At 37.4% G+C, this 60,948-nt stretch overlaps 1 protein-coding gene across 4 annotated transcripts; it reads left to right on the top strand.

Moving 5' to 3' along the window:
- Positions 1–13,900: 13,900 nt before the first annotated feature.
- Positions 13,901–59,235, top strand: SYK (spleen associated tyrosine kinase). 4 transcript variants are annotated; one of them, XM_085566507.1, is made up of 16 exons: positions 13,902–14,282; positions 25,496–25,608; positions 26,890–27,028; positions 31,495–31,948; positions 33,365–33,525; positions 41,784–41,922; positions 43,337–43,418; positions 44,450–44,496; positions 48,663–48,731; positions 52,685–52,775; positions 53,444–53,621; positions 54,803–55,012; positions 55,414–55,603; positions 56,929–57,069; positions 57,265–57,377; positions 58,920–59,235. In XM_085566507.1, exons 3-16 carry the CDS (start codon positions 27,006–27,008, stop codon positions 58,990–58,992), a joined length of 1,971 nt encoding a protein of 656 aa, XP_085422633.1. In that variant the 5' UTR covers positions 13,902–14,282; positions 25,496–25,608; positions 26,890–27,005; the 3' UTR covers positions 58,993–59,235. The 4 variants fall into 4 exon arrangements, with proteins under 4 accessions (XP_085422635.1, XP_085422633.1, XP_077646380.2 ...); XM_077790254.2 differs by having other exon boundaries at positions 26,944–27,028; XM_085566509.1 differs by lacking the exon at positions 48,663–48,731 and having other exon boundaries at positions 13,901–14,282; positions 26,944–27,028.
- Positions 59,236–60,948: the final 1,713 nt, after the last annotated feature.

Raw genomic sequence — 60,948 nt, forward strand, 5'->3', positions numbered from 1 at the left:
AAAGTACTTTAATCTGATTATAAACGTATGATGAAAAAAGAAATAATCCTTAGAATTGAGAATTTTTAGTCCTCATTTCAAGCATTTTCTGCATAGCAGCCATCAACATATCTCCCTGAAGGAATGTTGATAAAAGGCTAATGGATACAGCAGAATATGCTTTATGCTCACAGAGGAGATAATTTGTGGAGTACAATATGAAGCAGTGGACTAATACAAGAGTTAAATAGCAACAATTTTACATTTGTAAAAGCTGCCTTCTAGGTGGCAGTTGGATATTGTATTGATCTCTACAGAGTGTGAAATGCTAGTTACAATACTGCATCAGAAGCAGTAGGTCCCAAGATAAGGGAAATTACCTTGGTAGGTGCTGTGGCATATAACCATAGTGGGATGAACTGAACAAAAATAAATTTGCCAAAGTGAGTATTATAAAAGGAATTGTAAACCAGGAGGTGAAACTGCAACTGAGGTTACACTTGGGAAATGAGAATTGAGGATATTTTGATTATTTTCTATGGATAATATATGCAAGTATTTCTTATTAATTCACTAAGATATTACACTCCATAATACTGCCCTGGACCTTACACTTCACCTGGCACTTTGCTGATTATTTCAAATTACTTTGGCTATCATGTTGTCTATGACAATATTCTGAATAAGAATCTTTCCCTGTAAATGAGAAACAGCAATACTCAGTGTGGTAGTTTAATCCCACCTAGCGACTGAAGCCCATGCTCATCTGCTCAGTCACTCCCCATAAAAGATATGGGGGAAGAGAATCAAAAGGGTAAAAGTGAGAAACCCAGTGAGTTATGATAAAACCAGTTTAATAATGAACATAAAATAATAATAGAAATAATACAAATACTAAAGTTAATATGAATTATACTTTAGTGAAAAGGGAAATAACTAAGAAAGAGTGATAAAAGCCAAACAAGACAAGTGATGCAACTGAAAATAATTATTCAGCACCAACCAACCAAAGGCTGGCCAGCCCCTGAGCAGCAGCCCTCATATCAATCTCCTCCCTAGTCAGCATGGCAATACATGGTGTGGAATATCCATTTATTCAATTGAAGCCAGCTGTCCTGCCTGAGCAGTCTTCCTATTCATGTCAGAAAATAAACATTAAGAGAAAAAAAGTAGAGAGAGAATAAGAGCTTGTCAAGTTAATTCTTGCAGAGCCTTCTGAATCTCTGTTTTTGTTGACACACCTCCTAGCTAAGACATCCAAGAAAGCAGATGCAGTGTCAAAATAAACTCTTTACATCTCTTTAGCAAAAAAGGCCAAAAACTTGTGCATGTGCAATCAGGAAACAGGTAAGGATTGTGAACACTTGCCTATGGCTGGAACTAGGAGTGCTATAAGCTGCCTGCTGGAAATAAAAAAGAAATTTATTATGGATCTCTATTAAATTCACTGCAGAAGTAAAACTTAATACTAGAAAATGAAACCTGGAGGGAAGAATGAGACATCTTCCATGTCAAGCTTGTGTTCCAGAGGAGGATTGGATGAGGTATATGCCAGAGAATTGTTCTGTAAACTTTAAGAGACAATGATTCCACAACCTGCCCATATTATTTATTGCACTTACTCACTGACCTCCTTATTAGAATGTTTTTCCTTATTTCTATCCTGCAGATTTTTGGCTGTAGCTTAAGCATATTATTTCTCATCCTAGCTATTTTTTCAGACAGACTGAATAGATTGTTCCTTTTCCTTTTTCATACTCCTTCTGTTACACAAAGGTAATTGTCTTTAGTTCAGTCTTTTGTTCATGCTAATAGCCCCACAGGTCACAGCTCCTGGATCTCTCACAAATTCTGTTGGCTGGACTGCCTCTAAACTACTTTGCTCTAGACAGAGTGTCTTTACATATTTCTGGAAATAAATATGCTCACAAATGAAAATTGCACTCCAGCCACAGTGGTAGTAATGCTGTTTAGAGTAGAAGTATTCCAGATGCCTTGATGATTATTCTCCTAAATTCCAGTAAAATGTGTTTAGTAGTATCATGATATTTTTAACTCACACTGAGGCTGTTATAAAATGTAACATCTTGATTATTTTCAGAGCAACACTTATCTTTATCTGACTCTTCCTCATTTGTGGCATTGATATTCATTCTTACGCATAGTTTCTGGTATTTCTTTATGTCAAATATTGAATTAGTTTTCCTAAACTGTTTTCTCCAATCCGTTATATGTTTTGAAATCTAATACTGTTTTCCATCCTTTCCAGCCTTCCAGTTTCACTTCAGCCACAATTTTTTCCTAAACACAATTCATATTCAGGCATAACTGGATAAATACTCTGTGCAGAAAAATGGCAATGCCAAGAGCTCTATTGCCATGTAAGCAAAAGCCTGAAGCTCTGTATAACTATGTTCTCAACCACACCTCTCTATGAGATGAGGACTGTAGAAGCTGTCACTGCTGTTAGGGAAGCTGGTGCCACCCTATGGTTTTTTGTGTTCTTTTTTGTCCAAACTACTTTTTTAGTTCAGCTGACATATTTTAAAGATAAAACAGCAGCAGACAGAGATTTATTGTGATGTATTGTGCTGCTGTGTCATACAGCTCTCTGCCTCACACACATTTTTAAGGTGATCCTTTTGTCACACCAGAGTTTAGCTGAAGAACACATGCACTTTGAGAAGGCAGATTGATGCCATTGTCCCTTTCAGTGACTGAGTAACACTTATGGTGAGGTCAAGATGATGTTAGGGGAGTCCTCCTCACCACACCAGCTGACTTTTCTTCATTGATATTTTATTTTTCTAAATTACTTTTAGTTATTTAGTTATTACTTAGTTATTTGTGTAACTAAATATTATATGCAGCCATTACATATTGACTGAAGTATGCATTCCAAAAGTAGTTTTAGACCCCAAGGTTTATTTCATCCACTTGCCATTTTACATCCAAGTACCTATTAAGTGATGAAGCACTGCCATGCATTAGGAAAACAAATCAAAAGGAGAGAAACTGTGGACAGACACAGCAGTAGCTACTAGTAACTGACTGTATGGGATAAAGATACTTAGCCTATTCACAGAAAAGGCATCTTTTCAGCTTATATTCAGCATATTCAGTATTTCAGCATGTTATATCTGAATATTCAGCATATTCAAAAAACGTGCCCCTGGTAAAACTCAGCTCAATTGTTGTTAGTGTCCAGTACGTGCGGATCCCTCTATCCATCATTCTCTATTTTCTTCAAAACTAACAAATGGGGTATCACTTAAATACCTTTTGTGAAGGTAATGAATTCTGCAGACACTGTACATTTTTCAAGTAGACTTCTATATAAACCACCAGTCATCAGCCATCCATTTCATGTTACTCTTATTTACCTGATGTATATATTGCCTCTCTTCAGCTTGAACTCCTGGGAAGATACAGTTCAGCCGATCTCATGGTTCACAAATTTTCTTGTAGGCCCTTAAATTTACAAGGAGAGGTTTCAAGAACATTTATGAAACACAGAAGAACATATTAAAAAAAAAGTCATATTAAAGACTGACTTAGTTTGTCCTCCTTCTCACATTCAAGTCCTGAAATAATCTCTGAATATATTATACCCACTGCAAAAAAAGAATATAAACAAAACATAGAAAAAAGCAAATGCTGTAGATGGAGTTGTAGCACTGTATAGCACTGAGGTTCATGACCTTTCCAGAAAGCCCTGATGTCAGTTGTTCATAACTTCATCAGACCATGGCCTTTAACAATAATTTTTTGCATGCTTCATTGTCTGCATAAAATTGGATCTTTCATAATTTCATTTAAACTTTATCAGAAGCAGCTTTTTTTCCCCCTCAGAATGCTAGAATAAAGGATATTTTTTGTTATTCAGCTCTTAGTGATGAATTGTAGTATTTTGTACAGTGAAATAAAGACCCAGTAAATATTATGGGATATTTTGTGAGAAATTTAATGGTTTTTTTCATATTAGTCTGGCTAAGTTATGCATTACAGTTACAAAGCTATGATGTCAAAAGATAAGATTCAAGACTAAAGTCATATGTAAACCACTATAAATCCACTATGTGTGTGCTGTATTGTACACAATCTCTAGTTGTATAAACACAATTTTTTGCAAGACTTCTGCTTCATTCACTTCATGAGGTCATTGGCAGTTATTTCATAAGCCAGTATTTTGGATTTTTTTTAATTAATGCTCATCTACCATCAAAATGTGCAGTGCAGTAGGCTATAATCCAGGTTGACACGACATCAGCTGTGCTCCTAACCCCTGTGCAGGCAGCCACTGACAGCCCCCAGCACAGGCAGCGAGGAGAGGCAGATGGAGGAAGGGCTTTCCTCTCTGAAAGAGCAGTAAACTAACACCCAGAAAGACACTCTAAGCTGTAGTGCGGAGTAACCACAGTTACTCAATGCAGAATTACTGTCCTTTAAAAAGTCTGTGTGTATTTAATGTATGGCACCTCTTTCCCACACAAAATCCCCATTCATCAAATAATGTCCAGCTAAAACAACCAAATTAATTTCTTCAGCAAAATTCATGTCTATTCAACCTGATTGACCACCAGAGCAAGTCCACCCTATCTATGCTATGAGTCAGGGGTCCTGTAAAAGACAGCTTACGGGCCATGCAATTTCAGAAGACAAATGCAGTCAAGCAGAATGACTTAAAACACTGCATAGGATCTTCAGTTCTACATTTCTTAGCTTCAAATATTTAATTTTGTGACCCCAGTGGTCTTTTATTGTATTATTTCTACATGCATGTCAAGGCATACTGTTCCTCAGGCAAAATATCTTGCCTTTTTTCTTTTTATTGTATGAATGTTTCTATCTACATACATTAATGTTATTATTTGTCATGTTTGTTTTTACATCCACGGGGCTGGAGATTTGCCTTATAATTCTCTGACTTGTCATGTACTTCCATGATGTTATACCAATAATAATAAATGGAAGAAAGAAATCAGAAACTTACTTTGTGGAGTACCACTATGAAGTATTGCTGAATTTCTGAATAAGATGTTGTTGGTAAGAAGGGCTTGAAAGCAAAAGAATGGTGAGGAGGATGGTAAATTATCTCAAGTAACCTTGCAGCTGGGAATGCCAAAACCTCGAAAATAATAATGTGGGAAATGCCATATTTTATGCCTAGTTCATACTTTGTCTGTTTTGAGAAGTAGAATTTCTGTGTAGAAGTAACAGTGGTGTTTGGTGAGACTTGAAGGACCCCTCATTAACATGCTTGAGCTGCCTGTCTTGGGAAAGAGAAGATCAAAGCTCCATAAAGAAACCATTAAAAAGGAGAAGGTAGAGGTCACAGCAGGGTGGTAAACTACAGGTGCATGAGTCCTTTATAAATGGGCACAAACAAGGTCATTAGGGTGGGCTGAGCCCAGCAGTGCCTCTGTTCCTGCTTGAGTGTCTCTCAACACCTCCCGGGGTTGCTCCAGGATCCTCCCACTAGTGAGGAAATAATCTCACTCTTTGCATTTCTGCCATGGTTTTGTGCTGCCTGCCTGTGTTGACTCACACAGCTATTCATTGACTTGGTACAATTAAAAATAAATGCTCTGACATAATATTTTTTCTGTAATCTATTGTATTCAAAACAAAATTATATTGCCTTTGTTGGTCTAATGCAGCATATGGTGCTACTGAGGAGATAGAAATTCAAAGGTAGTAATACTTGCAGCCTGTATTTATGTATGGCCAAGTTGTTCAAAATTTGCTGCCCTTTCACTGACATTTACTTTACTGAAAAAAAAATTGTTCATCTTACAAGAGCACAAAAATGACAAAAGGAGAACATACATTGTGGAGAGATTGGAAGAGGGAAAGAGAGAGAGAGAGAGAGAGAGAGAGAAGCACGCTGGGAATTCCAAACCTACACAGGTGGATGTAGGGCATCACAGGTAGTAAATGTTTTCTCCCTATGATCATGGGTCTACCACTGCCATACACAAAACTGAGATCCTAGTAAGTTCAAAACCATGCTTATCACAGATTTCTAAGCATTGAAACACAAATAAGACAAGATATATTGACAGAAATGTCAAAAATAAAAATTGTATATAATATAAATGTTGTAAACTAAAGCAATAACAGCTTTAAAACACAGGGTCAGCCTCAAAGTTGACTAAAATCTCATTAAAAAATGCTTATTCCATGTAATCAAAATCACCTCACTAGCTCACTGTTTCTCTTAACACATTTAGCACATGGAGAAACAAGAAGGTGCCTTCAGGTTGCCCTGAATTCCCTGAAATGCCCAACTAATGGAAATGAAACTTATTTGTCTCCTGAGATGCAAAAGTCAACTAGGACCACCTGTCTCAGTTTCCACTGATCCATTTTTCAAGCTATAAAGAGTGTATGAATAAGTTGAGAAGCAATTACACTTTGGCTGTGACTACTGCAGCCCACAAATAGAAGCAAATAAGTAATAAAGATAAAGTGGTATTCTATAAAAATAAGTGGTGCGTGGAGGAAAATAACCAGAATATTTTTTCTAGATGGATTTTGGAAGACCTAAAAGTGACTGTACCTGAAAAAGTGTACAGTCCCCACCAAGAATACAAGACATCTCACAAATGCAATGGAAATGCCTCTGCAAGCTAGAGTCCAAAGAAAGTTGTTACAGCGTAAATATTTCTCTAAACTATAGTCTTGCAATCACAATCTCTTTCATCCATCAGCATCTTTTTATATCTTTTTTTCTTGTATCACTAGTGAAATTGATAAAAAGTGCAACCACTGTGGAGCTGCCTTTAAATTATTTGAAATACTGCAAGATGGAAGAATAACTGAATACAATCTAGGGCAATGGTATCTATTTACAGTGTCTTTCTAAAATCTTGGTGAAATTCAATTATTTCTGTTTCCATAGTGCATGTCTTCCATCCTTGCAAACGCATCATGTAGGGGTCAGATACATAGTTTGGTTTGGCAAAGAAATTAATCAGGCTAGGTAGGGACTAGGAAACAAGCATCAGCTCTCCAGGTATTCCAGTGAGACTCCAACACTCCAGACCAGATCTGAGTGTTATTTGGGTGTCTGGAGCCACCTGGAGTCTTTTGAACATATCTCCCTCCAAACTTTTCCCATAGTTTACCTGTTGTCAAACACAAAGTCTGATTTCCCCCATTATAACATGGCAATATGTACAGAATTCACACATGGACCTTCACGATTTACATTTGAAATATTTTGTATACAGAAAATAGATTTTTTTTTTGCTCAATAAAAATGCCCTGAAGAAAAACACCCCATCTTGCTTCACAGATGCAGAGAGGCAAAGGAAATCTATTGTTTCAAAAACTCCAAATTTCAAACTGTTTTATTTGAATTATTTATGTCTGCTGCATCACACATTTAGATATACATTTAAAAAAAAGAAGAAAATAAACTAAAAAAAATAGCTTTTGATGCTTCATGTATAGCATGCTTTATTTCTTTAGCCTTCACTTGCTGTTAGAGGTGTTGTGATTGCAAGTCTTTGGAAAGATATTATTCATATGTGATTAATGTTGAAAGGCATAGTTTAGTACTTCTATTTCCACCCCAATGAGGGATACCTGCAATACAGTAAACACCCCAAGTGCTGATTTTTTAACTATTGTTTTTTTCTCTTTGTCACAAGCACATGTCTACATTGGAAAAATAATCTAGAAAAATGTTCCTTTTTCATATAAGGTTTGTTCATTCCATTTCTCTGTGCAGCTACTTAAGAATTTTGTTTAACTATGAAAATATCTGGAAACAACATATAATGTAGGCATAAAGGAAATTTTGACAGCATCAATTAAGAAGTCTGCCAGACATAGAGAAATCACCGTTGTATAACTTCAATGTAAATAAGATTAAAATCAAGGTAACTTCTGCTTTCTGTTTCAAAACTATGAGGTCTCAAATGGTCTCAGTTCACAAGGAGCTACAAATGCTTTTGTGTGTGCACTCAGGTGAACTTTGACAGAAATTTGGTTGAGATTATTTTTCCCATGTTCTTATTTGGGGAAGATAAAAGAGATCTTTCAGCTTCCCATATTCAAAGCAGCATTCAAAGCTTTTGGAAGAGTTCAGATTTTTTTTTTACACACTCTAGTGCAGTTTTTATTCAGACACAGACTGTGGAAAAGTTACATCATTGCTAAATCAAGTCTCAGAAAATAAAATATCCTGGAAGACTGAAAAGTGCCATTTGTGCAAATTCAAGACATTCCTTAGACTACATTGTCTCATCAAGAAGACCCCAGATAACTTGCAGCAGCAAAAAAGTTAAAACTAAATTATTCATGACACTCTGATATTAACTGAATATTTATTTCTGTAAAGGCAGGAATTTAGGTCATGTTAGCAGATAGTCAATATTTTGGAATATAATTTTATCATATTTTGTAGCCTGATTCATTTGACAGTGAATCCTGGATTGGAGGTGCCCACACTGTTCAGCTGGAAGATATTTATGACTGGGTTGCAAGGTCAGCTCAGCTCTGGCAGGACTCATTAGCTCAGGTGCAGTGATGTGGAAATGCTTCATAGCTCTTCCAGAGTTGGCACAATCCAGAAATAGTACATCTGCCTTTTGTGCATCAATCAGATACTGAGACAATTATAAACTGGCTTCACAAAATGACATATTGTGTGTCTCCACAACGAGGAGCATTTCTTGCTATTTGGTATGCTCTTTCTTCTTCTTCAGAAAGCAGTGTAGGTCCATCTCAGATTACTAGTTCTGAGCATTATGGGTGACAGATAATTCATTTTCTAGAAGTGTTTAATAGACGAAAGCATAAATGCACAGATGCAGCTTGTGCCAGCACTGCATTTAAGCAAATTCAAGACCCTTGACCACGGTGCACAGAGTGACTGGCTCTGTAGGAAACAGCTGACAAGTCTTACACAGAGAACAAAACTACAGCTGCATCCAAGCTTCCAAGCTGATTCTTGCAGTGTGTCTTTCCTTCATGTCTCCTCACTGTTCCTTGAGATTAGCACTGAATGGGCTTCTATTTGTAAGTATGCATATATATATATATATATATATATATATATATATATATATATATACACATAAAACTAGTGAAGTAATTTGTATTATTTAAAGGTCATACTTAGTCCAACCATGTTTCAGGTGAAACTAAAAAATCAGGAGTTTTGTGTGTCTCTTGTAGGCTTACAATGGGAATATTTTTTACTATTTTAATTTCTGTATCTCTTAAGGACCTGAAAATTTCACTTATTTGTCTCTATTTACTAATGTCCTAGATTCAGTATAAATGCAGCTGTTTTTATTATCCATATGAATGGATAATAGCCTTAGAATTAAATTGGAGATGCTGAAATGCCAATGCATATGGGCTCCAAACACTGTTATTTTTGCTAACTGTGACAGTCCAAGATGGTTGTCAGCGGCTATGGACATACTCAGCATTTTGCAGATTGAAGTGCCTTGGAAATGGTGCTGAAACAGACTCTTCCCATAGTTGCTTAGTCTCTGACAGTTAAAAGATGATTAAGTATCCTCCCTCATTTTTTTTCACCTTCATGGTGGTTTTCATTCAAAGCAGAGATTGCTAATGCTAATAAATTCTTCTTAAGAATTTTGCTAAAATCCTCTTAAAAATCAGTTTATCATCTCCTTGTTGCCCATAGTTATTTTCTGTGCTAAAATTAGGTATTAATTTTACAGAAAGATTTACTTTTAAAAAAGCCCTGTTTTTTTGTCCATTCATAACTTGCTATTGTATATGCTTTTCCTTCTTTCAGCCAATGTTTTCATGCAATGCACCATTTTTAATATTCATTTAAATTCATTTAGACACATATTTTAATATTCATTTAAATTCATTTAGACACATAATTTCTATTTAAAAAAAAAAAAAAACTAGAACCAGTAACTAATCATGGGCAAGCAGCAGAGGAAGTCATAAAGACCAGACTGCCCAAATCTTTGTTTCAATGTAAATACATATTTTGTAAAGCCATCTGGGCTCAAAACTCATCTTTTCTCAACTAATCTACAATCTTAGCTGGCATTGCCCCACATAAAATTTTAAATTTAGACATCATACCTCCTCATATCACGGTCTCTAATGTGTAAAAATTACATCCTACAACTACACTTATTCACTGGTAAGCAAAACTATCAACACTTTAAAGTGTGACACAGTTCTTTTTTTGAGGTAAAAATAGAGGGGAAAGGTGATAAATGTTGCTATTGCATGCAAAAAAATATATTATTAAAATATTTATATTTATCTAGATATAAAACAATACAGATAAAATTACAATTACTATACACTGATAAAGAAAATATCTTCACAGCCCTCAATTTTCTTTTCACTCTTCATTTCATATAGCAAAGACATTCATATAGCTACTGACATTTTTGGTCAAAGCAGTAAATTAGTGTGTAACCAAAACTGTCATAATTTATAGATTCTTAAAATGAGCAGGAAATTAAATTAATTTGTTGGACATCTCCCCCAGTTTATTTCTGTTTATGTGTTCTGAGTTTCTCCTAGGGATTGCCACTAATGTTTTCCACTTAAGTTGATCTATAAGTGAAAATTGTATGGAACACATATACCTGGTATTTAAAATCTATGAAATTTTTCAGACCTGGTCCTTACATAAAATAGGGATATTTACAACTCCTTGGATAACAGAAGGAGGCCAAAATATTTGAGATTATGGTTCTTACTTTTCGAAGCTCCTGATCCAGTTCAGTTTTTTTGACTCTAATACAGGACATCTGTACTAAAAGGTGGCTCTGCCTGTAGCAGAGGGTTGAAATGATCTTTAAGGTCATTTCCAATCCAAACCATTCCATGACATTTGGTTTTGTGTCCCAACATTGCTTTCAGGCTATTGACTCTTAATTTTCTCTAAATGTTTTTTACTGCTATTGTGCTAACATGGAATCACTGATTCCATCAAAATTAAAATGAAGTAGATAATAAATAACTCCCAAATAGCATATATTTTTTGCTCAAACCATGACTGAATTCAATGATCTGTGAAGAAATTTTATATGCCTTAAGCAAAATGCATTACTTCTGCATTCTTTTTGTAGAGATGTACAGTCCCAACTTACTCACAGTAATTTCTTCTATCATAGAGACTCTTTATTTTTAGCTGTAGGTATGGTCACCTGTTGAGAATTTAAACCTCAAATAAAATTGTCTGTCAGTGACATTGTATCTCTTGTTGCTACACATTTTAGGGAATTTTACATTTAATCAGACAAAAAAGTATCAGTTTAACTTAGGTGTTCCCTACTACAGAAATGCAGATGGCACTTCAGAAAATGCCCACCTTCAACCTAAAGGGTAAGCCACAGTACTAACCCTTACCTTGAGCAGAATTCTAGCAGGGCAAACAGCATCTGCAAAAGTTGTCTACACTTTAGGACAGAAACCAACATAAAAACTCCATCCTGGAGAATGAAATAAAAAATAATGCCTCAGTATGGCAGCTTCACTGAAGAAAGTCTTATTCCAACATGTATACAAACCCGTATTTTCCCCAAACCATCCAGTCCCTGTAACAATGAAGACAGAAGGAAACAGATGTAGTGGGAAAGCAACAGAATAGGCACTTAATTCAAATTTGCAAATTTTGGAGAGATTAAATTGTATAATTTTTTCTTCTAAATTTTACTGATCCTAGGAGCAGTATAGTAAAGAAATGAGGTTTGAGAATATTCTGATAAATCATTTAAGCAAACAATCATGACCACTGAAAGCAGAGGTCTTTCAAAATATATTGCCATAGTGAAAGCATTAAAACTCTCTCAGACACTCCCAAAAGGTTTGGAGTTAAATGTTGCAGTTATTATACTGCACAACTATTTGGACATCATATAAAAATTATTAATGTCTCCTGTATATATTCATGTTGGGTAGGAAAATCCACAAATTTACTGAATCTTTCAAAAAAAATCCAGATTTATACTTATTAAATATTTCCAGAAAAAAAGCAGGAATTATTTTACTTTATTGGTTGTTGGCCTTAAATAGAACTGGCGACACATTACAGGAAAGCTGCAGAATGATAATATATATGTTAGGATATACTAATATAAAACATTACATGTAACACATTAAATAAGATACCCCACTGTTGTGAGCACCTTACCAAAAATCAGTATCACAGAAGTCAGCTATTTGTATTAAATCTCATATTAAATGAGAGAAAAAAGAAACTGTGAACAGCCTAAAAAGTTCTTTGCTTCACTTACTGGATTTCCCCTCCACTGGTGCCATAAGCTGACCTGGGCCATCAGCCAAGCACCCACACAGCCAAATGCTCAGTTCCCCCTGCCCAGCAGGACTGACTACAGAGAAGGGAGATCAAGAAAGGCCATGTGTCAAGATAAATACAATTTAATAGGTGAAGGGGAAAACAACAAGATCACAACCACAACAAATGATGCAGAGCTGGTCACCCACCACCTCTCACAAGTGCAGAAACAACCAGCAAATACCAGATTGGTGGCCAGCTTGAAAGAAGCCCACATCCTTCCACCCTCTCTCATCTATACCCAGTTTTGAGTGCTAATCATGATAAGATCTTTGTTCACTTGCAGGCAACTATCCCAGCTCCGTCCCTTCCCAACTTCTTGTGCACCTCTAGCTTACACGCTGGGGACAGGGGTAAAGTGAAAAGTGGAGAAAGCCTTGACATTGTGCAAGTAGTGTACAGGGACAGACAAATTATTAGTGTGGTATCAATACTCTTTTAGCCAAAATCAAAGATACCGCACCATATTGGCTGCTGTAATGAAAGTTAATTCCTTCCCAGCAAGGTTCAGTACAATTGCAGTAGTGGTGATGTTTTTTCACCAATTTAAAGTACGACTTCCCCTTAAAAAACAGTTCATAATCCAATAATGACTTTCCAAAAGCTTTTCCTGCAGATCTGCTCACACTTGGATGTTGATAGGAAAAGAATACCATGAAAACAGGTTTAAGAATTTTCTAAGTTATTCTCTTTTTTTAACATGCAGACACTGCCAATAAAAAATGCACTGCCATTACAGCAATTGCCAAAAGTCCCACTGAAATAAACCAAAACCAGAGACCTTTTTAAATGGCATGAAATATGAGAGATTTGTACTTTGGCAGCTCTGTTGAATATCAGGTGGGTATACAGTCTATTTTGCAATAAGAGAGACAGTGTTTTGGCTGAAAATAATGCCTGTACCCCACAATAGTGCTAACACCAATTTATTATGGGGAAGAAGGAAGTGGATTTTTCCTGTTGCAAGGACCGCCCATCACGGGACACCACATGGTGTCATGCAGCACAGTCACTGCTGAAGGAGACCTGCCCAGTCTGGCCTAACCCAAGGTGCCTCATGCCACCCAGTCCTGTGTGACCTGCACCAGGAGTGGTTTGTCCCCAGGCAGTCGTGGTTGAAGGATAATGGCGCTTTTTGGCTGTGGTCTCAGCTTCCACAAGAATTAATTCCATCACACAGGGTGTGGAGGAGGCCTTGAAGAGGGATTTTCCTTCAGGCTAAGTGTCTGGGATGCTGGAGTCTCTTTCTCACCTGGAGCTGCTAAAAATGTTTGATGAAACTATGGGAGGAATTTTTGTGTGAAATACAGCAGGAAGGGTGATACTGTGCTATGGTTGGCCCTTTAGCTGCTCCAAAAGGAGACCCTCAGGGAGTCCTTTTCTCAGTACACACAAAGCACCAAAAAACTTCAATAAATTCACCAACTGGCATCTGGCATGTGCACCAATATGCACACATTCGTTTATTCCCTTTCGACAAGCCGCACTTGACGCTTTTCCACCCTCTGTCCCCAGCGTGGTGCTGAGCATCGACACATCCATCTTCCAAAGCCAGATGCCCGTGGGGCGACACTGGCGCTACCAGGAGCCCAAGGCAGGGGTCCGAAGGAGAGCAGCACAGCGGGGTCCCGGGGACAGCCCGGTCAGGAGGCACCAAGGGACGCACATCACGGGTCCCGAGCAGCGGTGCCGGGGGTCCGGAGGAGACGGACGCCAGCGGCTCCGGGGGCTGCAGCGCTGCATCCGAAAGAGTCCGGGGGCACGGCGGCTGGAGAGGAGGCAGAGCTCGCCCACACCGCGCTGAGGAAGTGGCCGCGGCTGCGAGCGAAAACGAGGAAGCGGCGAATCCGGCGGCGCTGAGGGAGGGTCCGGCGCCGCTCCGGCCGCAGCCCGGCACGGCTCGGCACAGCAGAGCCGCCCGCCCGAGGGCTGCCCCCGGAAGGAGGCGGCGGCGGGAGCCGAGTGACCCCGAGCAGCAGCGGTGAGCAGCGCGGGGACCGGAGCGGGGCCGGCCCGGAGCCGCCGCTCCTTCCCCGCCGCGGCCGGGGGATGCGGAGGGGGATGCGGACGGGGATACGGACGGGGATACGGACGGGGATGCGGACGGGGATGCGGACGGGGATGCGGACGGGGATGCGGACGGGGATGCGGACGGGCCGGGGCCGGGGACGCTGCTGTCCCCGCCGCGGGGTTTGGGGTGCCGGGGACGCCGGCAGAAAGGAGAGCCGGAGCGCTCAGCAGCGGTGGGAGGGATGCTGAGGCACCGGGACACGGGAGGGTCGCAAGGAGCGGCGGCAGAGAGGAGCGGCCGTGGCGGGGTGGGAGCGGGCGGCTGGAAACGCGCCACCAGCCTGAAAGCTGTCTGAATTGCCGTGCTTCGGAAAATAAATACCGCTAGCCCAGCGTCCCAAGAATTTAAATCTAAAACTCAAGCGCGAAAGAAAATTGATTTTGCTTTGTTGCGAGACGTTACTGTGGTGGCAGGTCTCAAACAGACCCAAATATACACAGAACTAGGGCTGCTGTCTGAATGGTGCATAGCCCGTAAAAGATTTATGCCTGGAAAAAAAAAAAAATCTTTAAAAAAGCGGGTTCTTTTACCAAACTTCCCTATTTTGTTTCCAAGAAAACAGCTGTGGTTATTGTATCACTAGTGGTCGATTCTTCAAGTCTGGGTGCCAGAGAAATTTCTCTTAGTTTTGTGTTCTGCTGGCATTATTCATATCTTTGGTAGCACTGTACCGCATGCATTGTATGTTGTAGCTGTCTAGATTAGTTTGAAATGATGTTATGTGATGTTTTCTTGGACAAAGTAAAACAAGATTTTTGTTAGATGAAACAATCCCTTAGAAGAGTGGCAAGTGGAGTATGAGTCTGGCCAAGTTACATGATATATTTATTGTAAAACAATTATTTAACGTAAATTTAAAATGAAATTATTCTTCTTTAGGGCATTAACAGTTTATAGGATTTTTTTATTGTTCTTTTCCATTTGGTTTCTTTCTTGCTCTTTTTATCCACAAAAGCATAGATCTCCTGAGTCCTTGGGTTGGATCCATGGAGTAATCCATGGACACAGCCATCCAGTACAGATGCATGTAGTTTCAGCATGCAAAGCTCTGTATTTTTACAGGCTTGGAGGCCATACAGTGTAGCAGTGTAGACTGAGGCAGTCCCGTTAGCGGAACTGTGACTTCTTTTTTTTTTTTTTCTTCATCCCTCTGTTGAGCACTGAGAGATAAATAAGGAAGTTTGAATGTTCTTTATGTTGTGACAGTTATCTCATGAGCGAGCAAGATTATAGTCATAGATATGTATATGTTAACTAAAGAGTTTGAAATCAGATGTATTTTTTTAAATGGCTGAAATAGATAAAAGTATAGCATTATTTTGGTTTTCACAATCACTTAAAAATCACTACAAAATACCATGATAAATATAGTTGACACATTCAAGGGGTTTTTTCAGTTAAAAAATATTAACACTCTGTCAAAGCAAGGGTGAACTGTGCAGCTTTCCCTTTTGCACATTGTTGCAATTTGATACAAGAGCAGAATTAGATCCAAAGCCACAGGAAGATAAAAGCAAATTTATTTTTAGAATTAGCTAGCAGTTTATGTTGAGCACAAAATAACAGTTTCAAAGACTTATGGTGAAATTATAAGCTTGTCTTAAACACGTTGGAAGATACCAATGGCCAAAAAAAAATAATCTAGAGTAATTTCCTTAGTCTCCCATATTTTCTTCTGGATCAAATAGGACAGAAGTATTAGAAGCAGGAGAAATCACTTCTGAAATATATGTTGTGTTCAGAAGTCATAGTCTCTCAATGATAATTTTCTCCTTTTTTGCAAATTACACTTCTTTTTTCTTAATCCTTTTTCAAGACTCAATATTTAGCAGAAGACAATGAGTCCAATGCCACTGTTGATGTGAATACTATAAGAGTAAGAAATCTGTTTGCATCTGAAAATTCTAGGTAGTGTTGTCCTTTTTCCAGATTTACAAACCTTTGAGCCAGTACACCAGGATCTCTTGTGTACACATTACACAAACTGTGCCAGAATCTGCCTTCAGTTGCATGTGTTTATGTCTAGAATAGCACAGCTGAAAAAGGGAACTTGTCAGGGTTTATATCATAATTACAAGGAATGCAAGAGTTATCTATAAATGTGAGTAATAGTCACAGAAAAATCATTCCAAATGAGTCTTCTAATCTGTTATGTTGTGCTCGAAATAAACCACTAGCTGCTTCTACAAACTACCTCTTTTTTGCTTGAATGTAAATGTGTGCTTGAGTTGCTCCAGTGGGGCAAGAGTGCTTATACCACTCAAGTTGAAGATGGGCTTGCAGGTGTTTGTGGGTGTCAGTAGTAAGGTTCAGTCGTAAGAATGAAAACTTTTCATCTTGCAATGATTTACAGTATCAACTTCTTAATTTCTAATTTAAGAAAATGTAAAATACCAATTCATTGTAGAGAAACAATTTTGTAGTTCAATTTAACAGTAGTTTTGCTTGCATTTGACGAAAGAAGAAAATCTTGGTGGGGGAGGAGAGGGCAGCTCACTACATGTCTCAGCTGGCATTTCTAGAAATGCTTTTACAAAAACGTGTTCTTAATATCTGTACTACTTTTTCAGAAAAACATTATTAATTTCTGGAGTTGGATTTAAGCCTTTCAGCCACTCTTGAGAAAAAGAAACTTTGGGCTTTGCAGTATCCTTCCCTAATCTTTTGTATGGTGTAAGATAGTACAATACACAATTATTAATATTTATTTAAGGCGTGGTAAAATCATTTAATCACAAAGCTCTTGCTTAGTATTTGCATTGTAGTTTAAGATTCCAGTAGCAAGGGTACATAGTGGATATTGTTTACCTTTTAATTTCACTATATAGGGTAATGTGAAGGCATACAGTTAAGCAGAAGAAAACATTTCCTACTGACTTCTTCATTGCATGTTGAGGTGATTGGAAAACATCAGCATTACAAATGCAGGAAGTGTGAAGGAGCTGTATGACCCTGAACCAAAAAGGAAAAATTCCAGGATTTGCTGTAGCAAATGATAATTAATAAATAAATATGATGCTTGACATGGAAACATTGCCTGCCTCAAAGAAATAAAATACAATTTTGTAGTTTGTGTATGCATTCCAAATTTGAAATTAGGTTATAACCTCCGGTGCCTTTACATATGATGATTAATGATATTTCTTAAGAGTTGCTCTTCTAAAAATGAAAGAAAATATAAAAATACTTTTGAGACTTACAGGGATCCTAATGTTATGAAGTGACTTCAGTATATCTATATTGCGACCAGTGTTATTTAATATCTTCATTAATGGCAGATAAAGGGACCAAGTGCATGCTCAAGAAATTTTTAGGTAACACCGAGCTGAGAGGTGCAGTTGACACACCTGAAAGATGGGATACCATCCAGAGGGACCTGGATAAGCTCGAGAAGTGAGGCCATAGGAACCTGAGGAGATTTAACAAGGTTAAAGGTGCTGCACTGGGTCGGGGCAGCCCTCAGTACTGACACAGGCTGGGAGATGGAGAGCAGCCCTGTGAGAAGGATTTGGGGGTGCTGGTGGTGAGAGGCTGGACATGACCCAGCCGTGGGCACTCCCAGCCCAAAAGCCAAACGTGTCCTGGGCTGCATCCAGAGCAGCGTGGGCAGCAGGGGAGGGAGGGGATTCTGCCCCTCTGCTCTGCTCTGGTGAGAGCCCACCTGGAACCCTGCATCAGCCCTGGGGTCCCAGCACAGGGAGGACATGGAACTATTGGAGCAAGTCCAGAGGAGGTCACCAAGGTGATTGGAAGGATGCAGCACCTTTCCTATGAGAAAAGTCTGAGAGAGTTGGGAATGCTCAGCCTGGAAGAGAGAAGCATTCCAGATTACCTAATTGCAGCCTTGCAGTACCTGAAGGAAACCCAGAAAAAAAAAGATAGATAGACAATTTATAAGAGCATATAGTGACAGGACAAGGTAGAATGGCTTAAAACTCTGTTGGTTTAGATTACATATTAGGAAGAAATTGTTTACAGTGAGGGTGGTGAGGCACTGGGAGAGTTTGCCCAGGGATGTTGTGGATGTCCCATCCCACAAGTGTTCAAGGCCAGGCTGGGGCTGGCCCCCCAGGATGGGGCTCTGAGAAAACCTGGTCCAGTGAAAGGTGTTTCTGCCTGTGACAGGGGGATTGAATCTAGATGATCTTTAAGGTCCCTGCAACCCAAGCTACCCTTTGATTCCATTATTTGCAAAATGCTGCTTCCCTTTGTACCAGGTACCAGAGTAAATAATTAAAAATTTATATGTATTAGAACCTAAATGACCAGGATACAGGAGTATGATTACAGATGGTTTGTCCAGTTCCATTATCACTCGGTTTGTAGTAAACTGATGTTAGAATATGTTGGTTGACAAGCTAGGACTACTCAATCATTTCTCCAGTTTTGCTCTCATTTGCTTTGTGATAGTGTTCCTCCAAACAGATATGGATTTTCAGGTGATTGAGTGGAAAAAATGTCCAGTAAAAATTCCAACAACTTTGCCTTCTTTAAAAATGGAAAGAGGCAGCAGAAGGAATTTTTCACCACTGAAAAAATCAGTGGTGAAATTCACCACTGAGCAGAAGATATGAGGTGGTAAAAGCTTTGATAAAGAAGCAGGACTTCTGGCATGGTAGTGTGGAAGTCCAGCCGTGTAAATCCCTGAGGCAATATCTAGGCTAGGGGTGGAGCTGAAATTGACAGGAAACACAATCGTGATTAGAGGCAACTAGAGAAAACACTTTCAGAAAGTGGTAGAGTAGTGTATGTACCAAGGAATCAGAAAATTGCTGAAATATTTTAATGTCATAAATCCTTATCTTAAGCAACAGATTCAGTAAAATGAGTAAGGTGTCACCATTTCATGCATCACCCACAGACCATCCCTACCCTCTTGGAGGGACATTCTCTTATTTTCCCCGATTGTATAAAAAAAATGAAGTAAATGAGTGGGGGGAAAAAGAGGAAGAAACCACAAAACTTCTAAGACCATAAAAGAAATAGAATCCAGAACATATAGAGACAGTATGTGTCTTAGCTAAAGCCTGTGTGACTGAGAACATGCTGATCTAAATGCTAAAATGTGTGTTGCTGCTGACCCCTGAGTGTGTAGTTCTGCTTTTAAAAGTTCTAGTATTAATTTCAAAATTGGCTCAGTTTAAAACAATATTTACCTTTGTTTTACAAAACTTATTTCTTGATTTTTTGATAGAGTTACTTGAAATGAATGATTTTACTTGAATGATTTTCTTCATTTTGATTCAAAACCTGAGGTTAGAAATATGCTATAAAGACAATCCTTTCCCCCCTAAAAATTCTTGTAAAGTGAATTACAGAAAAGCTTCAGCTGAAAAAAAATCTTTTTGCTGTTTTGTTTGGAGGGAACATAGGAAAGGTAGCTGATATGTGTTTAATAAGCAGTTGCTTATGGGTAAATTCTTAATGTGGGAAAGAGACCAAATTTGATAAATTGAATCAAGAAGATAAATCCATGCAAAAAAACCCCACAAACCTAAAATTTTGTCAAGGTTTGATACCATAGAATCACAGAAAGATTTGGATTGGAAGGACCATAAAGATCATTTATCTCCAAGTGCACTGGGAGATTCAGGGACACTTTTTGCTAAACCCAGTAGCTCAATATCTGAAATACGTGGAATATTGAGCAAAGGAAGCAGCACTAGTACTGTCAACTTTGGCATAAATTTATAAATGTCACTGCTGCATTTCATAGAATTCATATGAATTCCACAGTGTTTTGCTCAGGAGTTACTAAAGCAAGTAGGATGTTTAAGTAAAGATTATTTTTCCAGGTTGGATAACCAGATTAGCTATCTTTTGAATCAGCGAGCATCTTGCTGCTGTGAAGTGAAAATTATCACTTACTTAAGATAAGTATCAGAGCACTGCTCTGAACAGTTCTGACACCCCAGAATTGAGGTGATCATTAAGGGAAGCTGTGAGTGTCTTTTCCATCCTCAGTTATCAGGTGCAGTTGGCAAGAAATCTCATGCTACCTCAGGTGCAGGGAATAACTGTGTGACTGTCATCATCCAGTAAATGCATCAAAGATCTGCTTTGCAGGTACTTCTATGCACAAAAGTGCAGGGGAAACACCCCAGTATGGGATGAGTGAACTCAAAACCACTGGAACATGCTTTCTGAAAAGGATGCAGAGCTGTGTTCACTTGGGAGCAGCAGTGTGTTGAGGCCATGATGTTGCTAGTGTAAAATCCACTTACCTCCAACTCTCAAGAGACAAGTTTCATCAAATGGAAGTGGCTTTTTGTTATCCTGACATAGCAATTATCCATAGAGGCAATCACCAGTGGACCATTTAGAGATGGAGCTGCTGATGCTGTGCAGAGAACAGGACACCATCAAAAAAGAGGCCCCTTTTTCCAGCCTGGCAGTTTGTCATGCAAGAGACAGGGAAATACTGCCTATTGGCCCAGAACACACTGAGGCCAGGTGCATCCTCTTGCTACCCAGAGTGATAAATTTGCCTTATCAAGAGTATTCAGTTGGTCCAGGGGTTGCTAATGGGCTTACTTTTTAGGATGGGAAGAGTGGGCACATATCTCTCTCTGTGTATAGTGTTTCTGGAACATTCTATGTTTTATATGAGAGGAGAGGGTAGGTTTCAGTTTGTTTGCTGGTTAAAATTAGTTCCTGCCTGTTAAGAGACTGTTCTGTCTTTATATCAATGAGAAGTTTTTTCTGTGCTGCTTGTTCTGATGATAAAGGCTGATATGGGGAGAGATACAGACTTAGTCTTTTCTAAATGGCTGATGCACTAATGAAGAGTCTGTTTTGCAAAGCAGTCTGTCTTTTATGATACCTGTGTCCTCATAAAACATAGTCAGGAAGAGCTGGTGCAATTGTTGGATTATAGTATTTTTCAAGAAAAGCATTCCTTTCCTAACAAAAATGCTGTTAAATAAAGAATGCTTTACTGCAGGAGTGTTGAGGCACTTGAACTGGTTGCCCAGAGAACTTGTAAATGCCCCTGGCAGTCTTCAAGGCCAGACTGGATGGGGTTCTGAGAAACTTGGTCAGGGGAAACGTATTTCTTCCTGTAACAGGGGGTTTGGAAGTAAGTGATCTTTCAGGTTCCTTCTAACCTGAACAATGCTATGCTTCTATATTTCTAATTATTAGATAGATTTTAAGAAAGATTTTTACTGTTGTCAACCTGGCTATGTGAGCTAGTATCACATCTTCCTTTCAAAAAACAGAAATGCTTGACCTTTTTTCCCATACCTCTGTGGGTGTCAATTCTTTGTGAGTGTAATTTCCATTAAGAGATGGTGCTTACAGTGTGTCTGTGGCAGAACATTTACCTGGCCTGTGCTCCTAGCAGAAGCTTTTCAAAAAATAAGAAAACATGGCATGGTTTTTATAGACTCTAGAATGTAGCACTGGGAAGGCTTGCCCAGTTTTATAGAAGCTTGCCTATTCTAGGAGTATGACAGGCAAGTTGTTTTTGTTCCTGCAGTAATTTCTGTGCTTTCTATATAAAGAAGAATACTGCAGACTGTTTCAGATGGCAAAATAACCTTGGTCTGAAAGAGGAACCTGCCTCATTTTACCACTCTGACTCATGGAGCCAGTCCATTGAGGCATCTGTTCAGCAAAGGTTTTAGCAATTACAAAGATGGACCAATAAATTTCAGATAAGGAATGAAGTGTAATGGGGTCCAAGTGTTCTTGCTTAACAGTAAGTGAAGGCTAATATTCATGGCTGAGAAACTGAGACAATTTATATATCCACAGCCTCTAGACTTGGAACTGAGTAGAGACAGACCTGAACAAAGAAGAGGAGTTAATCCCTGCATAATAGCTCTGGAAATGCCAGCCTGCCACAATTACTGATTTTTAAAAGTCTAATGAAGACACTTGCTGGAATGTAAAATAAACCTATCTTGTGGAACCGCAGTGATGTTTATCTGAAACTTTGAATGAAATGTGGCATTTTGTCTTAGTCCTGTAAGGCTATAAAACTTTGAGGCTGTTGTAATAATGTTGAATTTCTCCTGGATTTTTTTTTTTTTAATGGATGAAGCTTTTCATTCACTTTCCATTTGGTTATAGCAACTTGCTTCTCTAATTCATGATCTTTAGTTCTGAGATGTCTTGCCAGCAAATTTGATAGAAATGTCAGAAGGAAGGAAAAACAAAGTTATGGCTTGTGGATCCATCCACAATTGGATGCTGGTCCTTCTGGAAGCCAGCCTTTCTCAGATCTTATGGTAAAGAAAATTTACAGTATCATCAGCTCTCTGCCCAAGGCACTCTTTTGTGTGTGTTTGGAAATTGGACAGATATTCCAGGTTTTGACTTCCTGGAAAAAGATGAATGTTTTGAATCAATGTTTTTGGTGTAGCACTCTGATAGATCTTTTTCTGGCTACTTCTTTCTGAATTGTGAAAAATAATAGACCATGGTGAACCTTGAAAGAAGATTTTGGGACTGGGGGAAAATTTAGTGATAGTTAGATGTGTTTTGTTTTACTGTGCCATCACTGTCTTGTCCATAACAGTTTTGTTATTGCTGTCTCTGTGAAAACTCTTTTGTAAAAATGAAAATGTATTCCACTTGGCAACATGCTACACTGTCATATTTAATGTCACTGTAACTTGGACCCTGAAAATATGCAGGCCATTGGCTAAGCTGTTCAATCTCTTTTTAGTGGTTTCAGTGATTTCTTGCAAGAAAGATTATAATTTTTTTGTTTTGCTCTTCATGTATTTTCACTGACTTTGTACGCTCATTTCACAGCTCTCTCCATGCAATCATAGTGTGATCTATGGCATGCAAAGGAGTTTTACTTTTTACTGTAATTCTGGGAAGTAAATACATGTTTGAAACAAAACCATAAAGGAACAATGCATATATGTATATATACGTGTGTGTGTGTGTGTGTATGTATATACATTTATGTATGTCTCAGTAGCTCCTGAAGGGAGATAGTTGGGGCTCCCTGAGTAAGACTTTTGTAACTGCATCCCAACACAGGCTTTTTTTTTTCCTTTTTCTTTTTTATTCCCCCCTCCACCAGCATTGTACAATTATACCTGTACTATTCTGCAGTCACTACAGTGGCACAGCTGATCTTAGTGAAGATCTGTCTGTGCCCAAAGAAGTTTGCTCACATCTTATCACAGCAGGAAAATGGGAGATTAGACAGGGATCTGCCTGCAGTATCTGAAATGCTTTCCTGCAGATTTACCTCATCCCAGTGGTTCCATTATTTATACGGTGGTTTAATAGGGACAAATCACAGTTGAGTATTTTGTCCCCATAGAAATGATGCCACCCATTTTATGTCTGAAATTCTTGATTTGATGAGAGACATGTTTGGCGAGAGGCAGTGTTTGTATTTGTGACAGTGTAAGAGTGGAAATAGATGTAAGGGAATTTAAAAGGAGAAAAAATTGTTTGGGGTTTTTTGGTTGTTTTTTTTCTATTTTTAATATGTGTGAAAATCATAGGATTTTTTACTTCCAGGGAAAGAATTACTGCAATCCATAAACACCTATTTTTTTTTTTTTTAAATTCTTTCACAGTAGCATGCTGAGCTTTATAAAAGACCAAAGCAGAAAAACTTCATTAGAGGAAAACTATGGCATATGAAAAGATTACCAAAGACATGAGAATCCCAAAAGAAAGGTGTATAAGAGAAACAATAGATTCCTAGCATCAGTGAAGAATGGTTTTTTTAGTGATGAATGCTCCTTCATGAGCTCAGGTCAGAAGCTTTTATAGAAAAGCCCTAAAGAGAACATGAATGCTCTGGTACTTTTTCTAAGCATCTGTTTGCCTTGTAATAGGGCAGTAATTGTGTTGACAGGTCAAGTAGTTTTTCCTCAGGAAATATTTCAGCAGCTAGAGTGCCTGGAGTAGTCTGATGATATCAGAATGTCAGATGCAATTTTGAGTAAATGAGGGCATTTCTGGGATGTTTCAATAGAGAAAAAAAAAATATCTATCTGTCCGCAGTATTGATTAAGATGACTCCAGAAAGTAAATCTATAGGAAAATATTTTATAAAATCCAATTTTTTGAAGCTCCTGAGGCTTTTAGGTGTGTTTGTGATATTCCTTTTTAGTTCATTTTATGAATGACTCCTTAATATAGTTGGTAGTAGATGAAATACCAATGCCACCTGTTTAGTAGGCACATGCTTGTTCTGATATGGCCAAAATGCTGAGGATTTACATGAATGAGGGCACAAACTCTTTCGTCTTAAGCTGAGAAAGAGGCTAGCTAGGCCACTAACTTTCATAATAATGATAAAACATTAACCTGTTACAAACTGGACAATCCTAAAGCTCAGTGATCATATTTTTAGATCCAGGTTTTGAATTTCCCATCAGACAAGTGTTCTGGTCCAAAGCTACCATGTTCCCTATTTTTCCCAGACAGATTTTAATTGAGCTATGTTTCTGTAAAAGAATACATTGCAGTATTTAAAAACCTTAGCAGAAACACCGTTGTCACCCTAAAAGCATCACAATATAAAATAAAAAGCAAAAATATCTGAAAGAAAGAAAATGCTTCTGAAACCGAACTGTTAAAGTAAAATATGGAACTTGACACCCAAGACAAGTATTTTTATTAGATAGAGGTGCTAAGGAAAGAGCCCAGTGTTGAAGAAATAATAAAAATTTGACAACATGTACTTGCTAGCATTATTGTCAGTATGAATTGACAATATGAACATATAACAATATGAAACTTGCTAAAAACTAGCACATGCTTTCTGTATCTGTCAGCACTGGGAAGGAGCATCTGTGGAATAACAGCAAAGTCTTTGAAGATGAAAAAGGCATTTTTAGAGTCTGAAGTACAAGTCAAAAAGCAGAGCAGTATAGCTTAGATTGTTAGTAAAATGTTGCAGAACTCAGAGATGAGTGTTTGGTTGTATGAGGAAAACTTTTCATGGAGAAGCTGGAGAAAACACATGGAGAAGGAGGCCCAAGCGTGAGTGATGGAAATGTTGCTGCAGGCTGTAAGCTGATTGGAGCACAGCAGGTGCAGACTGAGACACAGTGCCCTGAGCATCAGTACTCAGCAAGGGCACTTCCCTGAGGAATGCCAGAACTCAAGGAAATATAAGTGTCACTTTTTCCTTCTAGACACATCCCCTTCAGTGTGATGAGTGGGACTTTGTTTGAAGATATCTACAAAAGTTGCAAAATCACCAGTATTACCAGTTGAACTACACCGGATTTCAAATGTTTCTCAGTAGGTCAGTAAATTCACTCTAGTGCCCTGATCAAACTCTAATTTGTTTGAATTACTTTATAAAATTATATTCTGTTGTATTTCCCTGCCTTGACTTCCTTTTAGACACTTGCTGTTTTCTTCCTTTGTTTCTGCGTAATTTGCTCATAAAAACTCCTTTCCTAAGGTGTAGATAGAAATTAAATTTTCATGTTTATACAAAAAGGTAAAGGAGGCATGTAGAGGTAATCTGATGATGAAATTAAGACCATCGTTCAGCTATCTACACACACTGGAACGTGATTTTAAGGATGCAAAAATAAGAATAGAACAGTAATTCAAATCCATTTTCTTTGTTAAACTTCTTCAGATTTAGTTTTTTAAAAGTGAGGTAGTTGCAATGGATTTATAATACTTCAGTGCCAATTATTTCAAAGTGTGCATTAGTTTGGAGTATACCTTTAAGGTTCTCCTGAAACCATGAAACTATAAAAATATTTAATATAGTATATCAAGTCACCATCAAAAGTGTATTTATAATTCTATGCATACTGAATTTCTTCTAGTTTTCAGGTGAGTTACATAAGTTGAAAATATGGTGAAGAATCTTAAAAAACTTGTGCTGCTTTTCTCAGAGGCACACATCTTGATTCCAAGAATCCTAATTAAATAGGATCTTCAGAAAACTGTACATTCATATTATTCTTTTTTTATTAATGTTTTCCAGGGTATAATTAGAGAACTGTTGAAGTTCTTAAACTTCAAGTGGTACTTAAAATATCACCCAGTTCTAGAACAAATTGTTTCAATAAGCATATTTTCATCATTTGACACTGTCTAGTGTGCCTTATATGTATGTATGCATGCAAGACATTTACTTTAAACCTTACTTCTTTATTTTCATAACCCTGCTCACAGAATACTACTTTGGAAAACAAGAAAAGGTGAAAAAATAGCTGCCTAAATAAGGAGCATTTTTTTGGCACACTATTTCACCACTACATGGCTTTTGATCTTTGTCACATTTCAGTCATCTTGTCCATGAAGGAATAAACTAATCAATCAGAAATTCCTAAGTCTCTCACCATTATACTGTTTGGTCTTTTTAGAAAAATTCATATTCCTATTTATATTTTTTTAATGTTAGAAGGGAGATAGTACCTTGGTAATATTATAATATTTGCTAAGCAAACTTTTCAATATAGTAATTATTCTCCCTTTGTTCTTGTCTAAATATTAGATTAAATAGAATTAAGCTAAGTTTTGCAGTGTGGTTAGCAGAGATTTTTTTTCTAACACCTTCCAGGTGAGTTTTCCTTCATTTTGCTCATCTGTTCTGAGAGAATGTTTTGCTTCCTAGTATGCATGAAATGTGTGAGGTACTAAACTCTTGTGCTATGGCAGAAGTACCCTGCAGAGTTGATGAGGAAGCTGCCTGAGAGGAAGTGAGTACTTAATTTTCTTATGTGTTTGTGTAATATTTTTCTTTCACGTAGGATACGCCTGATATTTGCATGCATTTGTAGCTTCCTTAAAAGTCATATTTAGCGACCAAGGGGAGAGTTGCACTTAAGACCCTCTGTGGCTGTTATGCTCAAGTGCCTCTCTTGGGTAGCCAGCCACACTTCCTTCAGCACTCAGGAGGGTGAAGCCTTACATTCAACCTTAGGGGTCGAATCTCCATTTCACAGCTTCATGTTTGTAACTGCACTGGCTTGAAAACACTGCACTCTTTGTGCACCTGGAAAAACTTAGAGGAGGAGAAAACTCTGAATTCAAGCATTTTCTTCTATTCCTTTACTGATCCCAGAAGGGTATTGCACTCCCAAAACAAAGGCAAGATTTTGAAATTCCAAATGAAGAGAATAGCCATCCCAAATTCAGACATTCTTCCAAAATTGTTAAGTAGTTTTTAATCATTATCTAAAGTTCTTTTGTGATTATTTGCCTCTATGCATGCCCAGGAGATGCTGCATCACTCCAAATATTTCCTACCATTGCTAAACACTAAATATTCTTCACATATTGGAAAGTGGGGTAGAAAACCTGGCCTGAAATCGACCAACGGTAACATATTTTGTGAAAGTAAATCGGGCCATTGTTTTCTGAAACAGATATAAATAAATAATTTGTAAAATATTAGAGATCATCAGAATCCTGCTGCTGTTCTTTTCATAACTGAGAAATATTCTTCTTGTTTTGGAAACCTGTTATACAGCAGACCTCCTCATTCTGAAGATTTAACAGTCCCTCACCAGTGCCATCACTGACATTTCATCTAAATTGAAACCAGTGGATTTCCCCCTGCCCTTCTGCCTTTTAAGAACTTTTTGTTCCTGAAGAGTGTGTAGAAAACATTGAGATTAATAAGAGACAAAAAATACTCTGGAGAATAGCCTGATTTGAAACACATTATAGTCAAAGTGAATTTAAATTTCAGTAGTCCTAAAGTTTTTTTGTAGACAGGGATGATGTGTTCACCCCCTCTAACCTTGTCTCCCACCCTACTTTTATTAGCTGTTATTTTCATTCTGAAGTTTTTTATCTTTTTTAAGTCTGAAACTAGAAGTATGGCAAAAATTAACTTTAATGAATTACATTAATTAAAATAAAGTTCTACAGATGAAGATTGTGGTGATATTTTTCTGCTTGATACATGTTCAGTATGTATTATTGAGGTGTTTTGAGCAGGCAGTGCAGTACCATTCTTGGCATGAGGCACCATATGGGATTATTTCTTCCTTTTCTTAAAGTTGTACATTGCTGGTGAAGAGCCAGTGTTGATCATTCATGCATCCAAATTCTTTCCTTACTAAAAACCTAATAGTAAATCTGTTTTCTTCCATCTTTCCTGAAAGTGGTATTGAAGACTTAGAGCCTGCCTTCCAGCACAATTTTGCTAGAAGTTGGGTGATGTATATTCATCTCCTAACCAACCAGAATGTGTGGTGCATAGTGGAGTAAAAAAAAAAAAAAATTACATGGGGGTGTGTGGAGGAAACAAGCAAGCAGGAGTGAAGGAAACAGGAACTAGAACATTCAAAACATCCATATTTGTAATGACTTCCAGAATAATAGAATCAAATAGTCATAGAAATATTCCAAGTCGGAAAAGGTCCTTAAGATTATCAAATCCAATAGTAAGCCTATCACTACTCAATCCACTACAAAACCATGACCCTAACCACCATTCTGCAGGTCTTTAAATCCCCTCAGGGATGGTGATTTAAACACTTCCCTGGGCAGCCTGTTCCAATACTTGATAACTTCCTCAGTGGAGAAATATGTGCTGGTGTTCAATTTAAACTTCCTCAGTGCTACACAAAGCCTTTTCCTCTCATAATCTCGTGCATAGGAAGAGGCTGACTCCAGCTCTGCCTGGGGTGTCTGTCCCATGCCACTGTCCCTTGCAGCAGAGTTGTTATCCCTGTGCCTTCCTAGGTGCCCGATGCCATGTTCTGCCAAGAGAGACATAGAGAGTGATGGTTTGCTTTGTGCTAGGAGTAGAAAAGCCAGGGGGGCATCAGAAGGCTATGGGAGAGGGGAGATGATGCAAGAGCCTCCTGCGGGCTCTCCTTGAAGGCATGGAAGCAGCAGCTGAGGCCTGGGACAGGACAGTGGGATGTGAGGCTCAGCTGGTCTGTGCCCCTATCCCTGCACCCCACTGGAGGGCAGGGATGGAGAGCAGGAAGAAAGCTCTGATCTTTTCCACATCTCCCAAGTACTCAGGCTGAGATCTGTGTTGCATATTACAGGCTCTGGCAAGATGTCAGGAGGGCTGGGGAGAAGAGCTTGTATATCCACAACCCTAAGCCCCCATAGACTCCCGCAGTCACCACCAGCTTAGCACAGAGTACCTGGGGGCAGTGGTCAGGGAAGAAAGAGGAATTTTCTGGGAGTGTTCCCAGCTACCAATGCACTGGCATTCTTGCACCCACTGTCCCAGGACAGGCTCCTGTGAAACCCTGTGCAGCTGGGCAGGGGAAGGGAAGCACTGGCAGGGACTGCCTTTGTGCAGTGCCCAGACTGCTGCTGTGCCCTATGCTAAAGCTGGCAGAGCAAGACAAGAGTTCTGATGGAGCCTGCATGCCCTGTGTGCACACCTACAGGGGCCCTGGACAAATGTGGGCAGACAGACCCTGCTGAAAAACATCCTGGTCACAGACCTTCCTTCCATGGTGACATCACAAGGGTGTTAGACACCACCTAGCCAGGAAGGCACATGTTTTAAAATGGGCAAAGTCTGCTTCATGAGATGTTTCCTTTTGTTGAGCTTCATTAAATTACTTTCATTAAAATTCCTTAACTTTTCCAGGTCTCCTTGAATTGTATCACAGCCCTGTGATGTTTAGCCACTGTGCCATTTTGTATTATTTGTGAATTTGCTGAGGTTGTGCTCTCCCCGCTGTCCACCAGCTCAATGAAAATCTTAAATAATATTGACCCCAATCCTGACCCTGGGTTACAATACTATTAACTGGCCTCCAAATGGGCATTGTATTATTGATTGCAATCCTCCGGCCCTGCATTAAGTTACTCAATGAATCTATTCCATTTGAAGAAAGCTTTGTCTGGTACAGTCAGAATGGTCATTTTGCATACAGAATTAATGTTTGGCAGTGGATAACTAAGGACTGCCTTCTGTGTCTTCAATTATAACTTTATTGCAATTAACAGGTGAAAATTATGTTACTAGATTAGTATGGGAATTTAAACCGGTAACTTTTAGTTGTAGGTCAGAGGAACAATAAATAATATGCTACACAAAGCTCTATTTTGTGGGTGCAATATCTTTACAATTTTGACATTGCCCTTATCTGGGATGGTGGAAGAAGACCGGAAGATCTGCACAGCATGTGGTTTGACATGACTGTACCCTGTCTAGATTTCTATACTGTGTGAGCCTTGTTGATTTGACTTTGTGTTCCTCTCCCTCTTTCCTTCCCCACATCAACCCTTTATGTATTCACAGCACAGCACAGGTATCTCTCTACTGGTTTTTGACATGAGCACAAGGGGCAGCAAATCAGCACTGATGGATCAAACACGAATTAAGCAGTAGGCACAAACACCTCTGCCTGTTTCAGGACAGCCAGGGAAGGTGTCATTCTGAAGTGCTGTCTGCTAAAAGGCCCTACATTAAGACTCCCATTCCTCAGACCATTGCATTAGGAGCTCTCCCTTTCTACATGGTTATCCATAAAGTCTTCCGCACTTTTCTTCATGTAACTCAGCTGCACAATTTAGCCAGCTACAAGACAAATGTGGTATTAACCCTGTTCCATACAGCCTGAACTGTTTAATGCTGATTCCACAGATTGCTGCATGGCTTCCCAAAATAATGCTTCATTTTATTGTGAAGAGCTCATATTTTAACTCCTATGTGTTTCACAATGAACTGAACTTCTGATCACTTTGTCCACTTCTAGCCAAGGTGCTGGGAAACAGGAAAACAGAGCTGCTGGGATTTAGAAAAACAACTTCTAACAAGATAAAAATGGATTTTCACTTTAAAATTATTTTTTAATTGTCAACATACATATCACCAACAAATGCATTACTAAAATTACCTCAAGTTATGCCAAGCGGCATAGCTTCAGGTGATTTTCAAGTTTGATGTCAGGTGAATTTATTCACAGAAAGGGCTGTTAGACATCATAATGCCCTGCCAAGGGAGGTGATGGAGTTACCATCCCTGGAGGTGTTCAAGAAACAAGTGGACAGAGCACTCGGTGCCATGGTCTTGTTGACAAGGTGGTGATTGGTTCAAGTTTGGACTCAATGACTTTAAAGGTGTATTCCAGACTAAATCATTCTGTGATTCTGCAAACACACTGCAGGTGAACTGCTATCTTATTGGTTTATCCTCTTTTTTCTACTGACATTCACGTCTCTGTCTTTGTATTTTCAGATACAGTATTCTAGGTTTGCTACTTGGAAAAGAAAAAACCATGGCTTCCAACACATCAAACCCTGCTAACCATTTGCCTTACTTCTTTGGTAATATCACACGTGAAGATGCTGAGGAGTACCTAATGCAGGGAGGAGCAAGTGACGGACTATACCTGCTCCGCCAGAGCCGGAATTACCTGGGCGGCTTCACCCTCTCCTTGGCCCACGGAAGGAAGGTTCACCACTATACAATTGAGAGGGAGCTGAGTGGCTCCTATGCTATTGCGGGAGGCAAGTCGCATGCCAGTCCTGCTGAACTCATTAATTATCACTCAGGGGAAGCGGATGGCCTTATCTGTCTGCTGAGAAAACCTTTCAACCGGCCACCAGGCGTTGAACCCAAAACAGGACCCTTTGAAGATTTGAAAGAGAACCTCATCAGAGAATATGTCAAGCAGACTTGGAATTTGCAGGTAAAACCAGACTGGATCTCACCATAAAGTAATTTTTGAGCTAGGAGAAAAAGAGATTGCAGTGTTTGTTTCCAGCTGTTGCTGCTGCTAGGTAGTACTTCGTCACAATGAAATCATAGCTGTTTGAAATTTAACAGTAAGGGGTTTTTCTCCCCAGTCCATGCAGTAACTTGGCAATAAGCGTAGTTTTCCTGAAATTTAAGCACTTAGAATTTCTACAATGTCCTGGTCTAGCATAATCTTATCTACCTCTGCACTAACATATGTCATCAGATTTGGACCAAAAATTAATACATGTAATGAACAAGATACAGAAATTGATTGTCTCATCGCTTTTAATTCTGATTTTTATTGATTGATATGCACGCAGGCATGGTGGCATGATGACTTTTTTTACATCTTACTCTCTTAGTTGGTCTTTTTTTCTGTGTTGCTAATTTAAGTTATGTCCAAAACAGAAATTGTTCCTGAAAGAGAACAGTTTCTGCACTGTGGAATACTTCCTATACATCTTCAGTGCTGCAAGGGTCAAGCAGGAATTTTCCACGTGGAGGACAACATGTTGGATTTTTTCCTGAGAATGACTATGAAGAAGCCAGTCTTAACATGGAAACACTAGTGTAGGAGGCTGCAAAGGGAATATTATTTCACCTTGAGATGTCATGTTACCTTTAGAACTGATGAAGATACTCAGGGTTTCTAATCTCTTTTGCTGCTAGCAAGTAGCCCTATGAATTTTGCTCTGTAAAATATATGGAGCAACCCCCAAACTGGGAAAACCTGAAACTTACACAACATTTTCTATAACTTCTGAGGTTCAGTGTCTTTTCTGATGGGTCTGAGCTCAATCTAGAGGGAAGCTGACAAACTCTGGTTAAACGCTGGTGAAACTAGTGGGGGTTGCCCTCAGATTCTGAGCCCAATTTAGAAGTGGTAGGTTGTAGACAAGGTTAGAAATGTCTAAGTTAATATTACTCTGAATAATTGACTCTAAAATGGGGACTGTACTGTCTGGGAAAATTTGCATTGATGTCTTTGACATAGACAGGCTGTAACAGTGCAAAGTACATGTAGTTTATTTCAGTACACTGCCATAAGATATGTATTTGGAGGTACGTTTGAAATCTCAGACACTAACTTCTTTAGCATAACAATATGACTTTATTTTAAGGTTAAATACTGAAATATCAGTGGTTTTACTTACTGGTTAATTTTCCTTCTTTTTCTCAGAGGTAAAGGAGGAACCCTAGTTTTGTGATGTTTAAAATCTTTATAGCAAACAGGCTGTCACACACAAAAAATATGTGCAGATTTTGAATGTCCCAAGAGCAGTCCCAAAAGACTGAGAGTCTACCTGTCATCTTTTTATTGCAGAAGGTAGTTTGACTGTTTCACTGTGTTTTTACTGCTCTCTAGGGGCATGCTCTTGAACAAGCTATCATTAGTCAGAAGCCTCAGCTGGAAAAGCTGATTGCCACTACAGCCCACGAGAAGATGCCGTGGTTCCACGGGAGGATCTCTCGGGAGGAGTCAGAGCACCGTATCCTCATTGGGTCCAAAAACAATGGAAAATTTCTGTGAGTTTATTTTTCTGTGGTGTTGCTGTTTGCCTCCAGTGTTACTGTACACTCTTTTGAATAATGTCAAATGAGACTATGCCCAAAAACGTGATTCATCCACAATGAGGGCACCCATTTCAGCATAATTTCCATTATGCCTCCTTCCCTCACTTAACTAAAGATGCAAAACTCTAACAAAAGCCTAGAACACCTGCAGAGGTGTCCACTAGGGCCTGCTGGCAGCAGTTGTGACCAGCCCAGGGCACCCCCTGGCCTTTGCAGCCCCACTGTCAAAGCCTGACCACCTGCACCCAATACACAGGCTTATTAAACTGGTAGTATTAAACAATTAGAGACAAAGTCTCTATGTTAGCAGCTGTTGGGATCTGTATCTGTCAAGTCTCCCAGGGACAGGGGTAGTGCTTTGTTTTGTAGTTAAGCAATAAAATGATCACTTCTACCTTGACAGCACCGTTTTGTGTCTGCTTCTTACCCTCTCCATTTACCAAGCCTAATGATCTTTTGTTTTCCAAGCACAAATGTGGCATTAGGATAGTGACTGACAGCCATAAGGGACTAGAGACAGGGGTTTGTTTGGAGAATCCTCATTTGAAAAATACCAGTGTTTTAACAGAGCTGTCCTTTGTCATTCCCACCTCCACACAGAAAGTATTTATATAATGATAAAAAATTTGAAAACTTAGGCTTAAAAGTCAAGGCCAAGTAAGGCCAAGTAAGGATCACTTAGAATTGTATAATTTCTGAGGGAAATTTCATCACCTACCTGTGTAGTTTTCTTTAACACTCAGCCTTCTCTGGCTTTTTTCAGAGGTAGTCCAAAAGTTGCTGTTACTAATTACCAGCCCAGCATCACCACACAATCTCTCCTTTTTCTTGCCCTGTGATTTTGCTAGTTTCTTTTTCTATTTTTTACATAGAAGGTCCATAATGGAAACAAAATGCAATCCTTTCTTTTAAGGACAATATTATACCTAAAATTATATTGCTTTTTTGCTTTCTATCACCTTACCAAACCAACTTTGTATTAGCTGAGTCATGATATTGCTGATGTATTAAAACTGGCAGCTTTTCCAGTTTGCCTCAGGCACAAACTCTGTGGCCAAAGTACTTCTCTTTGGGACAAGGAGGGGAGGGGGGACACAGGGGGAAGGAATATAGTTTTTCTTCAAGGAAAAGGATCTACTAGCTAGCATTTCTTAACAACAGAGATAGGTTTTGGAGTAAGGGAGTGAAATTAGTTAAGAAATTTGACATTTTCAGCCTTTATTATAAACAGTGGCCTCGTTTAAATCTTCTATAAGCAGTCCTATTGTTTTGACTGGAAATATTTTCCAGAATTTTCCTGTGTTCCTTGAAGATTTCCTATCAAGATCCTCCTTGATAGGAGACATTTCTGATGCTCTTTGCAGTGACATGCTCAATGAGTTGTGGGGGAGCATTCAGACCTTATCCCACAGGACTGGATATGTCAATGGATCCATATTTTATATAGTTTTGATGGAATTCAGGTGGCTACTTTCATATTGGGAAGAGAAACCCACAGAGTAGAAAATTCTAATTTTAAGGCTCCGTTTAAACCATGAGAACTTCCACTGGAGCTTAAATAATATTAATTGCTAGTATGTTGATCTTGGGTGCCTCTTATTAAGGACAAGACTGTTTACTTCTGGATCTGTAGGATGCTTTCTGATGTATTAATTGCTCTTGCACAGACTTCCTATCTGGCAATTTTGGAATGTAGTAGCCACTCAGCTGCCACTTGCTCCTAGGGTCTCAGCGAAGACACAGGGAGAGACTTAATCTACCCCACAGTTCAGTAGCCAGTTCAGCAAGAGAAATAATGGGTTGTTAATTTGTGTTGAAATCATTTATTCTACATTCCTGAGCCCTTCTAGCTCTCAGACCCACAGACTTAGAGGCTCATCACAAATAAGAAAAGAACTGCCTAATTCAGAGAGGTTTATTGCTTTCTGCAGTGGGTTGCCTAACATGGGCTTGCTCAGCAGGTGTTGAGAAATAAACCACTCATTTCTGGCTAACTGAAGCAGCAGCAGCAAAACTGTTGAGTGTGAGTGTGCTTTACACTGTTTTACCTTTCAGGCACAGGCATCACATAGTTTTACCTACCCAGCAGCAGTGCTTGTCAGAATATTCTGTATATCTGTGGATTGAAGGCTTTGAAGTTGTGACTGTGAATTAGTGTTTTTCTAATACTGGTCAAAATAATCAAACCCTGTAGCTGACTGAAAAGTAAAACTTTCAGACATGTAAGTCTAAGAGATATTTGCCTGTTGAGGTTGGAATTGGAACCTGGGAACAAAGAGAGGAGCTAGATTTTTGAAGAGATTAGGTACTTCTGAGGTTATTTAACAAGTCCAAAAGTGAACCATATTGTTTATTATGGAGAAAATAATAAATATTAGAACGATATAATATTTTAGTATATTTTTAACAAGGCTCTCCAAAACTTCATTACACCAGAAATTTATTATCCATCTGACCTACCTACCTTAAAACAAAATCCAGTACAGCAGTCTGTGTAATAATACAACCAACATGTAGATTTCTTTAGCACTGCTGTGCAGCAATACAAGATTATCAAATCTAGAATTATTTTCAATGGTTTAAATATGGAAATAGTGGAAAATCTTCCTGACTGCAATTCACAATATCATGAATATCACCATAAATATAATACTACAATGCATCCAAGGAAAAATTCTGAGCTAAATGTATCTTTTACCAGGGAATTTTCAAAGGTATTTTTAAACTTTCTTTCATGGCTTAAAAGTCAGTAAAGTATGTATGTGAATGCTAGAGAGTTTGTTTTCAGAACCAAACACAGACACCATGACATGAAATGGGAAGTATTTTCTACCTCTCCCGTGAAGGATGTTTATGTAAGATTGCCACTCTAGGCATGCACCAAAATCCCCACTTTATATCTGAAGGCCCATTTAACTACACTAACACTTTTACATTGTCTATTGGGTGATGGTTCTTGACCAGACTTCTGGGGTTTATTACATTTTTCCTGGTAGGGAACACTGATCATAGATAAACTTGGTAATACTTTTATTAATACTGTAATAATATTTTTATTAATAATGCATCATTAAATATTTCTAATATTGTTGATATCTATGTGAGTTCATGCATAGATGTGTGGAAGATTTGAAAAATAAGTTATCACTTTGCTAAAAGCAAACAGCAGAAGCGTTAGTTTCCTCTGTAGTTTCACATAAGAAACACCTCTGGCATGTGGTAAGGGTTAGCATATCTTGCCATCAGTAATGACCACTTAAGTTATACGAGCATGTGATCTTACATAAATAAACCAGGAGTTAAAAGAATATTCAGAAATACTGTTAAACTAAAATTTTCAATATTAGGGAAATTGTGAGTGAACGCACTGCAAATTAGCAGTTTAGTCTATATAAACTTTTTACATGTGTTCATAGCTGTATGTAGCTCACATAAAATATGAACAATTGTGTAAAAGGAAAGTAGAAAACTATTTCAGTGTCATATGAGTATCTTCAGTACAATGGGAATATTAAAGAGAACTAATCTAGTTTAGACTATTATAATGAGTCACAGTAATATGCCACATCATGGCCATCACAACTAGAAACTAAACGGTCTCTTAAGTGTCATAATACTTAATACTAGCAACTGTATTTCAAAATAATAAACGTTGAAGTGCAGTTATCTGTAAGAGTATTCTTGTCTTTTGTCTGACCAAAATTTTCTGTTTCTTGTATATGTAGCAATATATATTTACACTAATATTGCTGCCTTCTAGGAGTTTGCTGCAGACTGCATAATGAGCTAGGCAATTTTCCTGACCATGTAGAGAATTCTTTAGATAATTCTATCAGTATTAAATTTCTATCCATAAAATGGACTGGACATTGTTGACATCATAGATCATAGATGAAAACAATCCTATTAATTGTGACCTTAATTCAGGGATATTAATTAATGATGGTCCTCTTGAAAGTGTCAAGGAGTGCTAGGCTTAGATGACCATAAAAGTTTTTCAAGATAAATGACAATACACAGACAATGAACTGTGTTTCTGGAGGTGCTGAAATGATGCCCATGACGCTTTGGGAGAGCTGTTTACTGATCTTTTGTTAGGTACGTGTGGGTGCCACTTGCAGACCAATGCAGCAGGGCTGTGGCCTCTCGAGATGAGTTCTGCACTGGGCACTTCAGCAGCAGAGTCTGAGCTGTGAAGAAAAGCTGTGACCAAACTGAGATAGCTGTACTCAGAAGATCCCCTATTTCAGGTGCAGGTTTACTGCAGAGCTGTTAGGGGTTTGGTGGAGCATGGTGTATTTTGCTGACAGGGTGAAGTCAGCTAAATAGACTAATTTGATGCAATCATTCTTACAAAAGCATTTTGTAACTGCGCAGCAGACTTACTAGGAGATGAATTTTTAAGTTCCATTGTAGATAGTAACAGTGTGAAGCTGAGCTATCTCCTAAATCCTGTAGTGTTCTGACATTTCTGAAACAGCTTTTAATGTGTTAGTGAACAGGGGAGAAGAAATGAAGCAATTGAAGACAGCAGTCAATCCCTTTTGTCCTCTCTATAATTCTTTTACAGATGGCACCAGGTTCATTTATTACTACCTGCAAACTTGGAACATATGCAATGTGCAGCAGATCTTTGAAGTCATGATGAGTAGTCATGTTGTTAATAGCATTACCAGGGAGATAGTCATGAATAGAGAGGGCAAGACAAGCAGGGAATGGCTGGAGCTTCATCAGGAGGAACGTCATCATGGGGAAATCCATCATGGGGAGCATCAATATCTCTGGCACCAAAAAATCTGTAATTGCAAAGAAGGCAAAGCAATGCCAAGAATAAAATTTAGCGTGCCTTTGGATTCAGAAGCAAGAAAAATTTCACACCATTCCTAAAGCAAGCATCTTGTTTGTTTATTTTCTTTATAATTCTCCACTGAAGAATGCTGTGAATTCTGTTTTTTTCTACACAGTCAATGAGGCATATTGTAATAGCAATTTATTTCTTTGACCCTCAGGGATATTTTTCTTTAGAAAGAGATGGATCAGATCATTTGGGTTTTCAGATGGAAACAGAAAAAAATGGGACATTGTTTTTTTTGAAAATACCAAAGGAAGGAAATGATAGCTATTTACACTGTCTGTAATAGTGGTCCAAATTGCTAATTGTTGCTGTCTAGGTTGCACTCCCAAAACCACAAAAAGTACTCAAACACACACTGCATGAAATATAAAATCAACACCTAAAAATTCCCTCCATTGCACCAGGTCACAGTTTTAATTTCTACATTCCCTAGTCTGCTGTATTAAAGATGTATGTCACAAAAAATCTAGGTACCTTGGCACTTCTTTAATATGCTATGTACTCAAATATGTTCTCAATGAAGTTGTTCATATTTATGATTAATTCAGTGGATGAAACAACAGTGTTGTTTATTTACAGGTGTTTGTTATGTTTTTCTTCTGTACATTTGCAATTCTCTGCAAGAGCATGAAATGGAAGACCAGGTGATACCTCACTTCCAGTTTATTTCCTTGCCAAAATTTTTCTATGAAGACCTTTTTATTTAGCAGTTTTTATTGAAGAACAGTAAATACTGTGCTTAATTTCAGAGCACCTTAAAGCAGAGAGTGCATTTGGAGTTTTGAATTCTTTTCTCAACATTCTGAAAACTGTTACTCTCCATAGAAGGAAAGTTCCATATATGAAGAGAGCTCCCAGAGAGAGAGAGCCATGTGAAGGCTCTGGGTAATAAAGGCAGCACCATCAAGAAGATGTGAGACTTTTCTGTCCATTCAAAGAGGTTTCAATTTACAACCTTTTTGTTTAAACAGCATTTGCCTTTCATTCTATTTTTTACAGCAACCATTGACATAAAACTGGATACTGCTATCCAGCTGCAGATCTGGAGGCTTAGCCTAACCTAGACAGCCATTACCACAGTCTGCAAAACCAAAGTGAAATTGTGAAATGTGCCTTGGGGCAGTCCATGTCACCCAGTATGGGTTCAGTTTGCCAAAACTAAGACTTCCCACTGTCAATTCAATGCACTTGACACTTCTGCATTTCAGACATATTTTGAAAGATTGTATTATCTTCTGGTTTCATGTTTTGTGGGGATCCAGACTGTGTACCTCCTGATTTTGTCTTTTATAGGGATCTAGGTTGTGCTGGAGTTGACTGACTGCAGCTTAAAACCCACCTGCTCCATGACCCTAAGGGCAAAAGGGTCCTGCTGGACCCTGACTGATCATGGAATGGTAGTGTTTTCAGGATGTGCAGTGGTAGAGATGTCTGACAAAAGTTAACATGGCTGTGAGCTGCAGATGGCTCCAGAGTTGTGTAGCTATTTGGCTAGGGGAGAGAAAAGCTCCAAAATGCAATTACAACCATATAAACCTGAACTCCACCTAAATCCTGCACTGAAGAGTGATTGAGCTGTTTGGGTCTTTGCCACAGCCTTCAGAAATCAGAGCTCTCCCCTCCCGTGGGTGCCTGTGCTCTCAAAAAATGTTTGTAGTGCCTCTCATGAGAGTAACAACTCTTGCAAATGAGAACCAGTTTCAGTAGAACTGAATTGTATTCAGTTCTCCATTTCTTCCTGTGAAGCATGAAGGATATTTGTTACTGAGAAGCAATTCATTGCATTTTTATTACTTGTGCTATTCTGAACAGAAGCCTGATTGTAATGAATTGCCACTTGTGTTTTAGAAACAATGCCCTCTACTCTGAAAATATTTTTCTAAGCTTTATTTGCTTTGAGCAGGTCAGAAGAAGACAAAGTAAAAGTCACTCTTGATTTTAGCAAAGCCTGATACTCTTCACTGGTCAGTCAGCACAGGAAATCAGCATGCTGAGAAAACACCTCTATGCCATGAAGAAACCACAGGGACTTACACAAGTTACTTTGGTTTCAGAAAACAAAAAACTGACCCTACTTCCCTTTTCTTTTAGCCAGCGTCCTGTTCACATCTTAGGCAACAAAAATCATGCTACTTGAAAGAAAAAGCTGCAGAAGTAATTCAGACAAAACACGGTTTTACTTCAGCCTTGAGAGAGTCAGCTGAGGAGAATAATTTAATACTTGCCTCTGAAATCTCCTGAGATATAATAGCAAATACCAGTGTTGCACTAGCAGAGTTTCTTAATACCTTAGTGAGAGTTTACTGCTATATTTCTTTTCAAGGCTGTTCAAAAATTCGAGGGAGAGTAAGTAGATTTCTGTGCATATCAGAACAAGGAATGTTTTAATGCTCCAGAATATAGGATTTTCATTACATAAAAAGAAAAAAAGCCAGTCAATTTTATTCTAACTCTATTGCTGTCACACTGTCAGCTGTCAGTGAGCATGAGAACCTGACTGGAAGAAAAAGCCTTCTTTCTAAACTCAGAAATGTTGCACCAGCTATGATGGAGCTAGTAACAAATTCCCGTCTACTCTGAGTTCTGAAACCAGAATATGCTGATCTCAGTGTCAGCTAGCCCTGAGTACATGTGTAACAATTCTGTCATGCTTTATAGGCATCTCAGAGGAAACTCGCAGGTCTCCTGGAAGGAGGAGATCATCCTACCTGTGAATTGTAGACAAAGTTTTTATATTACATTTGGACTTCTCTCCATGGCGAGGTTTAAATAAGATATATACACTTCAGTACCATATGAAGTTTCATATGAGTTTTATTTGAAATCTGCAACAAAATATTAATGTCTTCCCCGAAATCATAACAAATAATGATTACAGAAATATACTATTTTCTTTAAATTCCCAGCCACACAGCAAGATATTTCAAACACAAAATTTTTACTCTTTCACATTACATTCTTTTAGTATTTAATCTTCTGTTCTTGCTGTCATTCTCTATTTCAAAATAAAAATACACTAGAGAGGTAAGATAGTACTGCAGAATCTTTAAAATACATATTTGCCCAAAGAGTGCTTTATGCAGTGTACAGTGTTCTGTAGCTGTTTAACAGTGCCTTACATCATTGATTTTTTGTTTTAATCTGTTGTCTTTTTGGAAGAAAAAAAAAGAGAAATTTAAGTCAATTTACCTAAAAGTTAATTACACTAAGAAATAAAAGAAAGGCTTAACAAAATATTGTCAGAAGTTGCAGTAATAATTTTCTTTTGGTTTTAATTCAAAAGGTTTAGGGAAAGAATGATTAAAAGAGAATACGCACTCCTAGTAAATCCTGAAAGTCTTTCTTGTTTCTACAGTATCCGAGAAAGGGACAGCAATGGTTCCTATGCCCTGTGCCTGCTGAATGATGGAAAAGTACTGCACTATCGTATTGACAGAGACAAGACAGGAAAGCTCTCCATACCAGATGGAAAAAGATTTGACACCCTTTGGCAGGTCTGTTAAATTTATGTCATGTGGATATCTGTCATCACATTTCCATATAACTGACCAATTGACCAATGTTGTTTTATTTTGCCTTGTGACAATAGTCTTTGGCTAAAACCAACATGTTTTGGCAGGTTGTTTGCCTGCCAAAATGTTTCCAACATTTTGTGGTTTCTCTACATGAAGAAAATATATGTTAATGTAGAAAGCTATGTAAGTGTAGAGAGTTTAATAATTTTTAAATGTGATGTTGCAGCTTGACCAAGTTCAAACTGTGATTATTATTAGTTATTATATCATTAGCTGAACATAGTCTACAATAAAAGTCTGTTCATATTTGCAAGTAGCCATTTTAAACAATGGATATGCTTGGTTTAGTCTTTTGCTAATGTCCTTTATGATGGCAACCTGTAGAATTCTAGCAAGCAAAAAGAGGATGGTTTAAGATATTACACAGATAATTCAGTCTTTAGCTTTGAAATTCTCTACCTTTAAATCTGCTAAAGCATGGTTTGCTGAGGCTTACCACCAAAATATTTCTGAACTCTGGTAAAGATTAAGCAATTAAGTAGTCTATAGCTGATACTAAAATTGAATACTGGTGAAATGACTGTGTAAATTGAAAATACTAAGGGAATTGAAATCCCAGAAGAAATCTCTTGTGTCCTCTTGCTTAAAAATCTATTAAAATTAGTTAAGTGAGTCACAGATCTAAAATATGAATCTTTACTTGCATATATTAATTCTTTGGATTTTTGTATTTCTTTCCTGGTGGCACTGAAAATTGAAAAGCAGCTCTGTTATCTTAAAGTTTTTGTGAACATGTTTGCAACTCTTACAGACCTTATCCTTTATACTGAAATGGAAAATACTGAAAATAACAGTAACAAACCTGCAAAAAATGATGTGGAGAGGACAATCCAGGAGCACAAATGGCCGCAACTGCTGGTGCTACATTTATTAACTGTACACATCCCATTGCAATTCTGAGGTGCAAAGAAAGCATTGCAAATTAGGGAAATTATTGCACTGTATTTAATCCCAAAAAAAATTTAAAAAGGACAGAGACAGTGGGAACTCAAGGACATAAAAATACGCTATTTCCTCAGAGCTACAAAGCTGTTTAATAGTAGAACCAGGGCAGGGGAATACTGACCCTTATAAATCCATTCCTGGATCACATTGCACATTTATCCACAAGATTACTTCAGAAACATGCACCCCTACTAAATAGAAATAAAGTAAATAATATGTGCAGTAAAGATCTGCTGTATTCCAAGGTCATTTGTTGTAATATATATCAACTGTTGTACATACACACACATTTCTAAAGAGACAATATATTTAATAATACCACCCTCATATTTTCATATCTTTTTCTCTTATTATTTCTTTTTTTTTCCCTCCACTCTCATTCTGCTAGTTAGTTGAGCATTATTCATACAAACCAGATGGATTATTAAGGGTTCTTACCATTCCTTGTCCACAACATGGCTCAGAAAATGGTGAGTTATTCCTATTGTTTTTATATGTGTTAAAAGACATGATAATTGATAAACATGTGTGAATTTTTTTTACACTTACCATATATGTGGGTGCAGATTTTCCACATTTTCAAACAAGGTAGCATCTGTCAGACTGCATGATGGAGGCAGATCCTGTAGCTTAGGGCTACCAAATCAAATTATTGCTGGATCTAAATTATTGTTAGATCGGAAATGTGCTCTGCTGATCAAAGTGGCAGTGTGTGTTACTTGGAGCACAAACATGAAAAAGTCTTCCCAGCACTGCTGCAGTGATCCTTACTCCAAGCTGAAGCAGGCACAGCAGCAGTGATGCTGCAGGAATTCAGGAATTCAGGTGCAGTGAGTCGTGCAGTTACCATGTTGGGGGAGCAGGGCAGAACAAGGCACTGGCTGCACCCAGCACTGAAAATGGGGTCAGAGAGACAATCCTTGATAACCTGTGGGAAAGGAGAAGAGGTGGGGGAAAGTGTCAGTGTGCTTTTTGTCCTGTTTCTTCTTTAATGTCATGTCACACTGAAGAGACGTTGTCCTCCCTGATTGAAGAGGGAAAAGAGATGCATCTGACTGATCTATGTCCAACTTGTGCTCTTCCAGAACTGATTTTCTCTCTCTAAGGCCACCTTCTGTCATTCTAACTGGATGCCAGTGCCATGGTGAGAGGATATAGAATAATCAAATATAATCATAGAACCATTTAGGTTAGAAAAGACACTAAGATCATCAAGTTCCACCCTGAAGTTTTTACTTTTTCCACTCGTTTGAATCACTATATGCTTTTTTCCACCATTATTTTCATTCTCCTTTGAATTGTTTAGGCTCTGCACTTACTTTTGTCTCTGTGGCCAGAAGTTGCAGAGTCTGCTGCATGTAAGAGACAAAAGCAAATAGTCCAAGAGAAACACTGTAATGTGATCTAAAAACTACACAGTGGGTCCCCTCTGTAAAATTCTGTGTTCTTACAAAAATTTCTCACCATGCTCAGTATCATTTTACATTTGATTCCTTTGCAGATAATCTTGGTTTTAATACTCATCATTCTTCTGTAACGCTTCCGAAGGTAAGTGAATGTGGTGGTATAGCAATAGCATTCATTTGAGGAGGATTACAGTCACATACTGTTCTGGAAAATCTAATTATTGGGTATTATTTAATCTGTGAGTTTACTTTTCTTGGGTTATAAACAGTGATTTGAAAAGAAACAACATATTCTATCATGGTATTTCTTTCATCAGTGTTTTGGATGTGCTAGTCATAATTTAATTTTGTGAACCACTTTACACATATAATGTTTGTGATAAAACAGTATTTTCCATAGGCAAGATGCCTCATTGATGGTCATATTCTATAATGTTGTATCAACACTAGGAGGAAAGGTACCACATTGCTTATGTTGTTCACTTCGAGAATCTTCTGACTGAAGCAGAAATGGAAGTACAATTTATTTTAATATTTGGTCTGTGCAGTTAACAGCAGACTTTGCACAAGGGTTTCATTTCTTATGCACTGCTTTAGGGGTGATTCTTTCCTCCACTCCATGCAGAGTGAGCAAGTCCCCCTGTTAACATAATTACCTGAGTTCTCAAAGTCCATTGTCTGCAGAAGCCATCTGAGGTGTGATACATTTACAGAATCAAATAATACTGTCTTGTTCAAGGTAGTTGATTTCATCTGAATATGGAGTTAATTTCAGTCATTTCCCTGCATAACTTAATCATTTAGATCATTATCTTGATGCAGTCCCATACTATAGAAAAAAAATTATTCAAGTAAGAAATTACCTCTATTTAAATAAAATTGACTCCTAGCAGGCCTGTGAGTAACCAGTCTCATATCTTCACTTCTGAAAATCAGGTACCTTTATAAAGAATTGGAAATTAAAAAAACAAAATCAGTCTCTTTTTAATTAAAATATTTTCAAATCTATTACTTATTAATTATTAATAATATTTTAATAAAATAATTAAATAATAAAATACTGCCTTGAGGCTTGGCTCTGTGCCATTTACAAGAATGTCCATGAAGTTTAAGCACACAAGAACACATGTGTATCATCTGGTATACATGCAGCTGTAGAGATATGGTAAGCACATTCAGTGTGGGAATACTGTGTATGTTTCATAATATCCACAGAAAAATACACACTATAAGTGTAAATTTAACTCCTGCTTAGGACTTGTCATGATAACTAAAAAGAAGGTCACCAAAGCTAAGTGAAAGTGCATGTTTTGCAAAGAGTGTACTAAAACATTGTTTCAAGATTAAATATACTTGATATTTTGAATTTTTCAGAATTGAAATCTGAATTTTATGGGGTTTTGTGACTTTTTAAAAATGAGCCTGCTAAATTTCTTGCTTGTAATATAAATATAGAAAATGGAAAATTTTAAATAACTAATATTACTTATGGAGCTCAAAAATTTCACTTAATATTGCCAGGTTCTCATGCATTAATACTTGTGTGCAAAAGCAGTAACTCATGAAGATTTTTAATATTTCTGAAATACAATTATTCATATTGCACGAAATCAAAATTAAAGCCAGCTTAAAGAGAAGGAGTACAATCACTAACATACATAATACAAACAGAATATTATATGGAAGATGTGCAATATATCTCATATTATTTACACCATGGTAATTAACATTTAGGAGTTCCTGACATTTCTAGTATAATGCATAGGGCTTTTTATCTATTAAAACCATTGCCAAAATATGGAAAATGGAATAGGGAATTTTTGAATTTGTTATCAAAATAATTGCGATGAATTTGGGAAGTATCCTGGAAAAAAATAAAAGGGATAAGGCTCAGTAGAAACTAGTAAAGATATTGCACTTTTAATAATCAGATATAAATCACAGAATATCGAGCAGACACAGCTTTTCAGAGGATGTTATGCCTGCAGTGAATCAGGATGGGAACAAGAATGAGCAACCACCATGCTGGTAGAGGAAAGGGAAACATCAATGTGTTTCCATTTTGTTTGAGTCTGGCAAGGTCTCAGCTGAAAGATTTTCACCTGTTTTTGACACTGCACAGAAGAATGTTGTCCAGCAGGAGATAATCCAGAGCAAGACAACAGGGATGATCATGACTTGTGAGAAAGGATTAGAATAAAGAAGCAAAAGAGAGAAAGCAGAGGAACAAAACATAATGGTCAATTCTAAGCAACAGTCTAATACTAGTGCTTCCATCCACACCAATTTTTCAATATATTTTTCATTTATATATATATATTGCAGCCTAAAATACAGCAGTGCTATTCTAAAGTCTTAGTGGAATAGAATGCCCAAATCTGAAGTTGTTTTGAATTTAAGAAGGTACATGAAATGTACAAACAACTGCTGAATGATATGCAAGGCAGACTGTCCAAAGGATTTATCTGTAAAATATTAATTATAAGAGCTTGGAGTAAAATTTACATCAGGGATGTAAATCTACATCAGATTCGTCTAATATCTGCTATTGTTCCATGGACAAATTTGGAGTAACAAAGTTTAATGTAATATGGACGATACTAATATGATTCCTCTGCAAAAGAAAGAACTTTTTGCTAAATGTCTGTATTGAAGATAATTTTCCATGAAGAATATTGTTCTTGCTTCTCCCAGAACATGCATTGACTAGGATGTTTCTTGCCTTTCACATGAGGCTCTATGGCTAGATTTAAGGTGATTTTGACCCCTTCCATTTTGTAAATTACTTTTTTCTCCCTGCAATCAATTTCATCCCAATATATATTTAAACTGGCAGAGGAGCTTTTGAGATGAGTCTTTAGTTCAATTCTCCAGCTGATGACATTTTAATGAAACTGCCAAATTCTGGCTATTTCCCAAATTCTCCTCTTAACTTTTCTCAGTATTTTGTTTAGTTACAGTCTTTTAGGTGGTAATAAGAGATCTAAACTTTATGAGTACAGCCTAACTGTAACTAGTTGCTGTGCCTGATGAGGAATTCATCTCAACATGCATTTGTAGGTCTAATACAAATATGTGAGTTAAGCAGTAGACCATAACTACAGGTGGTTGCTTTCCCAAGTGCTGGGAGATACTCTTGTTGAAAAAGTATAATGAGAATCATGCTCAGCTTGTGCAAAGGAGTGCTTGGCCTCTTAGAGGATTTATCTATTGCAAAACTGTAACTAAGTAGTACTTCAGGTTTCCTTTATTCCCAATATGGAAAGACAATTTCATGAAGAAAAAGAAAATAGCTGACTCAGTAACCTTTTTCAATATGCAATATATGGAATTTTCATGCATCACAGCTATGAAGAATGTCAAGCACCAAAAAGATTTCTGCTCCAGTAGCAACAGGGACCACATCGCTGTCCTTGGTGTCTTGAAACAAAAGATACTTTTTAATATTAAATCACACATTTTCTTTTTAAAAGAAAACTAGGGAATATACCAATCCCAATCCTATAAATTTAAAAGATACCCTTTCAGAAAATATGAAGTCCAAATGGGCTTCTTATTAAAAAGTTCAGAACATCTAAGTACAAAGGCTGTTTAAAGTAACCAAGAATGTGGTTCAGATTGTTGTTTTAGCCTCAGGATCAGACTAAATATTTGAAGAATAAGTGCTCCATCTCAGTTTTTAATAGTCATGTATGATCTCTCAGTGGCCGCTAAAAATGCTAGTTTATCACATTTAATTAAGGTGTTCTTGTAAAATATATTTGAGTATCTTTTAAAGGTGTCTTTACACAGAACATAAGTGTATATGTATAAAGCCTGTTCCTTTTTGTTTGGAATTAATATTACCTAGCATGATTTCTGCTTCATTACCCACACTGTTGTATGACCAAGGTGTCCTTCAAATTTTGCTTGATACATTAGCCATACTTCCAGACACGAAAGTTATCCACTCATTTCTAAATACATTTGGGGGCTGGGGGAGGGGGACTAAAGTTCAGTGACAGAGGCAGGAGAAGCATACAGCATACTCTATAAATACAGATCTGGACAAAGGGCAGTGAATTTGAATTTAAAAACTGTCTTAAGGTATGTCTACAGGTTCAGGATAGCTTGACAGTAATACAGACAAAATAAAATTTAGTACTAATATTTCCTGTACTACATTTTTTTGATGCGTCATGTGTGTGTACTTGAAGGCACAGAAAGTTTGGGAGTGTTTTCTTCTTTTAGAATGTCTTTTTTTTGTGAAATACCTTTAGCTATTTTCATGACACATTTACTGTTCCTCTTTGACATTGTGGTTTCTAGAGTTGGTCAGGAGGTGGAATTATCTCAAGACTCAAATCGTACACCTTCCCAAAGGCTGGCAGCAAAAAGGTGCCTCATATACTTTTTTTAGGTTTTTGACTGAGCTAAAAATACTTAAATGACTAATTTCACTCTCTTCTCCCCCTCTTTTCGCTTGCTGTCTTGACTACTAACAATTAGATTGTTAAGATTTTGTAAGCTTTCTGCATCTATCCTAATCATCTGCATAATTATGGGCTTGATTTTATTACTGAAGCAATGGGCTTGAAGGGGTTTTAAAAATAGAGGGATTATTTTTTATTTTATTTCTGGCATACCAAAATAATGCAGATCTCAATATTTCTGCAAATAGAATGTGATAAAATATTTTTCAAAACCACTCAGAACAAAATTATATTTCTACTTTCCTTTCTAATCAGAAAATTGTCTTGTTTACACAATTATGTCATTACTGAACACATTTAGGGAACAATAAAAACAACAAAATATATACTTACATAGCCTATGTGCACCAATCTCCTTATGCATTCACTTCCATTTAGGCAAGTGTAAGATGTCACAAGAGCAAGCAGAATGGGAAAATTGGCCAGATGCCAGGGAGCCAAGAGGATCCCTTCCCTGTCCTAGTGAAAATGCTTTTGCATGGCCAGAAAATGGTGCTGTCCAGTAATTGATGTAGTTCTGAAGCGTGTAGCTGTGAGTTTGTTTGCATGCTGAGAATAATATATATGCTCCTATTCAATCCATGAGTCTGTATGTTTATTGATTTATTTCCAGTTGCTCTTCAACAAAAATGAGCAGGCATGAAAAGCCCTAGAAGTATGCTACTGTTCAGAGTGAAAATCTATGTTTGATATATACTGTATTTGATAAACCAGATAAATAACAAATATTATTTTCCTACAGCTCCACTTCTCTTTTATGCTGAGGTACCAACAGCAATTGTCAGCTGTGTATCCCTACAGGACTCATACCTCTTTTTCAATGTGTGTTATATACAAATAGAGACACAGTCTCACAGCCTGCTCTCAGCCATCTGAAATACAATGCCAAACTATCATACATTTTGGGCTGATTCAGAAAAATGGGTGTGGGGTCTAAACCCTGTAGACATATTTTTGGTCTCACTGCTCTCTGTTAACCTGGTAAAACCTGTGTCTTGCTCTGGTCACTTTCTGCTATCAAATACCTATTTCCTGCCTTCAAGGTAACATACACAGAGTAGAGATCGAAGCATAGTGGCAGAGTAAAACCAATCATTTAGGAAAATAATTTCAGAAACCTGATTTGATCCTATTTACATGGTCTTTACCTGGAATACTGAGACCCACATCATATTTCCAGATTTTAGACTCTAGACAAAAGTTGTGCTCTGAACTATTCATTAACCCAAATAAGCACAGTTTACTTTAGATCTGGTCAATTACACAATTACTTCTATGATGTCAAAAACTTCCAGACAGTAAAACATAAAAAACATATTTATTTTATTTTTCATTTTATAATTACTCGCAGTTGGGACTTTTTTTATTTCACAAATGCACTATTTGGATTTATATTATATAAATATATAAATATATATTTATATTATAATATCATAATATTATAAATATTTGGACTATATTTTCAGATCCAGATCACAATTTTTCAGTCTGTGTTACTAGTGTAAAATTGTCAATTTGGATAATTTAAGTGAAATTCTGCCACCTCGTGGCAACTGAGATGCAATAGTCAGAGCTCCTCTCCTCTCATGGCTAATGAAATGTTTGTCGTGCAGTATCTAGCTATTCGTTTTTAATAAAATAAGATGACTTTATGTATTTTTTTCAAATCAGTTATTAACCTGAAAGAATATCGCACTTGCTGTACAACTTGCCTTCATGAGAATCTTACTATTTACTATAAAACTATAATGGTCACTGTAAAAGTCACATTTTTAAAAGGATCCTCTAGAGGACTCTTTTCTTGTACTCCATTTTATTGGTTGAATCAATCCATGGTCATCTTGCCCATTCTCTGTTTCTTGTAAGAATGCAAAAAGTAATCAGTTATGCTATACCTTAGATGTATTAAGACAAAGATCCTTTTGTTCAAAAAAGATCTGCAGAATTGTACTTGCTGTTTTAAAAGGATAAGGCAGAAAGGACTCTCCATTTAAATGATAGTTCAATAAAAACAAAAGTAGGAATATTAATGTAAAAGACATTACTAAGTTATTTAATCAATCTGCAACAATTAGAAATAATTCTATATGTATTAACCAAGCTAAGTAATGATAAATAAGACGCTATGACTCTTCTTGAACATGAGCAGCTCTCTGAGAAAAAGAACCCACTTTGTTATATCTGGTGTCACTGTGTGATTTTCAGTTCACAGCTGCAGTGCTTTATTTACAAGCATGGAAGTGGTGTGTTTTAAATGTTTTTTATGCAGAGCAAATGCATACAATCCTTTTGGATTTTTTTGCTGTTGTTGTTTTTGTTCTTGAATTGCAAAGAGCAGTAATATCTCATGTGTCTAATTTGAAGACTCAGCTATGTCTTGGCCAGAGATATGTTTTTACCAGCTGTTCTCCACTGGTGAACGGATTCTTGAGGTGTGCAAAATTAATTAAATTTGTACATTAATTACATTTGGCCAGTTTGGGGTTAGTGAATTGCCTGTGTGAAACAGAGTGACACAGGTCTTGGAAAGCTGTCAGGGTGAATCAGTCTAGAAAAACAAACCTAAGGATCTTTCTTTATACCTTCATTTGCCTGGAGAATGGTAGATCAGCTTGTTCCTTAACATATCTCAGAACTGTCTTGGGGTTTTGTGGCTTGCCTTGACAGCAAATTGCCTTTTAACACTGCTCCAAGTCAGAAATATTACCCTTACTGTGCCTGATGTCAATGTGCTCATACTGCTAGGCCAGAATATTGCTGAAAACTGGCTTCCTACACATGGTTTGCAGTAAAATCTATGTAGTGAAGCCTTTTCTGTTTCATCAAACTGGGCAGATGACTTATGATTTCAAAGTCTGTAGTTTCCAGGTCAGATGTTTTCCCTACTAAATGCAGTTTCCAAATGATAAAGCTTCTATTACATCCTATAGGATGTTCACTATAGGAAATTTCACAAAATCATAGAACTGTTTGTGTTGGAAAGGACCTTAAGGGTTATTTTATTCCAATTCCTTTGACATGGTCAGGGACAGCTTCCACTAGAGGTTTGTTTCTGTTTGCTTGAAAAGAAATTAGCATGCAGAAATAGGTTCTGTAATTCCATGTTCCCAACAGCTCACAAACAGAAGTGACCAGATCAGTAGTTTCTCTCATCTGTACTTTATTGTGCCAGGCAAGGAGCTCCAGAAGACACAATGGTTGATATGGTTTGTGTACACCATATTATTTATCTGTCAAGAGTAAAGGCAGAGGAATTGTATTTGAACCAGATGATTAATTAAGTAATCTTGTCCCTCCTCAGAGCAGACAGACAAGGCTAATATCTGGTCCATGATGTTTGTCCCTGATGTTACACAAGCCTATTATTGTAGAAACTTTTTACTACAGTTGTTTCCACTTCTTTAAAATAGAGCACCCCTGGAATATTCACAAGAGAAACAGGAAATTGTTTTTTGTTTTCATTTGTGCAAGTAATTTCTCAAGGCCTAGATAGGGGGAGAGATAACTTGAAGAAAGAGGAACAACAGATTAAAGAGAAATCCTTCTGACTACTTGTGTTACATGGCAAATTTGAAAAGAGCATGTAAATTTAATATCTGCAGAATAAGATTTGTGCATGACCCACTACAGTTAATTCTTTCTTATCTAATGCTCTGAAATATTTGTAATATCTTTCTGTGCTTTTGGCCTCCTCTAACAATAACCTCCATAATGGAATAACCTTTTTTAGACCCCTCTCTTTCTGATTCTCACCTCTGTGTCTCTTGCAAACTTTATGCCAAAATTCTTGGGGGGAGGGAAGTGCTTTTAACTTACCTATGCATTGTTAAATGGAAAATCTTTATTTGTGTGCTACAGCTTCAATCAGCTATCGGCCACCCACCAGAAGAAGCACCTTTTAATCCATATGTGTTGCAAAGGAACAGAGGTCTTGCAGGAGCAGAAAAAGGTAGGCAGAGTAATATATATATATCATTAATGCAATTTTCTTCCTTATGGAAGAGCATTTTCTCAATCCTTATTTCTTTTTTCTTGCATATATTTCACATTCTGTCATGCATTGGTATAGCCACTATCATAACTGAAGCCTGGGAGCTGAAGATAACAGGTGTCACCATCTATAACAAAAATCATTTAGCAGAAACCCCTTTTTCCATTTTGCATTGTAGTATTATTACCTGGATTCTAAAAACTAAATCCTTACATGTCACAAAAAATTGTGCCCTCTTGCATCCACAGTGGCAAGCATAATGCAGATAGTTGACAGTCACAAGTTGGATGCCTAAGAAAGGAGTAATTATAAGGCAGCATTCTGGGTAAAGAATTGTGTGAGGTAACTAATGGAAAGTACCAAGGAGAAGGGCCAAACTTTAACCCTCCTTTTGTCAAGGTTTCACCCTGCACAAATGTTCAGTAGTTACAGCATGTCACCAGGGGAATGCCACTGCCTTTTTGTCAACTCTAAAATGCATATAGATGGACTGCATATGGTTTCTTTATAGTGCCCTTGCAAGTCAAACACACTGATGGTCTTGAACATAGAAAAGATGATTATATTATCTGTGGCAGCAAACATGTTTGAAATCATGCCTAATTTTTTCATTGTTTGAACTGCAGGTGATCAGAGAGAGGCCTTACCCATGGATACTGAGGTCTATGAAAGTCCATATGCTGATCCAGATGAAATTAAACCAAAAAATGTCACTCTTGACAGGAAATTGTTGACTTTGGAGGAAGGTGAACTTGGCTCTGGCAACTTTGGTACTGTAAAGAAAGGATTCTATAAGATGAAAAAGTGAGTGTTGCCTTCTATTGTCATGGAATCCAATATGTAAAAGCTCTTGTGTTTATCCTTTCAAGTAGTAGTAGTCTTTGCGTGTCATTTGGCGTGACAGACTATAACTAATTTGAGCTAAATTCACCAGTTTCTCTCTTTGTATGTACACTTACACACTCATTTTGGTCATAAAGTGGAAAGTACTGTTTATGACTATTTCCTCTCCTGATGGGATTAGTAGAGTGGGAATCCCACTGCCTTGCTTCATAGCTTGCAAAAGTTCTAATGCTACACAGTATTTCCCATCTGCACAACATATCTGTCAGAAAACCTGGAGAGTGCCATGGACAGTTTACCTATAGCAAAGAGAGTTTTACCTGAAGTGTGATAAATACATTTCCTGGAGCTGGAATGTTGATTTCAAGAAGACAGAACGTGTTGTAACATTTTCCATCATGTCATGTCAGTAGGAACAGACCCTGTTTATACTTGAGTCTTCATGCATTTTCATAGTGAAATGTTATCAGCATGCTGTATGTGCATGGATTGATTATGTACACACTCTCATCTCTTGAAGTTGGAGGCATTTCTTTAACTGAGGTTTTCAGAGGCAGAAAGTATTTCTGTTTTTCCAATATAGGATGTAGGAATGTGAAGGGCTCTGATCTCAGCTTATGTATATTTTAATAGTGTTTCACACCTGAGCTATGTTGGTCTCATCAGTCACTCTGTCAGTTTGCTGTATGAATGGAAGGCTGCAAAAGTAAGCTTTAGATTCTCAGGGTTTCAGGGCCCTGCCTTGGCACCTGGCAGTGCTGCATATTCCAGTCTCACCCCACTAAAAACCCTAGTGCTTAGAAAGCTCTATAGCTTTTCTTGCCAGAAGAGCTTTATGCTATCCTAGCCAGAGTGGACAAGAAAATTTTATCCAGTATCTATTTTTTTCAGGCTTCTTTAGGTATTTTTATGACAATATGTAAATTTCACAGATTCTTTTCATTATCGCTCTTTTGCTTAGCTGTCTTCTGAGTATTTGATAGAGAGATGTTCGTGTTAGGGCTGTTTTTTTCTCATCTGAGTGTCAATTCTGTCTTTTGTTACAATTTATACTATGTGAATGGAAATATCTATTGAAGATTGTGTTCGTTGGTGCACAGATTTTTCAGCAACTAGATCCAGAACTGGATTCTCTTTTGCAGGGGTGCCAAACCTGTGGCTGTAAAAATTCTGAAGAATGAGAGTAATGATCCAGCTATAAAGGATGAGTTACTGAGAGAAGCAAATGTAATGCAGCAACTGGATAACCCATACATTGTCCGAATGATAGGTATATGTGAAGCTGAGGCCTGGATGTTAGTAATGGAAATGGCTGAACTTGGGCCATTGAACAAATTTTTGCAAAAAAATAGGTATGTAAACTTTGATTTAATTCCATAAGAATGGAAAAGTTCCTTTCTTTTATTTTTTTTTCTTTAAGGACAATTATAATTAATATGTTATTGATGTAGTAATTAATGATTGTAGTTATTCTTCACTGGAAGATGTCTCCAAATGTCAAATATTTCTTCCAAAATAGAGTATTTTGAATAAATGAAAGACTTTTCACATATCCTTCAACTTCTCCTTTATTGATGTGATCACACATCATCTTCTCAGGACAAGAGCCTAGATTGCCTTTTCAAACTGAAGCTTAGCTAAATGTAAGTGAATCAGGTTTCCAGTGTAATGTGGACAAGTTTAGAGTATAGATTTATATATTTTCCATGAAAATGAACTACTGACCTCCTTAAAATTCAATTTTGATTTTCAGACATGTCACAGAGAAGAATATAACAGAGCTGGTGCATCAGGTTTCCATGGGGATGAAATATCTGGAGGAGAATAATTTTGTTCATAGGGATTTGGCTGCAAGAAATGTGCTGTTAGTCACACAACATTATGCCAAAATTAGTGACTTTGGACTTTCTAAAGCTCTTAGTGCTGATGAAAATTATTACAAGGTAAGGTCTGAATACAACATGAAAATTGTGTAGTATCATAACTTAATAAGGATATTTTCAGTTCAAATGCAGTTGAAAATTAGAAATTTTATGTACCATTCATTATTTTATAATCTGATATTAGATTACCAAATTCAAAATATGTGATCAACATTAAGAAACATGTAGGGAAGAAAAAGGCTGTTCCCCCTTCCAGTTGTCTACTTTCATTTATTTTTTATAAACTTGTCATTAGAAGAATGAAAGTTATTGTGGAAATGAAATACTACCTTATCTACATGAGCAAAAATGCTTTTTTTGCAAAACAGTTCTCATCACATCCAAGTAAAATGTAGCCTAGCACTAATACACTGTCTTACAGAACAGAATCAAGAGAGGTTTTTGAAATAATACCATTGTTAAATAAGAAATTAACCTAAGCAAAATTTGTTTATTTGGGTTTTAAATTCTTTGGACCTCTGTACACCTCAAGTGATTAAAATAATTGCAATATCTAATAACATAAAAGGTGGGATACAAAGTTATCATGTCTGTATTTGTTTTCCTAATATAACACTCTTGCGATTCAAATTACATCTTCCTTTTCCTTATTCTCTTTTATTAGCTCTTTGAAATTAAAAATACAACCCCTGAAACACTGCAGAGGAGAAGCAAGCCCATGCTCCATTGCGATGACCTTCCTGTGTAGGAACAGTAGCCACTGCTGCCAGAAAATTTATCCTAAATCACTGCCACTAGCCTGCCCTAGCTGGTCAATCCTAGCCTCAGGGCCTCCAGAATTAGTATCAAAGTCCATTTTCTTTACAACTCCACAGGATGCAGTAGCATCCTGTCACTAGACCTAGCACTGCGCTGGTATAGCTTGACAGCTGAATGGTCACAAAGCAGCATTATGGCATAATTTAGGTAAACTGCAGTTTGCCACAAGAAAGTCACTGTGCTTTGAAGTAGAGCACTCACTTCAACCATCTGGACATGTCTCTTAGCCCTGGTGAGATCCAAATGGAAAAAACTGATTCCAAAGAGCAACTTTAAATTAAATGCCACTGAAAGTGTGACTCTAAGTCATTTAGCTACACTTTTATTCACCAAAGATTTCATTTCAATGCATTATTTTGAATGTGGAAGATTAGAACAATTTTGTGACACTTTTGAAGAAGCTGTTACCCATTTTCTCTAATGTTAACTGCATCAGAAATGTTATGGTACTTAGTGCAAATGTGTGTAGATCTAAGTTAATGTTAATTATGTGCATTCAGATGTTGTTTACTACTTATCATTGTATCTAGTCTGCTTTTATTTCTTTCTGTTATGACATATTTTAGGCACAAAGTCATGGAAAATGGCCAGTCAAATGGTATGCTCCAGAATGCATGAATTTCTACAAATTTTCTAGCAAAAGTGATGTCTGGAGCTTTGGGGTTTTAATGTGGGAAGCTTTCTCTTATGGACAAAAACCATATAAGGTGAGTGGTTTTATTTGGCTATGTTTTTTCTTTAAAAATTCAGAGCAGATTTGAACCAGTATCTTGTCCTAACTAATGCAACAAATGAGTCAAAGGATAGCCCAAAAATCAGTTCCAGACCTCTGTTCAATTTGTGCTATCATGTGTGCTGTAATCATTTGCACTTGGATGACTGTTCTGGTCACTCTGTTCCAGGGAATGAAAGGTGGTGAAGTTGCACAGATGATTGAAAGGGGAGAACGAATGGAACGACCTGAAGTCTGCCCAACAGAAGTCTACAGTCTAATGAAATTGTGTTGGACATACAAGTGAGTGTGATGGGATGCTCTTTTGATAGAAGTACATTTTCATTTACAGGAATCATAGCCAGTATGGGGGTGAGTAGGGGTTGCTTCAAAATACATCTTTTCAGCTGGGGTTTAGCTTACAACTGTACTCCAAGCTCAGTATTCAATTGCACTTTCAGGTGAAAACTGAGTTATAGAGTGTACTACAAAAACCCAGTTTTGTAGAACAGAGTTTGCCAGAACAGTTATATACAAAATACAGGGTAGCATAAAAATAAGTACACAAAAAGGTCATTCTAATGAATTTTGAAAACAATGTTTGAAAGTAAGCAAAAATTTTTGTTTCATTTTGAATTGCAATTCATTTAATTTTTATTTCCAAGGCTTTAGTTTTACTGAAATTTCAAACTCATATTGCCAAAATGTTTATTCTATTTCTCAATATTGAATTGTTTTGAGTTGTTTATCTCTAATAACAGAATATATTCAAACTGGATCCCACACTGACATCTTATCAGTGAGAGGCAAACCATCTTTTCAGGTCATACCTGATACATCAGAAACATTTTTTTCTGTTTTATAACCATTTAGAAATTAGAATTATGAAATATAGAAAAAAATAAAGCCTTCCTGTTTGTTTTTTTTTTTAATTAGTATATTAGAACTCTTCTATGATTTATTATTTTAAACTATTCCACTGAAGTTACTGTAGGAAGTCTCCAGAAAGCACCCAAAATTACTGTAATATCACTTATTCTTCCTGTTCACCATTTGGAGAAAAAATTTGCCAAAAGTTCTACATTAAGGAGCACTAGTACTTCATTTTTAGGTACCTTGCTTCTTTGTTAGCCTCATTAAACCTCATATTTTGGAAAGAACATAAAACCAAAAAGTAATTCCTGCCTTTTGGTTTGACTCAAGGAATGCTGTAACAGTTCTACAGTGAAAGGGGTGAGGTTTTGTTGTTATTAACAAACATATCATAAAGCATGCTGATTATTTTTTTTTTTGTACTAAAGTATCTTTATTATTAGAAAGAAAATAAATTTTAAAAAGAAGGTTCAGGTTAGGCAGAGTAACTATCTCAATATGTCATGTGAAATTGTAAGGGTTTGTTGTCAGTTTAATCATATTCTCCAAATAAAGAAACAATTGCAGATATAAAAGAAAGATGATACAGTCATATAGTGTGCAGGTAGGTGCCTCTTCATGCTTCTGTCTGATGGTACTACCCATTATAAGGCAGATATTACACAGCAAATATTCTTTTCTCCAGATTATTACCAAAGTAAATGAAGTAGAAAATGAAATGGAGCGGATTCACCATTTCTTTCTGCTAGTACCTTCACCAACCACAAAGTAACAGGCATGATAGTAAATCCATGGACTGGATGCTCTGTAGTAGTATTTATCCCTTGGTATTAATTTTGTAGTGTCATTTTTAAAATATTGTGAGCATCTTTACGTGAACTGTCACTGAGGTAGAGTCTGGAGGGCTGTAAGGCCCATGAACCTTGACAGGTCTGTCCTTGCTATGCAGTGACACTTGTCATCTTCCCACAGCGTTGACGACCGGCCAGGATTTGCTGCAGTCGAGATGAGATTACGTAACTACTACTACGACATTTCCCACTAACAGTGTGGAGAACAGCAGCTTCCTCGTCTCCAGCCAGCACCCTCTGAGAAGCAGCTCATTTTCCAAAACCAAGCAACCTCAATTTTTGTACTTCCATTTTCAACTTGCAAAGCTCAGAGCTGAGCCTTGCATCTGTAAGGTTGTTTTTTCTTACCTTCTGCACAAAATCCAGCCCCGAAAGAGTTTTGGAAGTGTAACAGTCTCAAAGTGCACAGCAAGGATAAAATGCTTGTATTTCTGCTACATTCCATTTCATTTTATTTACAGCTTTATTTGCATTATATTTTGCAGTCCTGTAAACTCTATTTAATGACTCTGAGCCCTCTTTCTCTCCTATATTGGAATGCAGATTGGAATTTAAATTCTCATCAACATTCTTAACCTTTACATGTATTTAGTTGTTCCAGCTTTCCCTTTCCTCAAGGAAGAATAGCATAAACATTTCCCACTATGAAGCAAATTCACTGTACAAGTGTGTCAGATGCTTTGACTGACAGTGTGTTTGATTTTATCACCAAACCCCTTTACACCAAATCATATTATTCCTAGTAGTAAAGTAAGCAGAGGGGATTTGGGAGTTCTGACTTTCTAATATCATCACATCTTCTAAATGTGGCCATCTTCTTTTGTTTCTCATATTTTCTTTTGTTCCTCAGCCCAGCTGTTCCTCAGGGAGTTTTTTTTCCCTAGTGAAAACTGGAAACTTGATCTCATCTTAGAAGAAAACATACCTGCCTGTAAGATGATTCTATATTTTAACATAAGCTCCAGCATTGAATTCCTGAAAATACACCTATAATGGAGCAGCACTTACCTTTCTCTGTGCTCTTCCATTCTTCTCCAGACATATTTCTTCTATGTATCTATTTGGGTATACCATATCTTCTTCTGTTCTGTTTGGAACAGCAATCATTTCTATCTTTTCTTCAAACCTTTCTTTAAAAAGCATGTGAGAATTCCGCCACACCTTTTCACCTCTAAAGTTAAATTTCACATCTAGTTCAAATATTTTATAGTGGGCATACAGACAACAAGATTACCTGCTACAAAATCTTAGTATTTGTCATGTGGGACAAATCTCTGTGGGCATCTCAGGAAAAGGCATTTGTCTTATCACTCTTCTGTAATGTAGTGTGCATATTAGAAGTATAGTAGATTAATAACAAATGAGGTAATCAATTTCTGATTCTTTTTTTACCCTTATGCTTTTCTTGCTCAACCTCATTTGAAATATTATCAGTAGCAACATTTCTATCACTTATTACTCGCAAGCAGCTATTTTATTGTCATTTGCATACATCTCAGGAATCTGCTTACATTTTGTCTGCTAGATATAGAGATTTAAGAAGAATATAAAGAATAAGATTTAGAGCTAGATATATTTATGGTATTGGCTGGCTAGAGTATATGTGTTTAATTTTTGTGTGAACAGAGTATTCTTAGAGATGCAGTGGTTTGGTTTTTTTTTTTCTTCTAGTAATTAAATTGTGTGAGCAATTAAACTGAGAAAGGGTGAAATAATTTTCATAGAAGACAGGACTATAAACAAATGTAGAAGCTACTGATTTTTTTTTCTTTTTTACTAAGTTTACAGTCTATTTGTTAAATAATATCTGGTGCCTTTTGGTAGTTTAGTCTTGGCTATCCAGTGCAAGGCATCACAGGCTATTGGAAGATACTGAGAATAGTAGACTGTATTTCAAATGTGAGCAAACATGACTTACCTTGAAGATGATTTAATTTTTATTTTGTTTTTAAGAAACATTTTTCTATAAGACCAGCTCATGCAGAAGTTAGCCATAGTTATACACAGGTGTTTGTCACTTTAGTTATGTTGCAGAGAACTTATTATCTCTACATGTGCAATTAGTACAGTTATGGGGATATTAGTTATAAACAAATTGCACAAATCTCTATGAACCAGCGAGTGACGGTTCTCAGTTTTCCAGAATGAGA

This window comes from Lonchura striata, chromosome Z, assembly GCF_050655825.1.
Source record: "Lonchura striata isolate lonStrDom1 chromosome Z, ASM5065582v1, whole genome shotgun sequence".
Lineage (NCBI taxonomy): Eukaryota > Metazoa > Chordata > Aves > Passeriformes > Estrildidae > Lonchura > Lonchura striata.

Bases quoted from the DNA above. Each gene is read 5' to 3' on its own strand.
- SYK (XM_085566507.1), top strand. From the start codon at position 27,006: ATGAGGAAGCTGCCTGAGAGGAA. The intron at 44,497-48,662 runs GTAAGTGAATGT...TGTGGTTTCTAG, and splicing joins CTTCTGTAACGCTTCCGAAG to AGTTGGTCAGGAGGTGGAAT. The intron at 55,604-56,928 runs GTAAGGTCTGAA...GACATATTTTAG, and splicing joins CTGATGAAAATTATTACAAG to GCACAAAGTCATGGAAAATG.